This window comes from Lytechinus variegatus, chromosome 19, assembly GCF_018143015.1.
Source record: "Lytechinus variegatus isolate NC3 chromosome 19, Lvar_3.0, whole genome shotgun sequence".
Classification (NCBI taxonomy): Eukaryota; Metazoa; Echinodermata; class Echinoidea; order Temnopleuroida; family Toxopneustidae; genus Lytechinus; species Lytechinus variegatus.
The window spans coordinates 6485751-6557839 of NC_054758.1; the positions used below are offsets into that span (position 1 = coordinate 6485751).

The window sequence follows — 72089 nt, forward strand, 5'->3', positions numbered from 1 at the left end:
TTGTTTACGTAAAGCAGTCTAGGGACGAAAAGAGGCCCCTGGGGAACCACAATATATGGCAACAAATGTGGTTCATGTTTCGATGCTGCTAACATGCACGTCATTTACTGGGGGAGGCGAGTCGATTATTCAGGGACGTCCAGGGGTGTATCCTCCTCCTTTAGTCCTCTTTTACACCAAACCCAAACATATTTGACATGGACGATTTCACAAGGCTCACTTGGATAATCTCTGGTTATGATGTCAGGATATCGTATCATTTGTTTGGACGAGCATTATTAAGAAATTGAATTGTGAATAACTAAAAAGTTCGTTCGTTCATGAATTAATCAATTAATTAATTTAATAATTCATTCATTCATTCGCTCGTTCGTTCGTTCGTTCATTCATTCATTCATTCATTCACTCACTCATTAATTCATTCATTCATTCATCTCTTCACTCATTCATTCATTCATCCATTCATTCATTCATCCATAATCCCATTCACTTCTTTCAGTAAATCATCATTCTCATTGATTGATTGACTATTTACATAATTTATTAATTCCTACATTCATTAGCATTCATTAATCTCCCTTGCCCCACAGGGTACTCTTGAGAAAGGAGATTAAAAAAATGTCTAGCTTCAAGTAGAAATCAATTAAATAAATAAAAAAGTGAACTATCTCTATACACAACAGCATTAAATTCATTATTTTTTCTGTTCGTAACATTATTTCAACAGTTATCACTTGTTAATCATAAACCATCAAAACTCTATTAATATCCAAACGATATATCTTGTTTAAGTTATTAAGTCTAGGGACCATAAGAGGTCCCCGGGGAACCACAATATATGACAACAAATGTGGTGCATGTTTCGATGCTGCCAACATGCACGTCATTTAGAATATTATAAATCATCAAAACTCTTTACTCAAACTCTATTCGAATGTAGCTCTTGATTGACATTTCTTTCCTACAGTTGGGATGTAGTGATAGAACAATAGCGATGGAACTAGTGATTATTCAAAAGCGTAGCTTTCCCAGATATTTTCAAAGAAGACGAAAAGAGTATATCTGAAGGATGATACAGCAAATCGCGTGACAATAGCAAAGTACACTCACCCCTTCTACCACTATCCCCCTTCGATACTATAACAGTTGCCGTTTTTGTCAGGTAAAATAATGCTCGGAGTTCTCCCCTTGTTTTTTCCTCTTTAAAAAAAGAGAGCATTTTCTCTCTTTTTAGGGGAGGCTTTGGGTTTTTACCGAGTCATTGTTCAGTTCTCTGATTTCTGGAGAGAGGTAGCTAAATGGTTGTGGCAGGGAGAGGTGTTCGGATGTCTCCGCTCATTACGGGGTACTGTTATGCCGAGGGTGGATGCAAACGTGAAGGTCTATGAGTGGGACAATAATGATCGATTTCCTGCGCGAGCGCGTCGCACGTCTTTTGGCAGTCGGTGAAAATTGAAAGTGACAGTTGCTCTCGCTCGCACAGCTAAAAACTGTATGCCGCCCTCTTGCGTTGACCATAACGTTGGCGCCAATAGGTATTATGCAAAAGTGTTTGGGGGCACAGCAACTGGCTTCAGTTTAGATCAATTAGCTGATAATGATCGCATTTTACCAGGTTGCTACTAATTGGCCAATGTTTGGAAATGTTAGCAGCACAGACAATCGAAAGCGACAATCCACCTGCATGTGCATGATGCAACAACATTTTTCGTGACATTCATCACCTTTACTAAAGGTCGAACATTGATAGAAGAGCTTGTCGAACTCATTACATGCATCTCGATTTCGAAATTTAATATCAAACAATAATAAAATTAGAAGTTTTCACTTCCTTTTTTAAATTAACAAGCCCTTTTCAAGGTTTGTAGTTTGATCCCCGGGTTACGTATTAAGCAACGGTTAATAAAAGGTATAATAGTCATAACCGAATGGATATTTCTATTACCTGTAATTCTTTGTTAACATATTTTTTTTCCCTCCTCCATCGTTTTATATCCTCTTTCTTCTTTTTGCTACATCACCCTTTCTTTTCTCCCCCTTTTCACATTCTTACTGTTGCCATCGGGGGCGGATCCAGGATTTTCTAAGGGGAGGGGGACACATTTTTTCCGATGAAAAAAAAATGACAAGCCCCCCCCGCCCCCAAAAATTAAAAAAGTTTCAACCAAAAAATAAGGGGATTTTTGTACACGAAATAAAATTGACCAGGAAAAAAAATGGTCTTCACTTTCGAAAGGGGAAGGGGGCACACTTCTGTTTTAACAGCCTTTTTACATTACAAAGTTTAATTGTGCCTCCCCCTCCCTGGATCCATTGCTTGCCGTGCTTGCTGCTCTTTCTTGCTCATCACCTGCTTGCCTTTCTTTTTTAAAAATCAAATCTGTCTCATTATATGCATCTACTCATTCAATTTTTAGCTATACCGTTATTGCATTTTTAAAGATGATGTATGTTTTTTGTGTAATTGGTTGAATAATGGTCACTGCATGTTATATATCTATATATTTTGTCAGTTACGTGTTGTTAATTGTAAACTCACATTGTTAGTCTTCGGACTTTTTGGTGAGTATGTTGTAAATAACAAATCCGAATTGAAATTGAATGAATTTAAAAATAAAAACACACCCACAACCACATATCAATAACCGGCACTCAATACACAGATTATTTGCAAAAATATGAATCGGTCCATATTAGTCAAATTGAAACTTTCTCTACTCGGAAATTACATATATGGAAATGTAAACATTTTTTTTCAAGTCTATATATTTGCCTAGCGCGGGCATAACTGATAAAAACTTCGTAGAATCATAGCTCTAAAAGGTAATTTTCTAATATTTTTCATGCGTCATTATATTATTGAGATAACGGAATATCAATGTTGTTATGTATGAGAAAGGAGGACTAGGGAATAAAAAAAAACTCGCAGAGAACATATTTCATTATACAGATAATTCATAACATATTGGGTGCAAAGTCATAAATTTTACAAATCCAAACTAACAGTTCCGATAAAAAGCACCTTCTGAGACTTATGAAATAAAATATAACAGTAGTAAATATAGAGAATGCCCTGGTTATTTTTTTATACTCATTTATAAAATCCACATTTGCACGCCAAAGCCTATGACGGTCTATCTTTCCCCTTTTTAGAATTTTGTATTCAACCTCGACTCTCAAACCCAATTTTCACGACCCACCGCAAAGGTATCATGGTATGAATCATGTTTTTATTCATAAGTACCCATCAATCTCGGAAATTCGATTTAGACCTCTCTCCACTAAAAACGACGGCGCAATGTGGCGCAAATTCACTCTAAAACCACGGCAAACAATAGGAGCTGACAACCTGACAATAGATACTAATTTGGTACAAATTTCTCTCAATAAAATTGGCTTGTTCTCCGCGATGACAAGGGGAAAATTGTAATCCCTCAAATCATATTAAGAAGATGAATTCAAAATTTGATTTCATTTTTATGTTTGGGGATTTTCTGGCAGTAAACGAGGGATATTATTAGTTTGAATGACAACTGTCCCACGGTAATGTGACGATGATGTTGTCTCGAGTTAATATTGTTATGTTAATCATAACCAAATGATTGTATAGAGGGCGCTGTCGAACCACTTTGGAGGTAAGTTCAGTTGTCATGGATGTAGATAAGACCGCAGTCACACCCAACGAAACCGACTGTAAACCAACCGATGTTCTGCCATTGGTAATAACGTAATAGCTTTGATCGGTCTTGAGATGATCTCGCCAATGTGACTGTGGCGATATTCTGTTATCAGACATGGAAACGTGATTAAGTCTGAAGTCAATGTACATAATCTTGAAAAAAAAATGGTCGTCTGAGACCCAGAGTAAATTCAATAAAACGGAATGATGTAAATAGGTAAGAGAACATAAAAACCCAGCAGAGGGGAATCGATACAGACCCTACAGGGGTAGGGGTAGTCAACGGGCACCGACCCTGACTCAAGCATTGATCAGCAAGTTGGTCTCCTCGCAAAGACCAGCGTTTTAATTCAGGGGGCCTTTAATACAAAAAAAGCATTATACATGTATGCTGCACATTCAGACCCTTACTCTAGTGAAGAATTTGCAGAGCAGACCAGGATGGGGGTGGCGATTTTGGTGGACGAATTGGGAGTGGAACAAGACTGAAGTGTTTTATAGTAGTAGGCTGATAGCTGGTCAGTAGACATGCTAGATGGGACAAATTAATCATAGGGGCTCCTCGGTTTTGTGGTTGTGGTTATGACTTTCGTCTGCCAATCTGACGGACGTGGGTTCGATTCTAAGCTCTGGTGGGTTTTCATTCAGCAAGAAATTTACCCATAATGTGCTGCACTCAACCCAGGTGAGGTGAATAGGTACCTGGTAGGATTTATTCCTTGAAACGCAGTACGCGTAACAGCTGCTCTGCTGAAGCCAGGGTAATATGCTGCATAGCTGTAAAGCGCTTATAAACTAATGATAAAGAATGCGTTAAGCGCTGCATTAAGCACATTTAATTATTCATTATTAACATGGAAAGAGCGAGATATTTGAATTGCACACTTTTAAAAGCCTCTGTCTGCGAAACATGTTTATAAAAATAAACCATTTTTAATTGAATATAATTGATTGAAGTGATGGCATTACAAAGATTACAGGAAACGAGGTACTAAAAAGGAGATATAGATAATAAAAAAGGACACGAACGATTACCCCATCTATATATCTATACACACATATACCCTCACACACAAATACACACCATCTGATACACCCTCCCTCACCATCACACACGTATCCTTCACCAAAGCAAATGAACATCGACAACTTTAAATGTCTCTCAAAATACACATCAGCAACCAAACAATGGCCATTCAATAGTTATTAGGAATATTTCAAAGTGATATGGTAACTTTCTAAAATCTGACATGCTTTGACCATGTTGACGTGTCTAGATAAATCGAAACAATGCGAAATCTAAAAGGAAAGTATGTATCAACCAATACATTCTACATATACTGCATTGTTTGTTACGCTTTTACTTAAGAATATTTTGGATGATTGTCGAAAGATTCGCGGATGTAGCTTATAAAACATATCTAACATCAAATGAAACAAATTTTGATATTTCAACAATCAATTAGTTTTTACCTTGTGAGTTTTCACCTACTCTCTATCTGCAGGCTTCTTCAGACTAGCGCTTTTTCGACCATAGATGGGGTAGTATCAGAAGTACGACAGCCCATTGGCATTGACCAGCGTTTCTGTTCATAGACATGCTAGAATGTGCCTGGTGTGTGTGTGTGTATTTGAGTTTTGTCAGACGTGTATCAATCAGATATGATTATTTACGTCTGGGACCGACCTTTAACATCACCATCCGAAAGACGTGACCAGGGCTCGAACCTCTGCATCAATTTGTAACTTCCCCACAGCTTGGATTACAGGCGCACGCCACAACGCCCAGTTCTTCTGGATGTGAATGGCCTTCCTAATCCACCTTGTGCTTACATTGTCTTACTAGGTTTGGCTATTATTCCAGTGTATTGTCTGATTCCTTTGGGCTGCATGGTCACTGGTAGCTGAATAATCATTCTAAGCATGGACCCACGACATTTTCCAAGCAATGATTGTAGACATCTATGAGAATTTTGTTTTTGAGCAAGTCCCATGAGCTCCTAGCAGAGGCAGATACCGGCACAATACAAGACCCCAGGGTTGACTCGGCATTATTCTTCTCGATCTTGTGAAGTGGGCTATGCTCCGAGTCTCCTCTTCATGTCCCGCTTCTCCATTGTGTTCAGCCTTCTTTATGAAAATCTTCCTCTCATTTCTTTTTTCCAATATACAACTTGTTACAATCATGGTAAGGAATTTGGTATACCACTGTTCTTATTCCATTCAAAGGACAAGAGATCAGCTAAGGACCCTACATGTAGGTATACCAAATTGCTTTCAAGAATTACAACAAGGTGTATATTGGAAAAAACTGCAAGGAAGTTTGGAATAATGAAGGCTGAGCACAAACAAGAAGCGGAGACTGTGAGCAGGTGAGCAAAGCACAGTGACTTTGTAGCGCACAAAGGAATCACACAATATACCAGATTAAGACCCAATCCTAGTAAGAGATGACAATAGATACACAATATGGATTAGGGAGGCCATTCACATCCAGAAGTACCCGGCACAAGCTCGAGAGACGCGGGAGAATACAAATCACTCCCAACGTGCATTTCCATTCTTTTGGACTGCCGCACTTCCGATACTACCCCATCTACGGCGAGTCAGCGCTAGTCTTAAGGGCACACATGAGCATTACAGACCCCCATTCACTCACGTGTTATATCATAGCTCATTAAAAATCAATCCCTCGATAGATTTTGCTTTAATTCACTGACATTAGTCACAATTAACAGTACATTAAGACTTGATATGTTAATCAGGTACTTGCCCAGCTCAATCAAAAGTTAAATGGCCTGAAATAAGACTAACCATAATTTCGGCCAGTTCATTGCCAGAAAAACCAGAACTGCATTGTGGGTAATAATAGTTAAAATGAAATACAAAAAAGCAGTCTAGCCTCCCCAAACGCCTTGATTATAAAAGAGTATGAACATAGCATTATATCTATCGTGTTTTTCTTTTGATATACAAACATTTGATCTATTTGTTAATGAATTATTTTAATCAATAAAGTCATGTGATCTTTACTTACGCCTGTCCGGCATGCTTTGCGCGCAGATGAATTACTCTCGTGTGCCTTAAGAAGCCTGCAGGAACGAGAAAGCGAAAGCTCACAAGGCAAAAGCTATATTGATTGTTAAAAGACATTTTGTTTTATTTGAGTTTTACCAATCAGATGAATATCTTTACTGATAGTGTGTATAATTTCATTTTATTGGCAGGTTAGCACAGTTCATAATTGTAGTCGACATCGTACGTCGTTTAAATCCACACATATTCTAAACATTATATGTACTGGTTTTGAAATGATGATGATGATGATAATAATAAATTGTGAATAATTCGTACTCGGATGTCTTTCCCAAGCAACCGGCGAGCTCACTCAAAGTCACCCAATACACATCATGCGTATTAAACACGATGAACTGGCCGCAGATGGCGCTATTGACTATTCCATAAGCCTTGCAAACTCCGAACCAGACCATTTCTGTCGCCAAAGTTCAAAGTGCTTCTCGAGATCTTTCTCTCGGTCACCGAATCTTTGCTCGCGTCTTCTACTTCATCTCCTTCTCTCATCCCCCGAATCTCCTCTTCCGTTCGTGTGTTTATTTAAGGACTTTTCTCCAAACACTTTAAAGTTGTTTTCTCCAAAAACTCTCTCTCTATTACTAATTGTCCTTGCTAGCAGTTCCGCATCCACTCTTCCTGAAATACTTTTCTACTTCTTTCTCTTTTTGCTGATTCCTCATGTTTGACCCACTCAATGTGTACATTTTCTAGATTCATCTCTTGAAATGTTCTCTGTTTATTGATTTCACCGCTAACTACAGTACATTTTCGTCTTTTCATTTTACTCTTCGCAATAAATCATTGTATCATTACATTACCATTCGCTTCATCCATCCATCCATCCATCCATTCATTCATTCATTCATTCATCCATTCATTCGTTTATTCGCACCTAAATATTTATAAATTTATTCGTTCATTAATCCATATATTCATTCTTTCGTTGCTTTCACCCATCCGTCAGTCCGTCCATCCATCCGTTCACTTATTAGTTGATTAATTTCATTTATCCATTTAAAAACATCGTTCCTTACTCCTTTATACTTTTATTCTAATTTTCATCTTTAAGCATTTCCTCCTTCTACAACTCTTCCACTATTCATGCGAATCACCGAACTTCCCAAAATATCTACCTAGAGAAACTTTACCGATTCTCTATAAAATCATTATATATGAGACTTGTGGTTAAAGGTCAAGTCCACCCCAGAAAATGTTGATTTGAATATGTACATAGAAAAAAATCAAACTAGCATAACGCTGAAAATTTCATCAAAATCAGATGTAAAATAAAAAAGTTATGACATTTTGAATTTTCGCTTATTTTTCACAAAACAATTATATGCACAATTCACTGACATGCAAATGAGACAGTCGATGATGTCCCTAATTCACTATTTATTTTGTTCTTTATTGTTTGAATCATACAATATTTCATTGTCTGAATCATATAGTATTAAAACAGTGCCAATTCCACATGTTCAGGGAGGAATTAATCGTTGCATCACTTGACAATGAGGAGAAATTTAGAATATTTCATGATAATAAAATACAAAAGAAATATTGAGTGGATGACATCATCAGTCTCCTAATCTGCATACCGACCAGGATGTGCATATTACTGTTTTCTGAAATTAAGCGAAAACTTTAAATGTCCTAACTTTCTCATCTTACCTCCGATTTTGATGTAATTTTCAATGTGATGCTTATTGTACTTTTCTCTTTTTATTCAAATCAACTTTTTGTTGAGGTGAACTTGTCCTTTAATTTCATTATGCTACAATTCCTCCAGACTGCCCCCACTGATTTCACCATGAATGACAACCAATGTCACACGGAAACGCCAACAATGTAAGAGGGTGCAATGCTATACCTTCAGAGGTATTTTTCTGTCTGAAAGGCGCCTTCCTTTTTATCTAACAAGGGTTAAAAAGTTTTTAAAGGTCAAGTCCACCCCAGAAAAATTGTTGATTGGATTAAATGGAGATATTAATTGGACGTAAAGTGAGGAAGATATGGCATTTTAAAGTTTCGCTTATTTTCCACAAAACAGTTATATGCACAATTCAGTGACATTCAAATTGATGTAATATGTCTTTTACTATTTCTTTTGTGTTTTATGGTTTAATTTATACAATATTTCATTTTTTTACAGATTTGACAGTAAAAATCAACTTGACTGAACCATATACATGTAGTGTTAAAACAATGGTAATTCCACAAGTTCAGGGAGGAATTAATCTTTGTTGCACATGACAATGAGAAAATATCATATTTCATATAATAAAATACAAAGAAAATAGTGAGTGGATGACGTCATCGGTCTCATAATTTCCATACCGACCAGGTTGTGCCCTTTTTTTATTAAGCGAAACTTAAAATTGTCTTAACTTTCTTATTTCACATCCGATTTTGATGACATTTCAGTGTTATGCTGGTGGATTTTTGTCTTTTTATTCAGAGAAACATAAGGTGGACTTGTCCTTTAATAAGAAGGGCTGAGATACCTATCATTGACTATAATTTTATGATTGATTTGCATGTTAAAATAATAATTATAAAAAATCGATGGAAAATCTCCAAGATAGAGGGAAAGATTATAAAAGTAAGGCATGTAAGGGAATAGGTGAGAGAGGGAGAGAAGTGAAGAGACGGAGAGAGACAAACACCCATCCACATTTATACACACTTACACAAATACAGAGAGAGAGAGAGAGAGAGGGGGGGGGGGGGGCGAGTGGTAAATAACTAAAAATAATAAACCAGACAACACAAGACTTGTTATGCATAATTTATGTTTCTCAATCTTATACTTAAAGGCATCCGTGTTGACATTTTACCGTATTACGGGCCATACAGAGTGACCCAATGCAATCAAAAGCAACATTGACAATCAAGCTCGAAATAAAGTGTGTCGAGGATATTTTAGTTGTTACGATCACAAATCGAAACATCACAGTAGCCAAGAGCAGAAATGGCATGTCAATGATAACAACTTATATTTTGCAAAAAAAAAGAAAAAGAAAAAAATTCAAACGAACGCGTCGTTAAGATACAAATTCATTTTAACACATCATTTTTTTTGGCTAATTAACGAGACACTGTTGCTCGTCGTTGGGTATGTAGAAAACCTCTTTATACATCGATTTACATTAGATGGTCTCGTTCACGTATAATGCGGCAATGCGTCAGAATCCTGCCAGATTTATGATTTTTTTAAAATCATTTTTGTGATTTCAAGAGTCTAAAACATACCCGGAGTGTGGAATTGTCACTACTTAATTTGTCAGAAACCATTTCTTAAAATTTTGCATCATTTTGTATGTACACTCGACATGACACACGATTCATCTCTTTATTTACAGTACAAAATCGTTGTAATAATGACCTTTCATGAAAAAAATGTTATTTTGTATTATTTAAGATACATTTTTAGTTTAAGATTTTTCCGTAGAACGATGTATAATTTGGTCCACCTTCTTCTAATCACATCACGTCAAATACAATGATGAGCGAATATCCATTTTAAACAATCAAACTACGGCGGGGCAGTTTGTGAGTTCCCTTTTCATCTAAATTCACAGATACATAGAATACACGTCAATGCTGACCATGTCGCTCCTCTGTCACATCTGCACTCCCGACTACTCATCAGAGATAATGATGTTCAACAGAAATATTGAAGAATGTTTGGTGCGAATTCTGATTTGCTCATTAAGAAATAGAAACAACATTTTTTGTAAAGATATCCGATCGAATAGCCCATGATGATAAAACAAGTCAGTTCCGAGTGGTATCTTAATATACATCGTAGGTGGCGCCCTTGTCCTTAGGAGCGATCGCCAATTTGAATCTATCAGGCAACGTCACGTGTTGGGTACGAAGTCCAATCAGAGAGGCGGTGATACGTAATTTGTCTTTATGCGAAATTTTGAACTTCTTTCTAGGTGGCGCCCTTGTCTTTATCCCGACATTCCCTGCCCCCAGGAAAAGTACAAGGTGTGTTGATATTTTCTACCATCAAAGAAAGGTGGTCCAAGCTTGATACTCGTTCTTCAATTTTAACTGAAACGAAAATAAAAAGAAAAGAAGAACATCACATTAAGAGTACATGTTATCGATCGAAGCTAGAATAAAAACTCGTATTTGTATAACTTATAATAATCTGTTTTACTTCAAGCCTGCACAATACATGTCTATGAACATAATTATGTATAGGGTTAGGGCAAGGGTATGAGCTTTGTAAAACCTGCAGAAGGTTGCTTAGTAAATCCTGGTAAATTATATTTTGCGTTATGGTTGGAGATTTCATCCAACTTAACAAGATATATTTTCTCCCAAATATTTCTTTCTTTCGGAATTATCCGTTTTAAAACGTGTATTGATATTCCCCCGTAATATATTTCGAGTTCTATTCCAGATAACAATGCCCCTTTTTTATTTTTATAAAATGAATGAAATGGAAAGTTAAATCATTATTGGGTATTCCAATTGAGGTCTGGGTTACACATCTCGCAGCCCGTGGGGAGCAGCTAAGAGTTATTTTGTTTTTTCTAAAGAGGAAAGTGCACCGGTAAGAGGGCACTCCGTCTTGGCATTGCGGAGTCGGTACAGGAATCGCATGTTTCTTGAAGGGGGGGGGGGGGGGGGTGTTGGCAAGGATGTGCCCCTCCCCTCTAATAAGCAGGATGGGGGTTATATCAAACAGGAATACGATAATTCAGGAGTTACTTGTTTGTCAAACATGTCGAGTAAGGACAACAACACATTTTTTTAAATGATACAACATGGTATTCAATGAAAAAGAAAGAACCATAACAGCGCACGGTAATGACTATTAAAAAAAGCATTCTATTGAAAAAAATATACACAACAAAACTAAAGCATAGAAAGTCAGAAAAAGCAGCAGGTCCACCTGAAAAAAAATTACTGCCCTGAAAACAATACATGTAAAAAAAAAGAATATCCATTCATTAAAACCACAGCAGAAACTAACCTAACCTGTCGGCACGATAATTTATTGACGTTACAATTTTCGTACGGATGAATTTGTTAATAACAAATTTATCATTTCGTATATTTCCATTTCCAGCGATTAAGATATTTTGGATTCCGTACATCTTCATAATTAAAAAAAGTATATAATATATACTTTTTTAATTATGAAGATGTACGGAATCCAAAATATCTTAATCGCTGGAAATATACGAAATGAAATGAACTAGTCGTTTGAGTTCATTAACGCAATCTTTTCACTTTCCCCTTGATTCTCGTCATGTCTGGATACGCCATCGCGACGAGTCATCCACGTCTATCGACGATACCTAAATAGGGGACGTCATCACCCGTGTCGAGACCCCGCCCGAAGCAATAGAACACACACGAGCATCGACTGGTAGAGGGATTGGTAAGGGGGGGGGGGGGGGTAGTCATTTAGTCAGTAAGTGGGATGTTTGGACGACATGACATGTAATTACGAATACTGATTGAAGTAACGGTATGTATATAGGGCACACACGGGTAATTCATCCAATCATGCCTCGGAAAGGCCTTGAAAGGCGTAGAAAAAAGAAACCACGTTACGTTATCAGTTTTAAAACTATTTTCTTAGTCTTTTGTGATTGGCTCTTTTGAGAAGCTATGATACATTTATTGATTGAATGTATTCGCCGATTAATTTGTACAGTGTTTCTCATTCTGAAATGAATAGAATTCTGATACATGTAGAACTGGTCTTATTTCAGGACTGATATTTCTTTTCAGCTGATAAACAATTAACAGTTAAGATAAAAAGCTAACAATCTACCTTTTCTTTCACTTGCAATGAATTTTTAAAAATTTAAATGACTTGAGATTTTAACGCATGAGTATGTGAGCCTGAATTACCCTTGTGCGCCCTATATGGGCCTACATGCCCATTGCAAGAATGGCAAGGTTGTGGCAGGCTTGCAAAAGATGAAAATCATCAAATTTATTTAGAAAAAGTGAAGTGATGCACTGTAGAATTGTGTCAAATTGAAGGGGGGGGGGGTTGGGTAGTAAACATAGTAAATAGGGATTTTTGTTCTATTTTGAACTTCGCTGGGGTTTATCTATTTTTTTTATAATAACTGACTTATCTGATTTTTAAATGTATAAATGTAAAATTCTAAATAATACATATATTTAGGGGAAAATGTAAATATTCTTGTTAAATCAAAGTTAAAAATACACATAAAATAGTTTTAATCTTAAGCAAATGTATAAAAGTCATAGAGAATTAAAACATTCGCAAAATATAAATGTACCAAGGTGGTAAAAAAAAATTGCGTCTTTTTCTTTAGATTTGGGACACACAGGCCCTCAAATTTTCAGTAAATGTCATGCATCAGTTACTATAGTTCCCTTCAATATGTTACGAAAAGCTCTAAAATTGTTTCAAACTTTGGTTCCCTTTTGTCCTTTTGGTAGTTTACACTGTTGATAATAGCTTTTGACCCATGATAACATTTACCAACAAAGACCCAACGAGCTGCTCCCAAGCTTGACAGTTTGGAGATTCTTTTTCACACTAGAGGACGGGAAAAGGACTTAGCACCTCTTCTTGTTTTGGTCTATTTCGCTTCCTTTTTGAATTCTTATTTCAAAGTTTAGAGTCGAGAAGGTGGAGGAAAAGATGCCGAAAAGGAGAGAGCTTTTGTTTTCAACCTTTGTGTTAAGTGGGTCTACAGGTTAATGTTATTGGGATTTCGGTCCGTCTAAATTAATGTCCCACCCGTCTTGTTCCACAATTGGAAATTACATGCAGTTCTAAAGACCTTTATGAAGATTGAATTACTGAGATAAATTTGAGCGGGCAATTATGAAATTATAAAAAAGATACTTTGGTATTTATATAACAATAATGATGAAACTTTAAGCTTATGCTGCATCACCTCGGTTATATAAATAATACTCGTGTAATATACTTTTACATATCATTTGTTTAATCTAACACATTGTAGTCATAGCATGGACCCTGTGAACACGCATGAATATTAAATGATAAAAAACGAATAAACGTTTTTGTTTAAAATATAGGGGTTGCATATTTCGTACAGCTACTACTCTGATAGTAAGTGTGACATATATCTTTTTGACGCCCCCCCAAAAAAGAAAACAAAGAATACTAAAAAAATTGAATAATAATATAAACTATTCAATATAAAAATAATATAAATGATACAAACTCAAAATATTGGGCAACATACTGTCCACTGTGTTGGGTATTATATGTTGGTAATTTTCTCGTCAATTATTATCGAATTGAGCAAATTTATTACCTAATTATTAGTTTTATTACCCCATTTGGGCAGATGTTAACCAAGAGAAAATGCCCAACTATTTTAAGAGTGTGCGAGTATTGCGAAACCAATTCACCAAGGCCTGTTATAAAAATTCGTCTTTCCACCACTTATCAGGAAAATCAGAGGAAAGGGTAACCACTATACCCCTCATTCCTTAAAAGTATACAAGCCATATTAAAAGGCCTATATTGCTTATTTCATTTTTCTTAGTGATTGTTAATGATTTTTTAACCATGCATTTTCTCACGCATTAAAGTCTAGGTCTGTATTGATGTGACCTATCACATAAAATACAAACAAAAAATGAAAGTTGAAAAAAAGGCCCATTTTGTCATCTTGACACCCATGCCAATTGGAGTAGTGAAATGATAAAATCGTGAATCCCCCAACAAGGCCATACCTGCAGTAAACGCATTTTAAAGTATTATTTGAAAGTATTTTTTGATGGCCGTAATTTGACGTTTTTTGGTGACATGCTTGACAAGACATGAACTTGACTTACAACCAAATGATAGTTGGCAAAACGGGACAATAATTTTCTTTTGCCTTGATTGCGGCTGACTGTGGGCCTAAGTTTTGAGCTGGAAATCCAGGCGCGTTGATGTCGTACAAAGATTCCATATCGCACATCTTTGTTTTCTTTGCCTAAATTGGTTGGATTTGGGCAACCCAAGGGGGGCTTTCAGGATGAATTTTCTGGCTGTGTTTACCGCGATGAAGAAGCCGGAAAGGAGAGGGATAAAAGAAAAAAAAATGCGAGGGGCAGGGAAGTTCACGCATGCGTAAGTGTGTATGTGAGAGGGTGTGTGTGCGTGAGGGTGAAGGTTGTGCGTGTGTATGTGTGAAGAAGGAGGGGTTGTTACGGACGCGAGAGGAGAGGGATCGTGGGGACTTTATACCTTTTTTTGCGAGAGAAAAGGGCAATCTGGGCTCCGACAAGAACACGCGTAAAATTCAGGAGGGGCGCCAATGTGAAAATGACAACCGCCCTTTTATTTTTGAGAATGATAATCTGTACGAAAAAACTGACTATGGGAGAAACAAAGAAAAATAATATGGAAAAAAGAGTGCTTTGTGCTGTGAGTTGGGCTGTACATGCACATCAAGTGATTATTTTTAGAGAGAAAAAAATCTTGTCGCCCCTATCAAGATATCGTTTTGCCTCCTCTCAGGAAGTTAATGTAGGCTATACGCCCAGTAGCCTTTTATTCAAAAGGGATTGAAATCTAAACGAAGATACTTCTTCGTATACATGTAATAAAATTTGTGGGGTTATTGTTGGGTTATCCCTAGGTTTTTCACAAGATATCTGAGAGCGAAGCTAGCCAAAATTGCTTGCAAACACTAACTAAAAACAAACATAACAAACAAAATAAACAGACAAACAAACCAAAAACCTTATCATGCCTACACACCCTTGATCGTTTCAAAGATGACAATAAAACAACATCCGTTACATTACTTATTTCTATCACTCTCTTGAGGGGCATTTTGTTTTCGGCTTTACTTTAATCAGACATTCCCAATCTTCTCTCGCAAGGTTTAAGGCTACGGACATTGCTCGCACTCCGGCCCCAGAGTTCGGCGTGCCCTTGAGGCGAAAGAAACGTTCACATATTTCTCGGTGGCGGAAGGATAAATTGTCAGCGTTTCATCACCAATCGTGCAAAGTACAAACAAACAGATTTCATATTAATGTTTGGGAATACGAATGAAGGATATATGAAAAGTAAAACAAAAAGAAATGATCAGAAAGCCCTTTATAATTTACCTCTTATTAACATTGCCAAATTTAACTATTATCATGAATTAAGTGAAATTGTGAAATACGAAATGTTAACAAACATGGTTGAAATGGAAAGAGAGTATACCAGTAACTTGCTTTTGTCGCCCGAAAAACACGATTTACAGTCACACGGTTTACTCTACACTTTGGTCTAATCCTCACTTAGTCTAATGCTCATTTAGTCTAATGCGGGGCCTAATATCCACTTCGTCTATAGTTGTATTTGTTTTCACCTGTCAAAATATACCTTCGGATCACAAAACAATTCATCCAACAATATCGGCCTACGCCTACATAATAAAGCGAGTGTTACCCCAATACTAGGCCAATCAATTCAGAATATGAAAATTAGACACAAAAGGCGAATGACAATTGGACCAAAAAGTACAGACAAATTGGGATTAAACCATAAGAAATATGACTAATCGGAAAGTAGACGAAGTGGATGTAGACCAAATGACAATTTTGACCCCATATATTGGCTTAAACCAGGTCCATACTTAAACCTACCATGCCTGCCGGCCACAGGGGCACGTCTGCCTCCTCAATTCCAGAGGGAAATATCCGAAAAGGTTCGTGTACTTTTAACTAGTAACACGTCAAGGATCTTTCTTATTTTTTTTCTTAATCGAAATCGGGCCTGAAACATAAAACACCAACAACTGAAACTGTTCATAGCATACGAACACGATTAATAAAAAAAAAGGTAAACAAAGAGTTTCTTTTACTGGTGCATCAATTTTGAATAATTTCCTTTTTTTTTAAGAAATGCCCATTGCGATTCCTCATTTAGTCTCTTATTTCGGCATCACCATATCAACGAGCTACCCCTTTGCTCATTGTTTTCTTCTCATCTGTTTGGAATTGTTCGTGCTGGCTTCACATTGCAATATTTTTTCATAAATGTGGTTGTATTAGTACAGTGTACTTGTATGTATGTTGTAGGTCCGCCCTGACAGTACGCCAACTACTGATGTAACCAACCTACTAAAATGACACCTTTATGAATATTAACCATGATAACAAAATAAACATATGAATAAGTAAATGAAAAATTAAACTAATAAATGCTAAAATATTGAATTTAAAGTGAGGTGAAATTTGCACTTTCTTTACGTTGGCTTTCGTAAAAGTGAAAGTTATGACATCAATTTTGTAGCGTGAGGATGAATAATACTGTGCTATGAATTTTAAATGCCGTCCTTACTGTACCAATTTCACTGACGCATCTTTGTTTACGCGTATTCCCGAGGGAGGGCGCTATGATATTTTGACATGATAATATTTATGCATAAGGTCTATTTGAAGTTGTGAAACAACCATTTCTCATTCCTATTCTGGTTTCTTTCAACATTTCGCCATTTTGTTTTCATATGTTTTTTTTCTTTCCTGCAACGTAATTTATTTTCAAAGTTGCACTTCACTTATGGATTGAACATAGTTTCTCGTTAATGTTTTGCTATCAATTAGTTGTTCCTTGGTAAGCATGTTGTCTGCATTATTAGTTTTCTCAGAATCCCCAAGTTAATCATATAGGCCTAAATTTTCAATGAATAAGAATATTAAATAGTTCATTATAATGTAAAATATCAAGTTGATTTGCATTTTGAGGCTTTTGGTAGTCTATGATAAACAATATGAGCAATAGTTCCTTCGGCAAACCACAGGCTCTAACATACAAACCCACATCCTTCCCACACAAACGCACATACCCACACACACACAGCCTTCCTCTGTCCCTCGTAGTTTTACCTTCAGACAAAACATACTTCGAGATATGAAATTGAAAGATAAGAAAACATTAACGCGACATTTTTTTTTATAGTTAGAGAAAGAAAAGAAATTCTGACGATTCGTGCAGCTTAATTCGACTCTCTCACGCAACATCGGGGTAAGAATGATTACGAATGTCATTCGGCAAATATGGTAAGAAATAAAAGTTCGCGGGCCTTGGGATCGACCGGCACGCTGCACCGCTAGCACCCCACGGCGCCCCGGTGTCTCCTCCACTACCTTGTCGTATATCAACTCGGCTGCGCAGCCACATCGCGCTCCGTTTGATTCATGGGCTATGGTATCCGAAAGTGACATCAACCTCGTCCCCGGGGATAGTGTCGAGTCCCAAGGACAAGTCGTAATATTTGGAAAATTATTAGATTGCAGTGCCGGTAGACCCATAGCTTGTGAACTGGCACAACACTTGAACCTATCCAGGATAGCATTAATCACAATAAAGCGAAGGCGATGAGTGCTCCTTTTCAATAAAGCTGAATGTAGAAAGGGTGAATATTACACCCATCCCTGCTAAATCAAGTGTTTATCATGGTAGATAAATAGTAGAGGAGTAGTTGACTATATGCACTAGTGTTAATTGCAAATAAGAATAAGAAAAATAAGAATTCACATAGCAAAGGTAAAAAAATAATAAGACGTATTAAATGATTTTGATAACAAGGATTACAACGGCGAGAAATGAATACTACTACTGCTACTACTACTACTACTACTACTACTACTACTACTACTACTACTACTACTACTACTACTACTACTACTACTACTACTACTACTACTACTACTACACTACTACTTCTACTACTACTACTGCTACTACTACTACTACTACCACTACTACTACTACTACTACTACTACTACTACTACTACTACTACTACTACTACTACTACTACTACTACTACTACTACTACTACTACTACTACTACTACTACTACTACTACTACTACTACTATTACTACTACTAGTAGTAGTACTACTACTACTACTACTACTACTACTTCTACTACTACTACTAGTACTACTACATCTATTATTACTATTTTTAGCACTAACAGCAACATCATCAGAAGCAACAAACATGATATAAAAATATTATTGAAATAATATTATGGACAGGGACAATAATAAAAGTTTGAACAAAAAGTGACAAAGAAGCAACAGGGTCAGTCGAACAAAATAATTGATTCTCACCTCTCCTGCAACTAGACTCATGTCCAAGACTAGTATGATTTCCGCCATTCATAATGTTTCCTCCATGCCTTATCTAAAAGAAATAAAGAAATAAAAAAAGAATAAAAATAAGGAAATAATAACAACAAAAATAACGGTAAACTAGACCCATTAGACACAAGCTAATCATTTAAAACATGATATACTATAGCACTGTGCAGGGGGGGGGGGGGGGCGGTAGTTTCAATTCCTAAACATTTACACTAATAAGAAAAACAACAAAATCAAAAAAAGGAAATGAAACATGATGAGATACATTTTTGGGTAGGCCTACTTTGTAAAAATCTACAATTTCAGATTCTTATTAAAAGAAGGTATAAATGTTTGCTTTATCTTTAGGTATAATTCCAATATATTAGGCCGACATGTTGTGACCCTTCATTTTCCCCCTCCCCTTTCTCTTATTTCTCCCTTTCCGGCCGTATCTTGTCTCGCTCTCAGTTTGATAATCTCGACATATTTCTTTTCACGCATAAATTTACAATATGTTTTTTTATCTGCACATACCAAAATGTTAGATACAAATTTTAAATGTGAAAATGGCAATAAACGATATGAAATAAACAAACTCAAGACTCTGGCTTTGGTGCCAATACCAACGTAGAGGGCGTGCTTCAATTATTTTTGTTTTGCCAAACACCAAACACAAACGACCAAAAAGAAAAAGAAAATGAGAAGATGTGTTCAATTTTCTGTTTTGTTATAGAAAACAGTAAAAACCAATTGCAAAAAGCGTTTGACTTTCTTAATCTTAACAACAACAAAGAAATATCAAAGAAGTTTATTTTTTTTTTACATAATATGCAGAGGAAAATATGAATAGAAAAAAAATCACTGGAATATGGTAAAACGACATTTTTTTTCAAGTATTCGATATTTCAATTATTGCATTCCTGATAAAAATAATTAATAAACGAGTAGATTTCTGTTTTAAACTAAGAGCTCTGCTTTTGCTTTTTGATCTGGACATGAGAAAAACGAATTATATATGACCTTGAATTGAAACACACTGCCATTTGCACTGCATATAACACATAATCCTTAAAATAGGAACACAGTTATGTGTTTCGAATTTATGGAACACACGTATTACGTTTAGCAGTATTTTCTCCGTTCTTTCTCCACCTTTCTCTTCATCCGGGCTCTTCATTAGGTTGAAAGTTTCAAGAGCTAAAGACTTACTGAAAAGTGGAGGAGGTTCGAACGGAAATTGCAAGGTGTGACATATTTCCTCTCGGATTATTTGGAAACAATGGTGGAATTTCTCGGATGACGGCGAAACAACATCAGACTGGATATAAGAACTGCCCTTTCTTTCTCCACCCCTTCTGAAATGCCATGAGTATATAACCGACATGTCCATCCTCAAATGGATCAAATGAGACCAGCTATTTCACACCTTCGTTAGGCTTTGTTCAAGCCGCCTGGAAGTTGTTCACCGCGGTGGTATACTGCGGCCTTGAAATTGTGTCGACGAGAAAATATTCCGATTTGAGGAAAGTTGTCCCAATTTTGCTATTCACAGACGATTTTGAATGCATTAAAAAAAAATCGGCAAACTAAGCATGATAATTACATGTACCCCCCCAAAAAAAAATGAAAATAGAAAATTACGAATAGAAGAATATAAATATATATTTACCCAAATGAGAATTGTAAAAAGAGACATTGAGAGAAAATATCACTTTCATTATGATGCTATAATAGGCCCTACATTTTTGCCATATGGATAGGCAGTGACGTCATGGAAATGACGAATGGCAAATAATCAATATCTTACCTTTTATATCAAGTTTCCGAAAAACAAAAATAGTTTATAGCAGTCTTTATTAGGCCTTATGACTTTAAGTGGTTCGAATCAATCGAAATCCTGAAAATTTAAAAGCATTCATTAAAAAAAGTGTATAATGGAAGCAAAAGTGTCTACCGCTGTTTCCGAGGGGACCTAATTTCGATGGACATTTCAGGAAAGTCCAACCACATACCTGTAAGTTCCACGGAAGCCGCTATTTTCCAGAGATTAATAAAGAAATGCCAACACCATATTAATCCACCAAGATCAAGCGTGGTTTAGTTATGGGGGTTAGTGGTAGCACCCTACCGGTAAGACTAGGGTATTTGCTACCGGCACACCTGGTAATGGGGAAATTATGATTTTTGTTCTCCAATAGTTTCCAATTCGATCACAAGCTTGTTTTACTTTACCATCTTCCGAATTTGTTATTGACGGACCAGTGCCGCGGATCCATACATTTAATACGTCTAGAACTTCTTGTGTTACAATACTTTTCTTTAGATAATACCATTATTTACGACAGTAAAGAATCTTTTATATCATGTCAAAATCTTCAAACTAAAATTGGTTTTCTCCTTTCTAGACCATGTAGGCCCTAGACCTAAATGTAATCTATAGGCATACATGTTATTAACCGTTACTATTCATTAATTCCATTTTTTAAAAATCGGAACTATGTTTTTTGTGGCTTGTTAATTGTTCATCCATGGACCTAGATACATCAAAATTGGGGGTGCCTCTATACCCCTTTGCAATGTTATGGATAGGGCCTACACGATAAAGCCCTCATCTGCTCTTTACTGACTTTTGGGAAGAGTTTTCTAGCTGTGTGGAGTCTGTCATTGGCAACACCTAAATGAGCGAGGGTATGATAATTATTATCGTTTCTTCCGAAATAAAACAGCTTACTCCTTCTTTTTGAAGGGTAGCATGCAGCATATCACTGAGTCGTAGCAGTGTGGGGATGTGTGTGTGTGTGTGGGAGGGGGGGGGGGGGGGGGGGGTGATCAGCATTTCTTGCAGGATGAAATGTTGCCTATTGCTAATCTGACGATTTAATCTGCACTTTCTCCTGAACGATAACGCTGCCTTCTGCTCACCCCTTTCTCCAATAGGCATGTTAGGGGTAACACTTCTTCCGATAGTAAATGGTGCATGATGCTTAACCCTCTTTACACGAAGGGTAACACGACGTACCCCTTTAAGGAGTCAGGGGATCATCTGCACTTTCCTCTGGAAGACGAACATGAATATCATAATCCATGGTCTATACGAGTACTTGAAAGTGCTCTGGTCGGGTCGAGATAAACAAACAGCACGAAGGGGGACAACACCTTACTGGTTTAGCATTTCATTCCTCGACACCGGTCTTAGAAGATTCTGGCTTGGGCGGATAAAATTATGTCCTCCGAGTTTGACTTCGAGCCCCAACTCCTATCTTCTAAGGTGAGGGGGTCGGGGGGGGGGGGGACACCAGCTGAAGTTGAATGCTGGAGCAAAACTCTTTAAACATGTTGACTTGGTGGGCAAAAAAGTAACTTCCTTAAACACATATGACGACGCAATCGTTAACGTTGAACATTGAAACTAGGCAGTTACAACACACCAAGTTACGGGCATCTCAGTAAAATCATGGATCTATAGGTCCATGGTAACATTAATGTAAGTGGTTAATTCAAAATCAAACAAATTATAGTATAGAGAATCTACTCATTAAAAAAAATAACTACAAAACTCCATGAAAGTAGCCATCATCTCTATAACTTTAACCATATCAACCTTCTCAATTTGTGAATTGGAAAAATTAAAAATTAAAAATTTAGTCGACAATTTAGACGAATGCCAAGTAATTATCTGTATAGCATGCACATAGGGATCGCCTGCTAAACTATATTTTGCCGCCAAGTCGGCCTAGCTAGCTGACGGTCGCAGAGCTTCTTCTAGATGCAGCCATTGAGACATCTTAAGAAAACATCTTCATAATAGCATTCATATTTTGAGCAGGGCCTGTCTGCTGTAGGTTGATAACAGTATAGGGTGCTTCATGAAAATGAACAGAATGAAATGAACTCATAACCATAGTGTCTATGAATGTTCGGAAATCCAATATGTCCATGGTTCGATCATTTATCGTGGAGAATATTTTTATTGAGTAGTAAATTATGGTCAATTATAGATCAACAGACTGAAATGAAGATGGATAACATTCTAAAATTCAAGCACATAAATGCTAAGGTGGGTTAGGATTTTGCCAATAAAAAGTTAATTCAATATTCATTATCTATTCATTTTGACAAGAATCAAGCTCTATGAAATGTTCTTCCGACGTGGTATTTTTTTGACAGAAGCATTTAGTAGAATGTTTTCAGGTATTATATCAGGTAAATAATTTTCCGTTCTGACAATCAGTGTCAAACGGTCAAGATTGCACTTTCTTGAAGAAAATAGACCCAGGAAATGACTTTAAAAACAAATTGATTGCATATCTTACGTAGATCATAGTTTGTAATCTAAATTGTTTAGATGTATCATTCTTTTTTATCTGCCTTAATATAATTCCTAAAACTTTCTCTGTATAGAAGCTACATTGGACAAACATTTTTTTTCGACACACCATGTACTGCTTACTGTAGGACAAAAGTTCATGACACACAACTGTACTTCTTAGTCGCTCATCATAATTATGATATAGGCCTATCGCTACACTGGTTAGTTTGTATGGGCTTAGGGTTATATATGATGTCATGAATTATATGAATAATGCCATCTCAAATTTGATTTGACTCGATTTGATTTAAAGGAGAATCTGACTCAAATAAAAACTTGTTTTTGTAAGAAAAGGAAAAATCAGTTGAACAATATTGGACAAACAGCAAGAAAGTTATGATTTTTTTTAAAGTTGTAAATATTGGTGATCACTATACCCATTAAGACTTCAAATTGGCCGCATATGAGATGTCATAGTGGTGTAGGCAAGGACTACTCTTCGATGTACTCTAATATAATGGCTAAAATGTTCCCAAAAGCTTTATCTCAAATTATATTTTTATTTCATGAGGATATGACACAATATATGAAATATGAAATATATATATTTAGATTACTGCCCCAGGGGAATGGGTACTTAGGAGAAAACCACAAATCTCTAATAGGTCATAATTAACTTACGCAGTTGCTAATTTGAAATCTACATAGTATTAGTGATATCAATTTTAAAGCAGCTGGAACTATTTTTTATTGCTTTTCAGATTTCTTTCAAACTTTCACCCTTTATTTCAATTTATTTTTCTCCTTCCCAATACAACATTTTATGGCCAAGGCTGGATTCCTCTTTAAATTCAAGGTAATAGGTCAATTTCTTCTTCAATTCAATCTTTTGAAGTAAAATGCTACAATTAAGAATTCGAACTAGGTAGATGAGCTAGCTTGGTTTAAAAAAATCACAGCATTTCTACTTAAAAGATGGGAGTAACGTGCTCAACAGTTTTGCAAAAAATAAAACTATAACTTAACGCTCACCTAAACATAAACGCCAAGGGGTCATACATGGCGTATGGGGGTGTTTTAAAAGAAAAATTATGATACTTTTAATAAAAAAATATAATTTCGTGATAAATTCGTATACTTTCACCTCCTTTTTATTGACCGAGGAACCCCCCTTTTATGTTACACTGTGAAAAAATTGGGCAATATTTTACCCAATATTTTGCCCAACGTTGGGCCGATAGTCAACCCTACCAACTACTGGGCAATATTTTACCCAACGTTGTTGGGGCATTAATGTGCCCAACTGTTGGGTAATATTTTGAACTACATTTTGGGGGACATTAATTTGCCCAACTTTTTAATAAAGTTATTAACCCAACATCTGGGCAAGGCCTACACTCACTTCGTGTACCTGGTCCGTGTCGATCCGGAGACCTTATCCGAAAGTGCTTTGCATGCACAATAACGCTGCATACAAGTGCAAGTGCATATCTCAAGTGAGTGAAGCAAAAACAAAACAGCGTCAGATATATGTCATGTATGTAGGCCTATTCTGACAAATTCCTTACAAATTATGCTTAACGTAAAGTCCAAAATAAAAAAATTAAAAAAACGTTTAAGCAACTCATCTATGAAAGATTCAGCGAGGCTCCCCAGCCCCCAGTCATCTAGAAGCTCCTCCATATCTTATCGACCGTGTGTAGCATGCTGCAAGCGCAACTCGTGATCGTAAAGTTTCGCAACATTTACCACTCAGCAGGGCAATTACTAGCCCAACAATTGGACATCTGTATTTTGGCAGCGGCAGAGTAAAAATTTGCCTAAGTATTGGGCACATAATGCCCAACAAACAATAACCAACGTATATATTACCCAACAAAAAAATGACCAACGTAAATTTACTCTTTTTTTCACAGTGTATGCAGTTATAGGCCTATATATCGATTGTCCATCCCACACGAAACAATATGGGTCAAATAACAAGGTTTATTGTCAATTATTGGTCTCCTGCCAATTCGTCCAATTACCAACTCGTCTACTATCATTAGGTCTACCATCAGTTCGTCCACTATCAACATGGTCTAATTGCAATTTCGTCCACTCACCATTTCGTCTAATAACCAGTTGGTCCAATATCCATTTAGTCCATAAACCATTTGGTCTAATTGGATCAAGTGTTGATTTGGCAAATGAATGAAACTAAAATGGATATTAGACCAACTGACCAAGAGGCGAAATGGTCAAAGACGAACTGTTCATTAGAAGAAGTGATGATTGGACGAAATGGTTATTGAACCAAATGGTTGTTAGACGAAATGTTGATTGACGGAATGGTATAAGAGTAAATTAAGGTAGACCATATGTCGTGAATTGAAGCGTTAGGCGGTAGACGAATTGGCAATTCACCACATAGCAAGACACGAGCAAATGAGTGGGTTCGCATCCATTTTGGAACTTTGCCCTCAATTAGACCGTTCATCAAAGAGGTATATTAAAATAATTCTCAAAGAATTATGTTTTGAGTACCACAGTCTGACCATGATAACAGTCCAGAGTTCCAGAGTATAGAAACGTATATAAATTATTGTCCAATAACTTACAGCCAATTTTTATAGGAGGTGCCCTAAATAGGCAGAACATAGTGCGTGAAATGAATGTTTCAGCATAGATCATGTCCCATTACTTTTTATCAAGACGAGATGACAGTAGGCAATGGTAGGATACAATCATCTTATTTTAGTCTATGCTGATGATTCACGATGAAATTTCTAAGAGTAACATCATTGTAGTTTATTGATTTATGATCGTAATATATTTTGTTAAAAAAGTAACAATGGTTTACCATTCTTACCTCATCGCATAAATCAATATCTCGGCAATCCATGCCACCATAGGAACTCAAATACGCCTCCTGATCGTCAGCTTCGTGTAGCATCAATTGTAATCGTTCAATATATTGGATAGCATTCCTCAAAATAGTCACTTTGGGCATCCGTTGCTCCGGATTCGAGCAAGTCCGTTGCTTGAGGATTTCGAACGCGGCGTTCACCTTACACAGCCGCCGCCTCTCCCGTTGGGTCGCCGCCCGCCGCTTGTCGAACAGGCTCGATTTCTTCTTCTTTTTGCAGGCCGAACACGCCCACAGCAAGCATCGTCGCTCGCCGTGCTCCGAGCTGCACACGGGGGCCAGGACGTGCGAGTGTCGGTGGTGGTGGTGGTGATGGTGACCGTAGCCGTTATCGATGGAAGCGTTGTTCGAACTGATGATCAGCGTGTCGCTGCGTTCGGAGTCCTGGTCGTTTCGTCCTCGGCAGTGCGCCGACGCGTAGGCGCATGAATGACCGTTGCTTTCGCTCATAGACATCGAATAGCTATCAGATGTAACTTCGCTGTATGGGTACATTGTCCCCCACCAACTTTCTAATGCAGGCTCCCAAGTAAAAATGAGGTTTTCAAAGCTGATATATCTTCAAAATTATACGTATTAATTATTCTTTGCATCCGGCAAATGTAAGTCGATAAATCACATATCTAGGTCTCAATGTGACATCCAAAGGAAGCCCATCTGCAAATGAAAGGAAGAGAAATAACAAACTTGATTAGTTTTATACTGCAGGTGTGTTTCAATACCTAAAAAATACTTGTATTAAATCTTTTAGAAGGTGCACTGAAATGCAATTTTCAGTTTAATTTCAATATATATTCAACTACTCTACCAAGAGGCCTAGATTATAGATATCACTGAATGAAGTTGAATTTCATACTGATCTGACAATCTTTGATATGTCTCACCGTTGCTTTCCGTAATGTAATAAAAATGAGTATGGATTTTGTCACTTATCTTTTTTAAGTTTGAACAGGCTGCATCATAAGATTTTTTTCAATTCGAATGACAAACATTACATAGCACAACTTGCATGGACCTCCTTTTTAGGAAAAAAAATGAACCTTATAGCACATGTATCTTTAAAATAATTTTATATAGGGCTTATATAATGGGACAAACCTAAAAAAGACTGTTTCCTGGCACTTACAAAATCTAATAGTATACAATTTAAACGCCTATGGTATATGTAGGTGTGGTTAAAGATTTAAAAAAAATCACTGTAAGAGCGGTTATTTTGACAATTTGTATGGAAAAGGAATGATGTTAATCATTTATGTTACTCAGTATGTGGAAAGGCAAACATGGCAAAAGTGTTATAAGATCAAATATATAATCGTAACGCAGTGGCATCCGGAACAGACTCGTCGAAAACACACAGAAACATCACAAAGAGCAGAAATAAACAAAACGAAAAAGGAAGAAGACAGGGTCAAAAAGGAACTTGAGCTGTCATAATACTTTTTTTAAGGAGAATAAAACCTTTGGAACAAGATAGCTTGAGTGAAAACAGAAAAATCAAAGAAACAGATCAACAAAAGTTGGAGAAAAATCAGACAAATAATAAGAAAGTTATGAGCATTTGAATAATTGCGATCACAAATGCTATGGAGATCTTCAAATTGGCAATGCGACAAAGATGTGTGATGTCACTTGTGAACAACTCTCCCCATTACTTTAGTATATTTTTCACTTAAACTGCCTCTTTTATTACATCTATCAGTAGAACATGTGTTCTTTCTATAGGAGGGTATGTAATACAGATTTTTAAAGAATACATCATGGATACAGGGTTTGTATCATAATAAAAAAAAGCAAAAAGAGACATTTTTAGAGTATTTTATAGTCCGTCAAAGGTAAAGTTGTTCACATGTGACATCACACATCCTTGTCGCATTGCCAATGAGAGGATCTCCATTGCATTAGTGATTGCAATATTCAAATTACCTTTACTTTCTCATTATTTGTCCGATTTTTCTCAAACTTTCTTTGTTCTTGTTCTTTGATTTTTCTGTTTGGACACAAGCCTACTTGTTCCAAAGCTTTCATTCCCCTTTAAATTTCATATTCAACATTACTATATTTTTCAGGGGGGGGGGGGGGGTTAGCAATGTACTGTTTTGTGATGAATTTTTCGGAAGATTCGTTTTTGAAAATCAATACAGATAACCCCCAAAACAGAAAGAAAACATATGGGCATGGTAAAGAAACATTATTGGGAAATAATCACATTTGTGGAAGAGATAAATGATCAAGCGAGAAGTGACAATAGGAGGTTGAAAAGACAGGGGGAAGGGGTGAAAGAGAAAGAACAAGCGAGGGAGAAAGGGTGTGATAGAGAAAAGGGGTGGGTGACACTTCGAAAGGTGTGATACTGACAGAAGGATAAAGGTTACACTCAAGCTCACTGGATCACATTTCGAGAATTATTTAATGTATTGTGTTTATTGTTTTAAGGCAAACTTGTTTTGTCCCAAAAATATGTAGAATGTCTAAGACACATCCTTACAAGGGCGTGAATGCGAACAAGGAATTTTGCTGGATCAACAAAATTACGATTCTGTGAGTTAAATCGACTTTTCATGACTTTCATTGCCATTTATAAACTGTAATCTTTTTAGTTTTATGCACGTTAAAATGTTTTATGAGACCCTAGGTACCCCGGATGTAGGCAGTTTGAACGCTCTCTAAATCGATTCGGCGCCCAAGATATAGAACGATTTTGACCTTGTATGTCGGCTGGGGATCTCTTTACGGGAGCTCCGAAATATATTTCGAAATGTTCCCACAACATAACACACACACACACACATACACAAATAATAACAGTAACAGCCAAGCGATGTGTTAAGTCTGTATTTATAGGGATGCTCCGGGGCGAAGATATTTATATTTCAATAAATAGAGTAAAATTCACAAAGGAAAATACTGAATATTTGATCGAAATCGGATAACAAATAAAAAAGTTAGGAATTTTAAAGATTTGCGTTATTCCACTGAAACATTTCTAGGCAGGTCTTTATGAATATTCATTAGGTGGGCTAATGATATCATATCCTTACTTATTCTTTTGTTTTCAAAGTTTATGAAATTAGGTTTATTCAAAAAATTTCCAACAAGAATTAAAACCATTGGATTGACAACTAATTAAGTGCATTAGTTATGTATTGCTGCAACTTATTTCAGTATAATGAAGACACATCATTTACACATGTATGAAAAATGAAACAATTATGATTCATGAAATATAAAAGTAATAAGAAAAAGGAATAAGGGGATCTGACATTATCAGCCCACCGAATGGATATTCATGACGACGTGCATAGCCTATATTCTGTTTTCACAAAATATTGCTAAACTTTAAAATTCAATAACTTCGTTGTTTGTTATCCGATTTTGATGAAATTTCACTTTAATTATTTAGATATAAATCTTCTAAGCCTGGAGCATCCTTTTAAAGTATACATTACAAAATTTATGCTTTATAAAAAACACCCTTTATCAATATCAATAATCCTTTACATCTATGGGATTTGACGAATTAATTACATAAACGATGAATTGTTTGAAAAAACAACAACATCATGATGTGTTTTAACTTCATTGTTTGTGGTTGAATTACAGATGATTTGATCTTGCAGAACAATGAACATGTTACTTCAATACCAGTGCCATAGTGTCAGTTGTATACATCCCTCACTGATCTTTTTTTTAAAGTAGGGATATCGTTTTATTGAATAACTCAAATATCATAACTCTTAAAATGCAAAAACCTGGACTTATTTATGCTGTGATTCTCTTTGCTTTACGATTCAAAATAACGACATGTGTATACGTCAGTATTGGAATAAATCCATGTCCGCCAAATTTTCATTTCTTTAGCATAGTGACGTAAATAACCCTTTGACTGAGGGGCTTGATATGGCTATCTCGTAAAATTATTAAGACGTTCGCTCGCTCGCGATAAAAATTTCGACATTTTTCTTAAAGAAAAATCCAAGTTTGTGATAGATTTTGACAAATATTCGGAAAAATAATATCAAATTTTATCATTATCCATTTCCTTTTCTTTCCCTTTCTTCTGTTGTTATCTTGGTCGTGATTTTTTTTAATGGGGGGGGGGGGTGCAAATACCCCCAAGCCTCTCGAAACCCGTACACCCATGCTTTAGCATTCAATGAGAGATAGATTTACAACCCGATGAAATTAAATTAAATCAAAATTATCTGGGCGGGTAACAAGCAGGCCGACATGCACGACATATCCGAGGAGAGGCTTGTCGACATGATACATGCCAATACAATTGCTGTATGTATGATTCTACTCTTCCTAACGATTAATTGTTCACCATGTAATAATGTAGGCCTATTTTGTTTGTGATGAACATCATGTCCAACAAAATATTATCAAGTAGATTATTCAGTAGCACCTAGACATGCGCGTTCGCATTTTTCTTATTTATCTAAATCCAGTGATTTAAAGTCGTGGATATTTTCTTATGCCCATCATAATCTCTTGAGCCTCGATCTATGTCCCCGCGATATAAATATTGCAAATTTCAAACGACAAATTTGATTAATTGATAAAGAACTGTTATGGATAAAAATGGAAATCTCAAGACTAGAAAAAATTCGGAGAATCACCTCGAAATTTTCGGCTGTTAACTGCAAACCTTTCGAAGTCACCCGATTCGATGCGACGATTCTCGGGTTGAGATCAAAAGTTTCAACTTTATGTTATCCTCAACCAACACAGACCTATGAACTTTCATGATCATACATTATACAAGGAGGATTTCGATGGGCTGATACCATTTTGCTTTTAATCCATGTGTTACAAACTCTTGTTGTCAGAATGTGGCGCCCAAAGATAAGACGCTGCATCGTAAAACTAAAGATACATTAATATCTAATACATCCGTGGTCGGCCAACATCCAAAAGGATGTGAATTTTATCGTCGTCGCTATATCCTTGAAATGAACCTTAAATGACAATTGCAACATTTAATGTTTCCGGGTTGGGATCTACCCGTAAAGCGGCGAGAGAAATCTGGTTTCAATTTTGAGTATTTTTTTATCGTTCGGATGTGCCGTTTGAGCTCCGTGTGATTTATGTTGTGGTTGGTTCCAAGTACTTCGGTGTTAAGTTGTTTTAAATAATGTTTGTGGAATGTATGCTAGTGAGTATAACGCGGCACACCTATACATCAGAAGTAAAAATCATGTACCATACCTGATATAGTATAACGGAATGGTTGTAACAAATACGTTATAAAATCAATTTACATGAATGAATTAATCACATGGATATCATAGAAGGAAGTCAATTTTTCATAGGAGTGAGCAATTAAGTCAATAGACATGATAGAACGATAATTGCAGCGATTTCGAGTAAATATAAATAGGTCAAAATGAAGGAACAGTGATAATGTGTCAGATTCAGACATATATTTATTATGTAAACGTATTTGAATATAAAAGTAAGTCTATTGTTTTGATTTATTCAATAATTCAAAACAAAAAAGTAGCTAATCAGAATCTATTAGCCCATGTTAGAAATTTCATTCATTTTGTTGAACAAATATTATAATTGCAGTGATAACAGATATTTTTAGACCCCTCGTCCCTTCAGGTTCAATAGTTGTTTAAGTTTTTGTGTAATTGGTTTTTTAATGATCTCCAACGCTGATGATCTCATCAATAAAAGTGTATTCGATGGACAGAAATAAAAAAAAATCATTAATATTTAGTTTCAGAGAATTACCAGATAAATTTTTCCGGCATGTGGTTCATATGCATTTCGAGCGTAAGTTCAAATGAAAACCTCAGTCCAGAGAAGTTAATTGTGTTGTTAAAATGCTAAACAAAATACGATCACGATGAAGTATATTACCATATGACTGTAGTCATGGTTACAGGTAGTTCCTCTGAATTAGTTGACGTTGTTGTATCAAACAACATGAAAATAAACCGATGAAAGAGAAAGCATTATTAAGGAATAAAACAACTGAAATTATGCACTGTTATATATCTGACCTACTTTGAATACTGTAAAAATAAAATAAGAAAATGGAAGCACGAGTACAGCACGACTGTTGTCTTGAGCGTTGGGTAATTGTTCAAGTTCAAATGAAGATGAAAAAAAAAACAAGTCGTGATTAAAAGATGGAACTTTATAGCAATTGCCAGATAATGCCTACATTTCTTCTCCCTCTTCTCCATCTGCTGTATGTTTCTTTTATACTCTTAACTTTCTTTTTTTTTTATATGCAATTACATATGATGTCATTACGTAACTTGTTATTTACTTGTATCTGGCGACCCCAACTCAAGCTCTGCTTTTCGGGTTTTCGCCTCCTTCAAATTTGTGTCGAAATATATACTGTATTCGTTACTATGTCAAATATTATTTTGTATCTGTTTGAAGGAAATAAATGTGATTTTCAATAAGATTGACATTCCTTTCAAGGAAAAATTGATTAAAGCCTTTTTGTATTTCATTCCTCAAGGCACGTTTATCACCCGTTATAACCATGTTACTAGTAAACATGGTAAATGGATTCATATTAACCCTCGTCAGTTTATAGATCATAAAAAGTTAAATGGAAAGGAAATAAGCGAACATTCTAAACTTTTCATCTTGCGATAAAAACATTGAAAAACAATCAAAATCAGTAATAGGACATTGAAAAGGTGACCATAGCTTTCGCAACAGTACATTATTTCAAATATGCCATTCGATATTCAAAATATGGACTGACTATGTATGCAGGGTGCGTGGTATTCCATTCCGTCTATTTTCTATCTCACTGCTGAATGCTGATCATGTAAAGTTAGATGCAATATTAGAGGTGATTGTATTTGGTTTACAGGTTACAAGTTAAAACACCGGGTCAGTCAGTAAGATAGGATGACATTTACCCACCTTGGATCGTACAACTTCCCTTGTTAGACGCCGACAGGTCTGGCGGTCTCCGAGATGCGAGTTACCATCACCACCGGTCGTGATCTGCGTGGATGATGCGCCTATTCCTTCTGCACAAGACTGCCGAATATTTTGGTGCGTCGAGTCGAGTCAGCCAGCTTCCCGATAAACGCGACATCGGCGTCCGAAACCAGCGAGATGCTAAGCTAGTCCGCCTTAACCCCTCGCGCCCCGGATAAGCACCTCCACCTTCAACTCTGGTGAAATCAGGGAGGTGGCGAGGCTGGATGGGGTCGAATGGGTTGATGGATTGACACGTGTGGGGGAAACGCTTTAAGGATGCTTGATGTCGAGATTAAGGGTCCCCTCTCTGCTATAGTCCGATGTTTGGAATATATGGATGATCGTGATGGACTACTCCTCTACGCCAATGTGAATGGCATTCGTTGATCTTAGGAGGGTGGGGCGACTGAGGGAGTGTGTGCTAACAGAAGTGGGGCTCGGACATTTTGTGTTATTTTCTGCGAAGTGTTATAGGAAAAGGAGACTAGTAATCTTAGGTCTAGTCCATTTCATTTATGTTTATCCCTAAATACGTAAGTGAAAACATATAATTTTGAAGGGTATGTCTAGATTATATCAAACTTCATCCTGCTTTCGCCTTGATTTTCTCTCGTATTTCCGTTTAGTACTCTCCTGGTATCTCAATCAATACATATTTTTCTTTTCTCCGTTTAAAATGTATTCACGGTGTTTCTGTTTATTTGCTTTAAGAATGTCTTTCCTCTTTTTCTCTGTATGGATACCCACTAATTTTTTTTTCTCGTTCCTGGACCTTTTATTGATTTCATATACAATATTATAAATAAGGAATTTCAGGCTGCACGAATATTTGAAGAAATTATAGTGATGAGCGTGTACAAAGGAAATGAACTATTAGAATGAGATTTTCTTGCCCATGTTTTAATCATTGATATTTTCTTTTTTACAAACGTTTAATTACGCTTATGTAAGATGTTAAAACCTATAATTTATCGGGGAAATTAACTGTAGGCTATAATACCAAATGCATTTTGAACATAACAAAATAACACACTATTTTAGTTTTAAAAACCATATTAACTTGCTGTAAATCTACCTCTGATATTCTTAGCATTGTGCTCTCAGTCTTGTCTTCAATAACATGTCATCGTATTGTAATAATCATGATAGTAGTTTGAATTAAAGTTTGCAAGAGAAAACTAACAATGCGCTATTAGCTTGAACTTTTCTATCATTCCTTACAACACAAGAAAGAACTCGTTAATCTTTTGCACGACTACAGGGAGCCACAGCCTCCGATAGCTTCACCATAACACCAAAGGGGGTAACGTTGCACCCCTTACACCCCCTCTATGATGTCTACCAGTACCCCCTCCCGATGACATCCCGAAGAACGAGACAGGTGTGCACTTTGCTGTGACGTCACTAATGTCATTAGCAAATGGGAGGAGATTTATTGCGCTTTGTGGCTGGCTGGAGGCCGCCACGACCAGAACTTTTGTGAGTTTATGTTTTTATTATTTCCTCAATTTCGATCGTGTTTTTTTTTATTTGCGTGTCCCATGTGGGATCTCATTTCTCGAATTGGTCCTATATCACAAATGTTTATGATATTAATGTAAGAGTTTATTGTAAGCAGAAAAATATACTGAATCATAGCATGCGACGAGCGTCAGATAAAATGGGATACCAGCATCTAGATCATATCTCAATTAAAACGAAGCAAGAGAATGCTTCGCCATTTGATAATAGCTCAACGTTGTGTTGATGAATGTTATTCACTTTTCGGTTATCTAGGGGGATGAAATGCATGTAAAACCTAATTGAAATTACCGAGTGAAATGTAAAGAAATGAACCCCCCTATAGAAACCTGACAATATTAAAAATGAAATAGAGTTCTTCGTCCAGTGTTAAAGCTTGTATGTATGTGTTTTCTCCCCCCCCCCCATTATATTCAAATGATTTTGTTGTTTTGGGGTGCAGTTGCGCTTGAAGCAATACTGACACAAATGATGAAAGTTGCATTGTACTTCATTACATGAAACTAATTCCTTTTATTGATACCATCACTACCAGAAAGCACTAATCGCTCACAGACGAAAACATACACACACACGTCACACCAAAATCATTAAAGGTAACATTTGAAAGTGCAAGACTAATTTTGACAGGCATTAATCATCCCTACATGACGGGCAAACTTATTATGTTAATAATCAGTATTAGATTCTATACATTAATTCTAATTCATATAAAGATGACCATGTAGAAGTGTGAGAAATTGTGTGAATATAAATGTCCCAAGTCAAACTGTTTTGCTTGCAAAAAATGAAAAACAAAAAATAAATTATTCATCTAGTGCTATTCGAAATGGACTCGTTTGCAGAATGTCGATTTTTACCAGGCACGGAACCAACATCTATCTTTTATCACCAAACACAGGCACACACGTGACAAAAAACATAGCATTTTAAATGAATAATAAATAACCCATCCACAAAATAAATTAGATAGAAATATGGCAGTATCATTTTAAAACTTGCAGATATTAAATGAACTGAGCAACGACAATATCTTTTGCGCAATGAGTATTAATTGCGGACGTTCCCTCACTTGATATTAAAGGGGAAATTCATCCTAACAAAATTGTGTTTAATTAAGAAATACAAACATAAAAAAAGAAAGAAAAATAAATTGGTAAAGGTTTAAGGAAAATCCATTAAAGAGTAAGAAAGTCATTTGAATTTCAAGATTTTTATTTGTGACATCATATAAGAGCCGCTGCCCCATAAGGTTTGTGAATTCAAATTGTTTGATGGTTCGTAAAGACTAAGAAATGTCTTCTTTCAGGAGCGGGTGTGAAATAACTTGTCGTTGATATACTAAACATGCTAATGATACAATAAAACCCATTTTCCTTTTTTTTTTAGAAAATGACATTGCATTGATATTCTCAATTCGAGAGACATGAGAAGCTGCTCGCATATGACGTCACAAATCCAAAAATTAGAATTCTAATAACTTTCTACCAACCTTCACCAATATTCCATCATTTTTATGCTTCACTCTAAAATGGAATGTTAAATCAACATTTAAAAGGTTGGAGGAGTGACAACCTTTTCCAAATGTTACATCCAACTTTGTATAGAGCTAAATCCAACATTTTAAGTGTTGGGTAGAACCATTTAAAGTGGTAATTGCAACATTTAGAAAATGTTGTCACTCCTCCAACCTTTCAAAATGTTGATTTAACATTCCATTTTTTAGAGTGTTGTTTTACATTAAACATTTTGTCAGGGTAGACATTTCCCTTTAACATATTTAATATAATGTACTCTTTAACAATGTGTGTGCCAAACGACGTCCACATCTTCCGATTTCTCCCGCCCGAAAATCCACCGTGATCATGGTGATCATGGGCGATCAATCACAGAATCCAATTCATTCACAGAAATCCCGAGGTTGATGACTATCGGAATGTTTACATGCAATCTTGCTCTAATCTAATGCTTTGTTTATAGAGACAATTAACGCTGGGTATACCCGAAGACATACCTGTATGTCTTCAATCACATGCACAAATTAGTCTGCTGTGCAAACTTCACTCCAGTTAAGGGTCTGAATTGCAGCCTACTCGTGCCTTGTGAACTGAAGGCCCTGAATTGAAACAGCATGTTTTGTATGTGTTAGTCTTTGCGTGGAGACACACTTCATGATCAAAGTTTCAATCAGGGTCTGTGCCTGCAGACTATGCACAAATTATGAAGATGTCACGTGATACGATTTAAAAGGAAAGGGGATATGTGACATCATCAACTGTGCTCATTCGAATCCCTAACGACACGTTGTACATGGATGTATATTGGTTTCTGCTATAACTTAGTCGCTTAAAAAAAACTATTATATAGGTGATAACCACGTTTCCTTTAATACAGTTTCCCACAAATCTTTAGTGTTAGCTTTGCTTTAATATATCTATTTTCATACTTTGCTTTCATATTACCTTGTTTCCAAATGAGAAAACACCTTTTAGAAACAATGAAAACCCAAGAAAACAAACAACTCTCTCTCGAACGATGAACTACTTAAATAAAAAAAGAGGAATCTTAACCATGTTAACATGCCACAAACCAGGAACCATTAGTGCAGCTTCTTGTAGTTCTATACGAAAGAACAAAATCGATCATCGTATGTCGAAATAGATAATGCATACATTTTGTTTTCTTCGCATATGCATCACTCTAAAAAATGAAGTGCTAATTTAGCTCTTAAAGAGTGTGTATAGTGACTACACTTCGGATTTGTGTGCTGATTTGTCTAGTTCAAATTTGAACTAGACAAATCAGCACTCCGAAGTCATGGAAGTGCAGTCACTATACACGCTCCTTAAGAGCTAAATTAGCACTTCATTTTTTAGAGTGCAGAAAATCTCATTGAAAATGAATAATTATTTCGATTTCGAACAATAATTACCAACACATTGTTATTCATTTTCATTTATGGAGCTAGGGAGTATAGTATTGATTAATTTATCTATTTATTTTGTTATTTTGCAGGGTTGGCCTGTTTAGTTTTGAAAAACTGCTCTACATGTACACTAAGGTGCCCTACAGTTAAACATCGATCAGCATGAAAATACAGAGTAAGTGAACATCATTGACATCGTTTATAATTATGTTTAACGTGTCTCATCATATAGACATGTCTTGAGGGAAATTTGGATGATACCTGTCTTCAGCAGCAGCGATGAGGGCGCAATAACTGAGGAAGGAATATAAACATCAAGCTCACATTTTCGAGAGGGACAATCAACATCACTGCATGTCGTGATTTCCTTCATATAAACTTATGCCTACGGGCCTCTCTGGTCCGTGGTACACAAAGTAAGACCGCCGAGTGTCATACAGATTTCGTATCAATTCGTGTCTGAATGGCATTATTCGTCTGAAAATGGATCATAGTTCCCAAGATTACCAGTACTATGGAATCCCTTTCCGAAAGTTTAGGGAATGAATTTATTTGAACTGTCTTTAATTCCAAATCGCTATTTTCTTAAATTTGAATTGATTGTTATGCCTTGTCTGATTTGTATTCTCATGAGTTTTTTGATATTGTTTTCATATTGTTTTGTTTGTACTTGTGAAATATGTAAAATAAAGTCCAATCAAATCAAATTTATGTATCCCTCATTAGATTGGGCTACTTTTCATTGTAAAACGCATTTAAAATCAATAGCTATTCAATTATGTCTTCACGATATGACCCGTCGCCAAATTTATGATGATTATCATCATTTGCCATGTTATAATAAAATATTGAGGTAACTGAGTAATGAATGTAATTACGTTATGATGAAGTACTAAGAAATAAGGTACTTGATCAATGGCGGGTCCAGGGGGGATTGGGGGCATAGACGGCGGAGCAGAGGATTATCCTTTGTGTTTGGGGGGGGGGGACGCAACAATAGCCGTCCCCTCCTCTGCTCCGCCGCCAATGGGGGGGGGGGTGCATTTCCGGCCCGTGCACACCTCTTCAGAGTCACAGAAACATTTTAATGGAAATATATCGTTCATGCTCAAGTTTATACTTTCAAAACAAAAAGTAATAAGCGCTATACAAATGTAAATATTGTTATTACATACGAATATTATCATGGTCATATTAATCTTTCCATTTTGCAACCAGGCCATCGGATATAAAGACAACCTGTATGTCGAATATTAAAGCCATAATATTGCTAATCTCACCCCAAAACAAATGAAGAAAAAAAAATGTTCGAATACTTTAAAGACAATATTTACCCTAATTCTGTGGGGGTTGTTAACAAATCCGAGGGTTTTTTTCAAAGATTTAAGTAAGAGACTTAAATGTCGACGCGTACACGATATGCAACGCGGCAATCTTATTGATAATACGTCGTGTTTTGTGCGTTGAGGTGAGTATGCGTATGCCTTTATGCCTTTGCGATAGACTATATGTTAAAGTGAGACTATTGTAAGATACATATACTCATAATTGACTCTTGAAGTGACAGAGATTATGTATTCTTGAGTACACCGAACGAAACCAGCTCAAGCCGATTCAAGGTGACCATTAATGGTGCACATATATTATTTAAACACTATGTAGGTTTAATCACCAGGCGTGGTAAAAAGCGAATGACTGAAATCGAAGAACCCGAAATGGTAGACAGGTTGTCAGAACTGACAACCATCCTTTATTTCTAATGACTGATAATGTAGTAAAAATAATTATAATTACTCAAAGGTAAATGCGTTTTGGTAACGATATCAAAATGAGTTCGTACAGAATCCAATGAAATGACCACCAAAGTGTCTGTTTGTATAGATAAAACGCATGTGCCAAAGGATTCTGGAAGAAATTGCGTAATTGCTGAGAAATCAGCAAATAAGCACAAGATTCGGTAGAGCGTCGGGCCGCGACGCCCTAAAGCCCCAGTCACATATAGAGCCCGGACCACCCGGACCATCCCGGATCTGATCCGGGGTGGTCCGTGTTGGTCCTTGAACGTCCGGGAGGCCAACACGGCAGTTTTTGACTGTCAAAAACATCCGGCGTCATCCGTGGACTGCCGGGTTGGCAAAGCCATCCGGGATGGTCCGTGTGGCTGCCGTGTAGGTCCGTGTAGCTGCCGTGTAGGTCCGTGTAGCTGCCGTATAGGTCCGTGTGGCTGCCTGGAGTATCCTTGGCAGTCCGTGTTCTTTTTTTCCATCAAATCATTACAACGCTATTTACTTTATGAACTTTTCAGTAGTTGTTAAACAGTTGACACAAACATGCTTAATTTATTTAAATGGAGGATTAAAGGATTCAGGATATTTTTCTTACGCTTTGGAGATTGGCCCCAACCTAATATTTGAAAACTTAGTGCATGTATGAATATTTTTTTCTCTCTTTTTCTAATATTTACTCCCAACTTTGTTATTAATATTTCACATTTCATTTTATATTTCACATTTCATTTTATATGTATATGTTATGCACCTGTTACATCGAAATGTACTTTAAGTTTTATACTACTGCCCTGCATCGACAGTTATGCGTCATGACCTGTGCCTATCTTAATTGTTATCATGTTTTCTATAGACTTTGTAAATTTCTTTCCTTTATTGTGATTTCAATGAAGTGATATCAAATCAAATCGAAATTACATTTGTCGTTCAAGATTTAACAACTACTGTTAAAACAGTAAACTGTGTTGTATAAAAAACAGCGTTTTTACTGGTTAAAGAAGTTTTGATATCTTTTTAAACACAGCATAATGTTGCGACAAGGATGATAAAAACATGAGATAAATAAATAGATAATTAAATAAATATCAGCTCATTAAATAAATATCAGCTCAGCTAGTGTTGGTCCTTGAGCTGACGTGTTGGTCCGTGTAGCTGACGTGTTGGTCCTTGTAGCTGACGTGTTGGTCCGTGTTGCTGACGTGTTGGTCCGTGTAGCTGACGTGTTGGTCCGTGTAGCTGACGTGTTAGTCCGTGTTGGTCCTTGTAGCTGACGTGTTGGTCCGTGTTGCTGACGTGTTGGTCCGTGAAGCTGACGTGTAGGTCCGTGTTGCTGACGTGTCGGTCCGTGTTGACGACATGCTCTGCCGGCATGGTCCGTGTAGATCCGTGTGAAGCTGCCGTGTTGATGCCGTGTTTACAGTCATCCGGGGCAAAACTATCCCGGACCTCCCCGGATCATGCCGGTATTGCCGTGTTGATCCGTGAGGATCCGTGTTTATATGTGACTATCGCTTAAGCAATAATTAGACATTGTCCCACGTGCGCTTATCTGTGTTGGGGATAGTTCGGTGTGAACATTTTTCAGCGTAGATTTCAAGATTTCACAAATTCAGTTACTTTAACTGTACCAGATCTAGATCCTCGATGATATACTGACAATTAAGCCTTGTTTTACAGACTTTCTCATGAAATCAGTGTTTACTGCAACTACTGGAATTTCTCTTTAAGGACGTTCCCCACTTAGGTTTCTGCGCATATTTTACTCTATGCGCGTTGACGTCACAATAATGGAACAGGTGAGTAATCAGATACATGTATCAGCTGATTTTTCCAGTCAAACGTTCTCTAACAGCAAAACTTGATGTGTAATTTTACAAAGCTGATGGCTGAAAATAATCTATGAATCAAAATTTTGAACGCCTTTGCCTCTTCAGAATACTTTAACTCTGCAGTGCTGCGAAGTATGACGAATAGGACCTTGAGTTTGATTAACTGGGATAGTGGTGTAGAACGTTCCTGTATGTAGATACATGCCTTTGTCGTGTTTTTTGTCTTTCTGCTCCAAAAAAAGTGCTGATAGTTTGAAAACAGGGGAATGAACCCCGATTTTTAATGTTCGAACCTCTTTGGTATATAGATGTTTCCAGAACATGCACAGTTTGGTGAAAATGGCATGGGTTTTGATAAAATGCAGCATATGTGTACTTCTTCAATTAGTTATATAAAGTTTAAATTCTGTAAATGTTATTTTTTCGTCTTTCAAATCTGATTTTCAAAATTGAACATGTTGAAGGTGCTGCTACCCTTAAAAGAGCAAACGAATAGAAGTATGAGTGGATATTCTCTATCAAGTATTTAGTTCTGAACTATAATGTCAAATTTTTGCGAAATTTAGATGGATTCTGACTAAGTAATAAAGGTATCAACTAAACGCTGTAATCTCGTGGATTCTAAGAAGGCACAATTATTTTCATTGCGTATTTCTCAAGACCTTTCAAATGGATGAAAATAAAAGCTTGATAGCAAAAGTCAAGCACATGAACCCACGTCAATTCTTGCATATTAGGAATATTTAGGTGATAAAGTAGAACTGGCAAAATTTGCTGAAAATGACATGGATTTCATTTCATTTCGTTTCAACAGTGGAACGTCAATAAAAAGCGCTTAAACCAGATTTTTTTTTACACAGGATTTTCTTAACCCCGTACTATCGCTAACCCCGTACTATCCTTAACCCCGTACTATTTTTTTTCCTTTTCACACATGCCAAATTGTTATTGCTAACCCCGGATAAGGAATGCTTGCTTTTTACACACGAAACTCGCTAACCCCGGACTAGTGGTTTTTGTCGATCATTCGTAGTACAAATACTTCACTCGTACACTTTTTACACACGCTAAAATTTCCTTAACCCCGTACTATAGGTGGGGCTAAATTGCTATTTAGCCCCACCTATAGTACGGGGTTAAGCTTAGCCCACTTTCGTTTTACACTAGCGATCTTAACCCCGTACTATCGCTCTTAGCACCGCAATTGCTGGGATAACCCTGCTTTTTTGCAGGGCCAAATAATCCCGTACTATAGGTGGGGTTAGCCCACTTTGCAAAAATGCTGTGTAAAACGAAAGTGGGCTAAGCTTAACCCCGTACTATAGGTGGGGCTAAATGGCAATTTAGCCCCACCTATAGTACGGGGTTAAGGAAATTTTAGCCTGTGTAAAAAGGGTATCAGCACTCTACAGTAACGTAACATAATTGCCCTTTTTTAGCCGATCAGCTGTTACACGCTTTACGTTTCAGCTATCAGAACTTTGTCCTTTCATGGAACAAAAGGCGGTTTCGTTGGCCTGACTTTGAAATACTAGTAAAATGGTACAATCGGATATACGCTTAAATGATGGCCGACCATTTATTTTTTAACACATTAACGGGAATTTCCAGTACCCGCGAGATCCATTGACAGAAAAAACATAAATGAAGTAAACATCCAGCGGACCTGAATGATGCCACTGCATCAGAGGTCCGCTGTGGCCTTCGCGAAAAAGCTGAATGTGACCGTTAGCGAAGGAGATTTCGAAGCGGTCGTACGCTGGGATTCCGGATAGTGCCATTGCCGCTGGATCATTGTCACGACGGGCCTTTGAGCTGCAAGTAGGTTCCCAATGGCTCCAATCGCACAGACGGATAGCTCCCCCGGTATTATCCCACATGCCGATACCTTACGGAAAGAATGACATCGTTAAAGTATGGTCAAAGCATCAATGGTAACATTGACTCTCGTATTATGACATTGTAACAACATAAAAGATGTCGATATAATGAGAAAAAATAAAAATATACGACCAGTATTAAGATGGCAACAATGGTGATTTCATAACGGTAATGGTTGTGATGACGAATGCAATGACAGAACTGAAAGACAACAAACTACTACTACTACTACTACTACTACTACTACTACTACTACTACTACTACTACTACTACTACCACTACTACTACTACTAATACAGCTACTACTCCTACTACTACATGTAATACTACTATGTTGTAGTATCATATTAATAATAGTAGTAGTCGCCGCAGTAGTAAATGTAGTAGTAGTAATAACAATAAGTAGTAGTTGGAATAATAGTATTAGTTTGAGGATACAAAGTGCTGCTATTATTACCCCGGCTTTAGTTCGAGCTGCATGTACCATCATCAGCGCTCAGTGCATGCAAGGATTTACTCCTGCCAGGTACCCATTCACCTTCCCTGGGTCGAGTGCAGCACAGTGTGGATAAATTCCTTGCTGAAGGAAAACATGTCATGGCTGGGATTTGAACCAACGACCCTCTGTTAAAAAGGAAAGAGTCAGAACCACTAGACCACGATGCGCCCACGTAGTAGAAGTAGCAACAGCAGCAGCAGTAGTATGTGGTAGTATGGCAGCAGTAGTAGTAGTAGTAGTAGCTGTAGTAGCAGCAGCATCGTACGTAGAAGTAGCGACAGTAGTAGTAGTAGTAGTAGTAGAAAATTAGTAACCAAGTAGCAGAAAATGTCATTCAACAAGATGTGAACAAAATAGATTAAAATCGTAAAAAACTCAAACCTACCTATCTCGTATACATGATGATGATCGGCATAACCAGAAAGTCCGATGAACGCGTTGCTATCAGCGCTGACTTCGAATGCAAATGACATCACACCTTGTGGAATATGTATATCGGGAATTGTGTGATTTATGTTGTCAAGGTGGAATTGTGTATCCTCAGTGTAGATCACTTGGCAAGCTAGAAAATAAATTTGATAAATGGGTGGTTTCAATTCTTCCAAAGATCGTACATGTATTGCAATCAGTGAATTGATGAAGAAGATGATTTGGGTGAGTGTGGTGGTGATGGCGACGTTAGTGATAGTGACTGCGATGATGATTTTGATGACGGTGGTGATGGTTGTATGATGAAGATCATGATGGAGATGGTGGTGGTGATGAAGGTGAGGATGGCGGTGGTGATTATGGTAGTGATGCTGGCGATGATGATAGTAAAGATTGCGGCGATAATGAAGAACACGACGATGGCGGTGATGGTGGTTATGATGATGACGATAATGGTGGTGATGGTGATAATGAAAAAGGTGGTGGAGGCGGTGATGGTGAAGATGATGATGATGATAATGATGGTGGTGGTGATAATGATAAAGGTGATGGAGGCGGTGATGGTGAAGATGATGATGACGGCGGTATAGATGGTGCTGCTGATGAAGGCGGTGATGATAATGGAGATGAGAAGGTCGATAAATCAACACTATGTAGCTTTAATCACCAGGCGTGGTATGACAGCGACACCAACGAAATCGACTGAACCCGACCGACATGAACAATGGTATGACAGGTTGTCAGAACTGACAACCATCCTTTATTTCTAATGACTGATAATGTAGTAAAAATAATTATAATTACTCAAAGGTAAATGCTAGTTTTGGTAACGATATCAAAATGAGTTCGTACAGAATCCAATGAAATGACCACCAAAGTGTCTGTTTGTATAAATAAAACGCATGTGCCAAAGGATTCTGGAAGAAATTGCGTAATTGCTGAGAAATCAGCAAATAAGCACAAGATTCGGGTAGAGCGTCGGGCCGCGACGCCCTAAAGCCCCAGTCACATATAGAGCCCGGACCACCCCGGACCTTCTCTTCAGAAGGTCGATAATGGCGATGAAAGTGATAAATGAAGTGGGGTTTTTTTTATAGCTATTATAGTTTTCTGAAGATGGTAACGATATTTTAAGAAATATGTATTATGCTTACAGCATGTTGAATTGTAAAATTCTGTCGGACAGTCACACTGAAAGCCTTCGGGAGTTTCCAGGCAACTCCCTCCATTATTACAAGGGTTCGGGTGACAAACTGTGAATGAATGAAAAAAAAGACACACACACACATTAGTTTTTATTTGAATGTTTTCTGAAAGATTAAAATAACCAGTTAAGCATTTTCCTTTGCTTAATTCGATGCAACGTTCTATGTAACGCATATTTTTTAGTTGTTTATAAAAAGAAATGGATCCAAAGTGTCACTGAGAAAAAGGTTAATGTGTACTTTCTTTTGCCCGTTTTAGAGGGGCACATTCGACGTCACAGCGCTGAGGTGCAATACGTAGACGAAGTTATATTTGAATGTCAATAGATTTATCAAACGAACAGAATGAATATTGCTTTGGGGTTAGGATGCCGGTATCGCTCTCGCATCTATTCATATTGGCGCATTCTATTACTTTACAACTGCACAGTGCTTCTCCCATACTCGCATGCGCTGAACATTATGGTTTCAGCGCATGCGCTCATTTGCCTAAAAAAGAGCCCTGCCTTATTTGTATGTTATATACCACAGCAGCATATATTACTTGAAAGGAATAGTCCATATCCATTACCACGACCATTTGACTCCTATATCTTATGAATTTCCAATTTCCATGTGCGAATTCATTGAATCTGCATAAATATTGAAGGACTTTACAAATGCTTTCTAGTAGGTCCTTGCTCTTGCTAAAGACATTTAGAGTATGACACATTACCTTGTTGGGTGCTGGAGTGGGAAGTATCGTTTTCTGCTTGCGTTGATGAATATTCTGCTTTTCCTGCAATAGGAGACGTGAGAAAGACAGATAGGGAACAGGAAACAGATAAAGAGAGAACGTATTTCAGAAAGAGAGAGAATTAAAGAGACATATAAAAACATGTCATGGGAGGGAAGGCAAGGAAGAGAGGAAAGAGAGAGGGAGAGAGAGAGTTGGGGGGGGGGGACGGAAACATTTAACATTGATCGAATAACGAGGACGTAGAAAGAAATATTCAGTGTAACAGCAATAGGTTTATGTGTATTCCTGACATTGGCAAGTTCATTGTCATTTGAATAAGAATAACAAAATAAGAAATCTTACCAAAACCTTGATTCATGTACCATACTTTAATATTGATGTCATGGAAATACAAGATGTATATTTGCAGAGCTATAAAACAAGGTAGTAGGTATTAGTAGAGAATTATGAAAATGTATATTCTATGAACTTACGAATTTGCTACGAAAAGTTAGTTACAATGATAGGATAGTGGTGATCTGCTTGAATAATAATGTTATTATCCTGCTATTTCACAATAGTAGATGGTGGGAACTTTCTAGCTGATTGCCAAGAAAGCATAAATGATTTTAAGCAAGCAGTCAGAGCGAGATAATCTCCGAGGGACCTGGAAATGAGGATTAATGCATTACCAAAAGACACTAGCGCACCAAGTGGGAATCGAACCCTGGTCACAGGAATTCGAAACCCCCGGCTCTACCGACTGAGCTATCACGCCTCCTTATGATCGATAAATTCATACTTTGAAAATTGGATTCAAGTATGACAAACCGTCGGTTTAAAAGATAAATCCCAATTTATTTTTGGAATACAATTTCGTTTTAACAGCAATGTGAAGGTTCATATTGTAACCAACTTACAGGTTGGTTAACACATTTCTGGGAGCAGGGGAGTGGATATTCGCATTTACCCGTCATGCCTGTTGTATATTCTGTTGATGTAGTTACTGAGGAGGTAGGCACATCTGCTGAAATAGATCACAAAGGATTTATAATTTAATAAAACAAATAATCATATGATATGTAAAATTGACGGGACTGGTAACCATAGTAACTGAGGTATATTTATTTGACAAACATCGTGCAAATAGGAAAGGAGGAAGATGGAAAATGGTGAAATTATCCGTTTGAAATAGTGAGACGAGGATTCCACAAGCACTACTATACATGTGTTTTTTCATACTACATGGTTCCCTATTACCATTTTTATGTAGTCCCATAATCTCTAAGACATCCGTTGATCTAAATTTAAATAAATGAAAATTCTACTCGTATTCTGATAAACAAGAATAACCAATTTCCTTCAATTAAAACGAAAGGGGGAAATAAAACATATTTAGTCCTGTTCTGGTGGTGTAGTTTGTGCAGAAGTAGTAATCATTGTAACGCTTTCTGAAATAAATCACAGAATTACTAAATACATAATTCTTGTCATGTGCATCTTTAAAAACACGTTTTATTTAAAAGGTACTATTTCAATAACGCTTAATATTTTTGGTGGTATATTCTTTGAAACTTGAATGATGGACTTTAATTCGTTTCGCATGCAATTTTATTTGTAGCTTCATATTCAAACCAAATTAAAGGTTGGTTAAACAATATCTGAGAGTGCATATTGGGATCCTTTGAACTAAAGAAAAAAAATGCCCGAATCGTATTTACCTGCTGTATGCTTTGTGGATGTAGTTTTTGAAGAGGTAGGCGCCCTCCCTGAAATAAACCACAAAGATTTATAATTTTACAGAAGAAATAATCATATGACATGTAAGACGGACGTGTTTATGTTCATTGGAAATAAATCATGTAAATAGGACATGAGATGTGAATAATCGAGATGAGCTTTGGACCTTAAAAATATTAATATGACACTACATGTGCATTCTCCATACTATCCGATTTTCACTTTTAGTATCATGATCTCTTAGACGTCCGGTGATCTATATTCATTTAAATGACAAATCTAGTCATATTCTGATAGACAAGAATAACCAAATCCCTTCAATTAAAACCAAAGGGGAGGGGGGATAAAACATATTTACCTGTTGTCTCTTTGGTTGTAGTTTGTGCAGCAGTAGTAATCATTGCAACGCTTTCTGAAATAAATCACATCATGATACGTCTCATATGTACCTTTTTTAGAAACATATTTTATTAGAAAGTACTCTTTTGATATTTTTGGTGGTAAGTCTTTCAAACTTTAATGATCATGGTCTTTAATTCATTTAGGTTGGTTAACCAATATCTGAGAGTGCATATTGGAATCATTTGAACTAAAGAAAACGTATGTACCTGTTGTATGCTTCGTGGATGTAGTTTCTGAAGAGGTAGGCACATTTGCTGAAATAAACCACAAAGAATGACAATTTTATGGAATAAATAATCGTATGACATGTAAGATTGACGGGTTTATGCCTACGTATACATTCGTAATTCCGAAGGTTCGTTTATCCGAAAATTGAAGAAATGAGGTTCGTTGTTCATTTCGTTTTCGGACTAACGAACCTTCGGAATTACGACTCTCATTTCCTTTTCAGATTAACGAACATTCGGAATTACGCAACAAATGTTCGGATTAACGAACACTTTTTCTTTTTCGGATTAACGAACATCGAGGTATAGGCAATTTACGTGTTTCGGAATTATGAACCTTCGGAATAAAGAACCTTCGAAATTTCCCAACCTTCGGAATTAAGAAGTGTAACCTTATGCCTATTCATGTAAGTAGGAAAATAGAATATGGAAATGAGATGTGAAATATCGAGATGAAGATTGGACCTTAAAATATTGATATGACAACACATGCGCATTCTCCATACTAACCGATTTCCTGATACCACTCATGATCTCTAGACGTCCGGTGATCTATATTAATTTAAATGACAAATCTAGGCATATTCTGATAGACAAGAATAACGAAATCCCTTTAATTAAAATCAAGGGGGGGGGGGATAAGACACATTTACCTGTTGTCTGTTCGGTTGTAGTTTGTGCAGAAGTAGTCATCATTGTAACGCTTTCTGAAATAAAATTGTTTAATCTCATGATTCTTGTCATGTGCATCTTTTTAAAAGCATATTTTATTAAAAAAATACTACTTCAGTAACGCTTGATATTTTTGGTGGTATATGTCTTGAAACTTTGATGATAGTCTTTAATTCATTTCGTATGCAATCTTTGTTTTAATAGTGGTTTGTAGGTTCATTCTTGAACCAAATTAAGGTTGGTTTACATTAACCAATATGTGAGAATGCATATAAGGATCCTTTGAATTAAAGATAAAAATTGTCCGAATCGTATTTACCTGTTGCATACTTTGTGGATGTAGTTTCTGAAGAGGTTGGCACCTTCCCTGAAATAAACCACAAAGATTTTTAATTTTACAGAAGAAATAATCATATGACATGTACGATGGGCGTGTTTATGTTCATTGGAAATAAATCATGTAAATAGGATATGAGGAAATGGAGATAAAATGTGAATTATCGAAATGAGGATTGGACCTTAAAAATATTGATATGACAACACATGCGCATTCTCCATACTAACTGATTTCATAATACCACTTTAAGTCTCATGATCTCTAGACGTCCGGTGATCGATATTCATTTAAATGACAAATCTAGTCATATTCTGATAGACAAGAATAACAAAATCCCTCAAAACTAAAACGGAAATGAAAAACAATTTACCTGTTGTCTGTTCGGATGACGTTTGTGCAGAAGTAGTAACCATGGTAACATTCTCTGAAATAAAATTGCTTTGTCTCATGATTCTTGTCATATTTATAAACTCACATTTTACACGTTTTATCAAAAGTACTATTTTAGTTATGGTTGATATTTTGATGGTACAATTTTTAAAACTTCAATGCTAGTATTTGAATAAAGTTGAGTGTAATCTTGTTTTAAAAGCAGATAGTAGGTTCATATTTGAACAAATTAAAGGTTCACTTGGTTAACGAGTATCTGAGAGTGCTCATAGGCATGGTAGGGATCATTTCAACTACAGCAAAAAGTAATCCAAATCGTATTTACCAGTTGTATATGTTGTGGATGTAGTTCTTGGAGAGGTAAGCATGGTAGGCGCGATATTCTCTGAAATAAATCACAAGGATTCTGATTAACAGTCATATCACATTCAATATTGACGGGCTTATTCGGGATAAATCGTGTAAATAGGGATTGATAAAATGGAGAAATGCATATGATCTCTTTGATAAAATAGCGAGATGAGTAGTGGAAACCCTCTTAAAAATTGCTTCCATGACTTCACATCTGCATACTACCAACTACATATTTAATTCATTGAATTAATAACTTAATTAATGAACAATTTCCTGATACAGAGTTTGTAGTGCCAAGAAGTGTGCGACGTCTAGTGATCTAGATTTAAGCGAATTAAAAATATAGTCATATTCGGATAAATTAGGATTGGAATCCTTTTAATAAGCCAGGGGAAAATGGGAAAACATATTTACCCGTTGTCTGTTCGGTGGCAGTCTGTGCAGAAGTATTTATAGTAACACTTTCTGTAATGAGAAAGAAAATTGATTTTCATAATTCTTATCATGCTTATCTTTCTAATCCCATGTCCCCGTAAAAAGTACTTTTGTATTTACAAGTATGCATGATGATTTCGATTGAATATTTGGCTTTTGCTGTAACCAACATTTGTGGCACTTCCTGTGTTGATGTAGATATGTTGTTTGGTTATACTTCGTAATTCCGAAGGTTCGTAATTCTGCCTATACCTCGATGATCGTTAATCCGAAAACGTAAAAGGGTTCGTTGAACATTTGTGGCGGTATTCCGAAGGTTTGATAATCCAAAACCGAAATAAGGTTTGTTGTTCCGATGGTTCGTTAGTCCGAAAACGAAATAAGGTTCGCCAATCATTTCGTTTTCGGACTAACGAACCTTCGGAATTACGAACCTTTGGAAATACGAACCTTCGGAATAACGAATTTTCGGAATATCCGAACCTTCGGAATAACGAAACTTCGGAATTACGAATGTATGCGATATTGGGTACTAGATGTACTATACGTTGATTTGCTTCTCCTATTATTCTTTATATAAACCTTTAGAAATCAAACAATTGTGATTATTTAGAAACGAAATGGTGTGGGCATACTATGAACCAAGACCATTCAATATGTATCTTCTACTGTTTGCAATTAACCATATCGAAACGCTGTGCTAATAAAATACATTCTGTCTACCCATTAATATTCAGAGCGCGCCTAAGTACGATTGATTGAACATTGATATAAATTCAGTGTAATGACTTGATACGTGCCTCCTTAAAAAGGTTCCTTTTGAATTATAAATGAAACGAGGGGGACAATATGGAAGTCATTACTTAAAAAAAAGAATGTCAGTTTAGCGTTTCAATATCTATTTTCCATTTATCAATTTGTGTTTGCTTGTGTATGTAGTACAAATTCTCAATGTTTGTCAATGTTATTTCGTGTAACCATGACGTCAATTGTTTCATAATAGGTTTTTTCCTATTAGTTTCCAAGGTTGTACATTATATTCATGTATGTTCTATATGATATATGCACTATTAAAAAAATCAATAACATTTCACAACAACATAAAATAAAGAAAAAGAAGATCCCACAGGAAAAAAAAATCCTTTTGTAAATTGTTTAATGTAAAAATGTCTGCATTTCAACAAAACAGAATGATAACAGGAAAATTTAAAGGTTTTCTGTGATTTTATACAATGCACGTAAAAATGCTCCATGATTTAAGATTACAGGTTCTCTCGAGATTCTGTAGCATAAACTTTTCTTTGAGGGGACTACTCAAACACCTTCTTAATTAACATGATTAGTAAAAGAAAGTTGTTGCAGCAAACGACTATTTAATGACAAAGTCTTTTAAATAAAGGTAAATGGTCACAATATTACACTGTGCCATTTAAGCGCTTAAACCGCTTGTCTAGTGACTGCTCAGTAAGTGCTAAATTGGCACTACGTTTTGTACAGTGTACCATAGATCTACACCTGGTACATTAATATTTACTTATCTTTGTGAAATCATGAAATCTTTGCTAAAAAAACCCCAATAATTCTGATGATCACTAACACAGCAAGGCATAGGCGGAATAGTATTATGATTGCTTGTAAAGAAAAAAAAAACGAAATTCCGCGCTTATTTTGCTCATTTGTATCAAGCAATTAATTACACATTTTTTCCCAGAGCCATTTTGCACTTATTCTTTATTCATTCATTCATTCATTCTTTCATTCAAATACTTTGGTGGTTACTTTATTGGATTCTGTTTGAACTAATTTTGAGATCGATACCACAACTGGCATTGGTCTTTTAAGCAATATCATCTACGGTGATTAAATTGTGATGAACAGACCTGGTAAACGGCAGACGCGGTACCCATGCGTAGTATCGTTGTGATGCAGTACATTATATCCGGGACATCTCAGGTTAGGGAGTCTCATGGGGATTATTTTGGGGATAAGCTGGATCTTCCTGCCATTGACCAATCGGGTCCCACATTTGTGGAACATTGGACGAGTGTAGGAACGATTGTAGCCATCTGAACATGAACTGCTTACTTTGGTTTAGGAAGGAGAGAAGGAGGGAGAAATAAAAGGAAAAAAATGTGTGTTTATTTTCATTATTTTGATAATAATAATAATATGCAACATTTATACAGTGCGTATCAAAAAAAAGTTTACACTTAGAAAAAATCCTGTAAAATTATATATTTGTAATATCCTGACGATTTTTCCACATTTGAGCATTGGTACAGATCCATTTAAGCAAATGACGATAAAACTGTCGGAAAATATTTCCGCTTGAGTGAGCACCACTTACTTTTGAAAAGTTGGTGAAAAATGATTTGCGCAGAACTTTGAAATAGTTATGCGAATAAAAGTAGACCTTAATCATGAAGAACACGTGGAAATTAGCAAGTATCTCGCAGCGGTACCCCAAATTGATATGAAGATATCTTTTACCTTTTTAAACTTGTTTCCTTGCCCAAAACACTTCGAAGAGTGCATTGCGCCCCATCCCACTCCCCCACACACCGAGTCCATCGTGACGATATTTGCTTTACATTGAGCTGTGATTTACATGAAATGGCTTAGGCTTGATTTTCATTTTGTTAATCATTGCCAAGCTTGGGAAAATTGTGTAGAAACAAGTATTAAATGAAAATGAAATGTAAACCAACTTTAAATGATAAAAACTTAGTGAAAAATGCTGGAGATGTCTGATATAAACTTTTGTTCAGATTCAGTTATGTCTCCAGATCCAGCTGGCACAAAAAGGGTAAAGGTTGTGCTTACTAAGTGTTGAAATTTCAAATTTGGCGGCAAAATTGTTACAAAATGCTTGAATGTATCCGTTTTATTTCAATTGGCTAAAAGTGCTAGGGAAATGTATGAGAAATGCTTCGCAGGGTAAGTTTGATTTCGCCCTTTCCCCTTGACACAGCGTGAAAACAAGCATTTCTGCGCAAACAGATTTCTGCGAGCTTTACAAAAATGGACAGTGCTCACTCGAGTGTAACATTCTGTCAAAACTTTTACTTTCATTAGATAGATGAGACCCAAACCCAAGATTATATGTGAAAAAATAACCCACATGTATATTTTTTAATTCTTAGGGCTTTTTCAAAGTGTAATTTTTTTTATACGCACTGTACAGCACTTTATACAAATATTTCTAAGCACTGCATACTATGATCCCGGCTTTATTAGCACGGCTACCCTGATCGGGCGCATCGAGCATTCAAGGAATGCCTTCCTACCGGGTACCCATTTACTACACATGGGTCGAGAGTGGCAAATGTAGATAAACGCCTTGGCAAAAAACGCTAGTGCTGTGGTGGGATTTGAACCCCGGACTTTGTGATTCACAGTCCAGAGACTTATCCACTGAGCCACAACACCTCTACATTTTGTCTTATTAACCACATCATTATTCTACAATCCGATGAGTTGTTGCGCTGTACTTTCTATTTCTGTTACAATAACCTTTGTTTATAAAAGTCGGAAGGGCAGTTCATTGGCAATGAAAAAAAGAGAATGTGAACGAATTATTGAAATCAAAACGTCAAGACATAAAATAGCCATTTGCACTTTTTAGATATTTATTAAATCCCCGGGCGGTGTTCTACAGAGGGTTACAATGTAAGTGTAACTTAAAATCGCACTTAATTCTTGCTGTGTAGAGTTCTAAACACTCCACCACAATGGTTACTTGAAGGTTGTTAAAGGTATTGTTTAACTTTGTGAGCAGCCGATTTAAAAAATTCTCAAACCAAGATGAAACATGTGTACAAGTGCATGTATTAGAACTAATAAACCCTGTAAACAACGATTATTGAGAATGAAAAGCTAAAACTACAAGGCAAATCCCGATATTGTAAATAGGCGTCTTATAGACACATAAATAGTACACATAAGTGTATGGGATGAAATTAAGATGGTGTTTCCGGTCACTTTATATTTCAATTTTTGAAGCACTAAATAATTATTTTCGACTGCAATTTTTTCTGGGCTTCATTTTTGTAACATATCACAAACACAGGTGGCAAGTGTGACCTTCTAGTTCATATTTTTTAAAAGTCAAACCAATGTTAACCAATCACTTTAACTGTATAATTCGTACCTACGCGCATAACTGATATTCTAGGAGAGCTAGGCGGTCTATGCCAAAAATCGATGAACCGGAACAGCAGCAATCCTCTTAAGTTCAGAAATGCCCCAAAAATTGCCAATATGTAGTTTGTTCAGTGTCCAGGGGTGTGTTTCATAAAGCTGTTCGTAAGATAAGAACGACTTTAAGAACGACTGGTGATCCTTTCTTATGGTATATGGTATATTCATTGGCAATGGTTTAGCGCACAAGAAAGGATCACCGGTCGTTCTTAAAGTCGCTCTTAACTTACGAACAGCTTTATGAAACGGCCCCCAGGACGAAACTGCTGATTTGACCCTTTGACTCAGCTACATTATTATCGACAAAGACTTCTTGGTTGTTCGTTGTCACTACGGGCAGTTGACAATACATTTTTGGTTCATGAACCCGTCGTGCGATAGGAAAGCGAAAGCTACCGACTGTTCTTCATGAAAAAACTGCGTCATTTATGTTGCATGCTTTAAAGGTCAAGTCTACCCCAGAAAAAATGTTGATTTGAATATCAAACTAGCTTTACGCTGACAATTTCACGAAATGCGGATGAAAATAAGAAAAATAAAGTGACATTTTAAATGTTTGCTTACAAACAGTCGATAATGTCCCCCAATCATTTTTATTTTTGCTTGTTTTAGTTTTTTTTTGAATTATACAATATTTCATTTTTTACAGGTTTTGACAACAAGGACCAACTTGCCTTAACCATGTAATATAACACAGATATTGCCTACCTAGAGTTTGAATATGACATTTCCTCTCCCCGACGGAGTTATATTTTTCCCAAGGGAAAATATTATCCCGAGGGAAAAATATAGCTTCGGAGGGAGTTGAAATGTTATTTATTAAAACGATAGACCAGGCAATATCTGTTATATTATATAGTATATGTGGATTCGCCATCAGAAATTGTATTCATCATCTGGCTCAAATCCGAAATTCTTGCTACTGCTCTGATCCATCTACGTCATAATAGTTTTTTTTAATACATTAAGCGCGTTATTCATGCAATCGACGCGTTAACACTAGCGCGTACATCAACTACCTTGTTGCGCAACTTGTATGCAGCGAGTGACGTCACCTTAGTGGATATAACGCCGCAATTGAAAATACAACGCGGTATATTCCCTGAGGTGACGTCAAAACCTAGAATATAACAAATGCGGTCCTCGCAGCCATGGTCACGTGATGGCGTATTGACCTATCACTGATTCGAATCTACATGACCTATGTAATATAACAAAAATGCTAATCCCACACTCTAAAAATTGAAGACCTAATTTAGCTCTTAAAGAGCATGTATAGTGACTACACTTCGGAGTGCTGATTTGTCTACATGTAGTTCAAATTTGAACTAGACAAATCAGCACTCCGAAGTGAGTCACTATACATGCAGCTAAATTAGCTCTTCGGTTTTTAGAGTGCACATGATCAAGGAGGAGAATGAGGAGAAAATTAGAATCTTTCATATGATAAAATGCAGCCATCAGCCTCCTCATTTGCATACCGACAAGGATGTGCTTATAACTGTTTTGTGTAATAAAGAGAACCTTTACAATACCACAACTTTCTTGTTTTACATCAAATTTCGATGGAATTTTCAGTGTTATGCTTGTTTATCAAAACAACTTTTTGTTGGGGTTGACCTGTCCTTTAACATCCGATGCCATTGGCCAGAAGGCCACTTATCTATTACATAAGAAATGAAATCTCACCCGAACAAAGCAGAAGGCTCAACGTTGCAGTCGCCCTTAAAAGCACATAGATCGGAGACAATACCTGTAACGATCAGTGAACAAAAGTCGATCATTTATTGATTGGACACTAGCCTTGTTATTTTCCAACCTTCTCTGATAATGACATTTATGATGAAATATGAACCAATAATTATCCAGAGCGCAACCATGAAACCAGCACACTTAATTGATTACACAGTTTTTGCACCGAGAGCCGTAGAAGAAAATGTCTTATGTTGCTTTTTTACTTGTCTCTTACTTCAGTCATGTCAGTTGTGTGTTGGAATGGTATTTCCATGGATTTTGTACTGTTTTGATGAAAATTAGAAGAAAATAGGACCTGGAAAAAAACAAGAAATCTAGCTTCAAAATAAATGACTGCCTATTAAAGGGAATATGTACTCATGTAACTCCAAGTTGAATGAGATCAACATACACGCACTCCCTGGGAAGCGGGAATGCTTGGGTGTATTATTCTCCATATATAGGCAGCACCCCTTCTGGTAGGTGTTAAAATGGAGAAAGTAACGAAAATGACCTCCATTTTGCGGTAAACCCTTTTTTCTTGCTTGTGAAATTTCTTGGGACAAAAAACCCCCTTCATTCTGAAGTGATTTTTTTTCTTTCTGTTTTGCTTGACGAATTTGCGGGTACATCGGCACCCGGCATCGGCACAACCATTCCCAGTGAGAGTCCTGCAAACTTGACACAAGAAAAACATCGAGAATAACTCCGAGACTTGCCAACATTCGATTTAAAGTAAGAAAAATCACTAAACAGTTTTCTACAATTTCTTCCAATTAGGTAATAGTTCAAACAAATTTAATATTAAACGATTTACAATTTTCTAATGATATTAAAAGCATCCCAACGTAATATTTTGTTTAAATCATGCGACCTGTTTTTTTATGGAATACTATTCATTGGTCATTGTTAATAAATTTGTTGAAAGTAACACCGTATTTTAAATAAGCTGTCTATTAACATTATGCCTACGTCCAAGTTTACTTGCTCTGAATGCATAAAAAACTGAGGTATAAATAGTAAACTTGTACAAAAACTTGAACGTGGCCATGTATTTGTGATATTTTTACCCTGCCTGTTAAACTTTCCCAATAAGTGAAAACATTTCGCGGCCAAAGCAGCTCTCGACCCAAGGAGCTCAACCGCATCGTTCGTACATAGTAATGTTTTTTTGTTGCTGTCTTCCGACATGATATGAACAGTAAGAACAAAACTATGTTAAATTGATTTGAATACATGCAAATTTGTCAGACAAAAATATTTAAGGCATTTCAGCTGCTAAAACTTACCATTCTGTTGTTCATGGATGTTTACATAATACAAGAGATCGAACCGATACACACCTATCGGTTGATAGTGTGACCTCTTCCCTTTGATTCCTGCGAAGTTGAAAATGAGTTCGATAAAAACGCTTTTATATATGATGACCTTTTTTACATGTAAGTTTGACCTCATATAATCTTTGACCTTCGACTCGCGTTGGTAGTGACACATGATATTCTTCATATACAATTGGTTACTTATCTATCTATTTATCAATTAATTAACTATCTAATTAATTGATTTATTGATTTATTTATTTACATATATACATATAGTTATTTATCTATTTAGGTTATGATGAAAACGTAGTCTCTTGTTATCGATTTACCATTTACCTTAATTTATTACTGTAGCTGTCAGTAGTTGTCAGTAATGTCAAATCCCTGATGGAAAGAACAGAGTATCACAAAGTGTGGTCAGATAGTCTTAATACCCTTTTCATAAACCAATCCTCCAATTAGCCGCCTAAGAGTAATGCGGATAATTCAATAAAAATTGCGTTCATAAACTCCGAAAATAAGCCGCATTATTTTTACGAGCGCCCTTCCTGAAAAAGGCGGATAATCGCCATGACAACTGGACTCGCCCCCTCCGATGCGGTTGTGTTGGAAAAGGGTGACCTTGTGACCGCACCATGGCAATTATCCGCATAATTTGGAAATGCGTTCATAAACTCAAAATCTTGTCCCGATGCTGCTATTATGCGGATAATAGCAGCATCAGAGTAATGCGGATAACTCTTGTCCTCCTCCAATTTTACGACCAAATTATGCTGCTATTAGCCGCCTAATTCATTTTAATGGGGTTTATGAAAGGGGTATAACACTATACTGAAATGCTCAAGTAATTTAAGGTGATGTCACATTGTTATCCTCAATGTGAACACACTGTTGCATACATTGTGGGACAATTATGTCACTTCCAATGGGATGATATAAGGGTTTATCGAAGTTGATCAAATAATCTGACATTAAAAGGTCACTCATTGACATGACCCCTAACCTTGTCGCAGTGACAGGACATTCGACCCACACGAATGTGAATCTTTGACAAATGCTATGTTTGATTTGACATGAAAAATAAAAACATTTCCATGTCAGAATTTTGTTAAAAAATCATATCTCTATCTTCGGTCATTTTTTTATTATTTATTTTTTTTATATATATTGATACTACAACATATATGTATACAATGTTTGTTTACTTTTAAGATGGTCAATGACCCTTGACCTTGAATGTATGACCTGAAAGTAATCCATGTCGAGGGAATGAATGCTTTAAAGTTTAAACTTATGAGATAATGCCCATGCCGCTTCGCCATCGTTTATGCTCTGCTATTCAACTAAGTCTTCTGATCTGAGTTGCCCAAAATCCTTGTTTTTTTTAATAATTAAATTATTAAAAAAAAAATCGATGGCATAATAACACATTTTGTGTTAGCAATCATAAACTTTTATTGTTTCGTCCCATTTTAAATGGCTATTATTGTTTTCAATAACGGCACTGCAATTTATAATTTCTATAATCGTTGACCATGGGAAAAAGAGGAGGTAGAATAATAATAATAATTAGGAGAAGTAGAGGGAGACGATGAAGAAGAAGAGGGACAAGGGGAAGGATGAGAACAAGAAGATGAAGAAGAAGGAGAAGGAGAAGAAGAAAATATTGAATACCAAATACCTTCTGGCCAATGTTGATTGGAGAGAACTGATAATGTTCTATCTTCAGATTTCTTCCATCAAGGTTCTTCTGGCTGCAGTCAATCCTATATGGACCCCTTTTCGATGGAGCAAGAGAGCTTGCAACAAGTCCGACGATTATTTCAATAAATTGCTTTTGATTAAATAGACAAGAAAGAGAGCAGACAAATCAACTCGCTACACCTTCACTACTACTGACGATCTGATTTGTGAAACGAGATATTTTCTCACTTCCAGACTTGTACGGAGATATTAACTATTGATATGGCGTCGTTTGCCCAATGCAGCCGAACAATGGGTGATCTACAGCTGCGCATGCTCTGTATACTGTCTTGACACTGTCCAGGCGGTGATTTGTGACGTCACATATCGTTCACTATGGTTACTGGATCAACGGAGAAAAAAAAGCTTTCAAGCTAAAAAGTCAGAAGTGTCGATAATTTGTTTATTTAGGATTTATTCAGTCTTTAGGCCTATATACAGTAAAAACGCTGTTTTTAAGATTTTATACAACGCTGTTTATTATAATTATGAACCTTACAGTATTTGTTTAGGCAATCAGAAGTTTGCTGCAAAACAGATTTTTTTCAACGAATTTTGTTTGACTCCCGACTTGTACACGTTTGCATACGTGGAATTGTGATATCAATGTCTGTTCTTCGTGAATTCCTAAGAAACAAGGCTTAGAATGTCCCTTTTCAGATCTGAATTTCAAAATGTATGGTAGGGGTTCCAAAAGCTACGCGGGTCCTAAAGCTACGCACCACTCATCGCGCATGCAGTTTTTATGGCAAATGCGCACTCTGTGTGTGGAACTGTGAGTGACTGTAGTGGCGAAAGATTCTTATTCAATTTTTTCTACAGAGGCTGCCGTAAATCTTTAAATGCAGAGAAAACCAACAACTGTTTGGAATTTTGGAGTTATATTCGATTTAATTTCATTTTATTCTATAATAATTTGAATATATTTTAGAAATTGAGGCACAAGAAATACTATTTTTTCTGCATGATAAACCGAGTGCGTAGCTTTAGGACCCCTTCTACATCGGGCGGCAAAATCAAGAGGTGTTCGGAAAACACGGGGGGATTTTCGTCTTGCTTAATGATCTTTAAAATGTTTGCCACAAATTAGTGAAATATAATTTGTTGAAATATAAAAATTGGGACAGTTTTTATTGTTTGAAAACAAAGTGCGTAGCTTTAGGTCCCCCCATCATATATCTGCTCACGCTCGCATCATTTTGGTTAGTGAAATACGTATCATGTTCATGATTACAATGGCTATAAAAAGTGCTTCATCTGTTTATGGTAAAATTTCAGTTTATATTGTCTCTTTTTTAGGTCTGAATATCACAAATTTGTAACTCGCGCTTCGCGCTCGCGGTATTTGATCAGTGAGATACATATCCCTTTAATGGCACAGTTCTTAGATGTTTCCTTTAGGTCAGTATACCTGGCTATTTAGCGCGCTTCTCGCGCCCACTACGTGACTCAAATTTATTGTGCCCCTAATGTCTCGACCCAAGGTACGCCACTTCCTGTGACTTGAATTCATGCGAGTTTAATAAGGGCTTAATTTATGACAGATATCACCCTATGTTGCATGTTCTCGAAAATCTTGATAAAAAGTTTCAATAGTCCTAACTGGTTCTGCCTTTATCAAATCCTATAAAAAACATATTTGGAATCACCCACATGCTTTGCAAAAGTATTAGCTAGATCACCTTCTTTCATATATGATTTATGAATAATGCTTAGCCGTTATACTCATTCGCTTACTGTATCATTGACACGTAAAGCACACTTTTTGATCTTGACATTGTCCGTTAAATGAAGCAAAATAATTTACCTTTCGCTTTTTTAATATATATGAATACACAAATATCATTTCTTCTGCAACACATGGAGATGGCGCTCTTCTCGCGTGATTTCTGCTCGAAATCAAATCCAAATCAAGCTCACTCAAAAAGACTTCTCATCATTTTTTTTTTAAATAAAACAGTTCTTTCTGGCCAATGAAATGCATTGTAAGGTGTCAGAACCTGTTTATAATTATTGCGGAAAGCAAAGAGTGGACTCCCATATCACAATTTACCTTTAATTATGCATACTTACTTTCTATTTGACATTAGCAAGCTTTCGATTGTCTTTGACTGCACTCTGCAACTCAGATTAGCAAGATTGTCACAACTGTCTTCATGGCAGAGCTCACAATAGCCTCATACATTTTTTTTTTTGAAATAAAGGTTTATAGCAGGAGTCTACTGAAGGAAAATCTTTCTGCAGATTTCTCTGGTCCGATGATGGGGAATAAATGATGGCAATTCCTCTTGGCCCTCTTTACCTCTCGGCAGGGATTTTTAGATCCTCGAAAATACTGAGCGAGTGAAGCGAGAGGGGAAAAATAAGCTTTTCATGAGAATCTTGCTTTGATATAGGGTTTGACATGATATTCAGAAAATGACATCATATTCTACACTTTTCCTTTTTGTTCTTGGTTGTAGAAGTATGTTGGGCCATGGCACAAGCCCTTTCATCTGTACGCCAGGTGGGTGCTTCATAAAGCTGTTCGTAAAGTTACGAACAACTTTACGCACGACTGGAACGTGTTCTTATAGGTCATAACTCAATTACATAGGGATATCACATAGCACAAGAAGGGGTCACCAGTCGTGCATAAAGTCAGTCGTATCTTACGACCAGCTTTATGAAAAACCCCTGTACTATGATGGTGGTATCAGCATGATCAAGGGGCAGAGCCCATTGAACCTTACCATGCTTACAGATGGTCGGTTTTCTTAATCAAATCGCGGGTATATACACTATATCTGACTTTTACACAACACATTACTTCAATGCAGTTGCGTTGAATAAACCTTATATTTTGAGGGGAAACAGCTAAGCAAATGTTGGAAAGTCGCCTCCGAGCGAAGCGAGCTATCAATTTTGAATGATTAATTTTGCAATCAATAATAGTTTTGGGCTTGTTTCAAAGTCGGACATTGAAATCAACCCTTCCCCCATACAATATTTGAAAACACCCAAAGTGTATTATTTTATCTAGGTATTGCGATCGATTTTGGATGTGATAAAATCTTGAGGTCTAATATTCTCGAACATATAAATCTATAAAAAAACCACAACGTTTATTTATGTCTAATGTAAGGTCTATTAATTTGATATCAAATGTGATAATATCAGTATAAATCTAAAAAAATGATTGTAAGTTTTGAACTGGAGTCAGAGTGTGTTCGAACGCGAAGATAATAATTCCTTTTAATATACAACGATACAATTACAACCACGTTAAGAGTATATAGACTATACTAGCATGACTAGGGGCCGTAACAGCAAATATCATAGTAGGGAGGGGATGGAAGGGGGAGGGGGTCAAGACGCCGCAGCGTAAAGATGACGTAATTTCTCCACAAACATACATACATTATAAGTTATATTATAAGAGCACTATATAGGCTTATCCTATCCTGCCCTACAAGACCCGTGTCCCGTAATACCCCACCTGAAAATTGTCATTATGGTAATATCACAATAGCTAATTATTAGCTATACAATTGCTTTCATACCAATATCATTATCATTGAAATGTTTAAGAATTCATTCGAGGACAACTTTATCTGATCTTCGTTATCTTTTATCAGAGGAATAACAACCTAGTTCTATCCATAGCAACGGATTCGAAACCTCCGATCTAAACCTATCAATTATCATTTACAAGTTTCATTAACTGATGAATATCATGCACGAAGAAGCAAATGAATTATGTGGAATTAATTTTCTCTCTTAACAAAAAAAACAACAACCTCAATTCCAGTTTATTACAATACACGTGCAAATGATAGGGCAAGCAGGGGAGCCGCCAAATGGGTTGCAATATATGGGGGAAAATCCCCCCTATTCCGTCTATGATGCCTAAAGCTATTGTAGCGAAAATAACATAGATAAGGAAAAGGGGCGATTTGCCGATGTTTCTCTATCATACCATAATAAATCGATTTGAAAAAAAAGGAAGAAAGAAACGAAAGATGACGGTCCATATTAACTGAATGGTGTCAAAAGAGCGGGTTCACTTGACCTGAATTTGCCATTTTTTAGATGTAATGTTGTTTAAGATGAAGTGCTGATGTGTGTGTGTGTGTGGAGGTGGTGGGGGAGGTTGGGTTCCGTGCCGCCAAATTTTATAACCGCTTGTCATATTTTTGCATCTCAATACGGAATTAGATTTCCCTTCGGAAATAAACCATTCAGTACTCTTTCATCTGCTATGATGGCGCCGATAAAAAAGGTAAGACTATGGGCATGGGCGGAAATCCAAAGGGGGGGGGGACAGGGGGGACGTGTCCCCCCTACTCAAAATAGTAGGGGGGACACAATATCAAGTGTCCCCCTTACTATTTGGGTCTTTAGTGATGCTAAGAAATATATCACTCAAAATGGGAATAAAACGTGCGTTTTGTTGACGAGATGCCTTTTTTTTGCTTGTCAAATTTTCCAGACCCTTGTCCCCCCTACACTTTGGGAGAGATTTCCGCCTCTGACTATGGGACCAGTCCAGATCCGGTCGCTTATAGTGCGCCCTCATGTGTTTGCGGCAGAAGTACTGGGGAAAAACTTGACGTTGTGGCGTGCTCCTGTAATCCAAGCTACATGAGGAAAGTTACGAACTGATACAGATGTTTGAGGTTCTAACCATATTTCATTTATACATGTCTGTAAAAAAAAAGAAGAAAACAGATTTTTAAAAAGACATACAGAGAAAGATGTTTGGTTACCCTGTAAGCATAATCATCTAGAATATAACAGCCCTTCTTGAAGAGATATATTTTAGACGCCAATTTATTTTAACCAACGCTGTAAACATTTTCAAGTGTCTTTTTTCCTTTTTATTAATACTTCATACTAAAACCTATTTCAAACTTGATTAGAAACGTATCATATTAGTATTGCCTAGCAGTTTTTATTGGTATTCAACAATAATGAGATAATATATTATCACACAGCTCCCCAGTGTTTAATGAGATAAGATCAAAGCAATGTGTGAAATTTATGTTCAGTTATGACATGACATAAGTGCATTTATCAATACTTCACACTAAAAGCTATTTCAAAATTAACTATTAACTTATCATACTTATTGTAGACAAGTGGATTTATCACTATGCAACAATAATTAAATTATAGATTATCAAAGAGCTCCCCAGTGCTTAATGCGATAACATTAAAGCAACGTGTCATATTTATGTTCAATTATCACAGGAGTGCATTAGGTATCCATGACGACTAAGCAAACGGGTGACAGCATAGCGGAGTAAAACGCTGATCTGTTTCACATTCTACGCAATGGAAGCGTCATTTGAATTATAAATTGTAATGGCGCTCGAATTATCTTCCGTTCACACTTTTGAGGAGGCTTCACGGATTCTGTGGTTTTACGTTTCGCATCGATAAGAAGAGATGTCGGGTTTTCGTTTTTTTTTGGGGGAAACCCATTAATCACTCGTCTATAGCCCAAATTGGCCAACAGAGCAGTTATACTTTGGTCACATTTGCTCTGGGGCGGCCGTACGGCGAGTCAAAACAGCCGTTTTATTAAGTTTAATTCAAACCACCTATATGTAGTTGGTACAAAAAATGATGAAACGGCTGTTTTCGACTCGCCGTACGTCCGCCGTCGAGCAAATGTGCCCATGGTATAAATAGGGGTTTTGTCTGCGGAAGTGGTTGAAAGGACACCGTAAGCTCCGCCCCCAAGAATTACGTTTAGAGGTCAAGCATTCACACGGCTGTTTAGCGCCTTCAAAGCATAGACTTATTACAAAAGGTCCATTGTCAAAGGTAGTTTTCGCATAAAGAAGCTCATAACGCATCGACTCCTTTCAAAATGCAATCAAAATAACAATGGAGAGCTGACAGGCTTTTGTCAAAAGTTGGTGGTCTGGGCAGGAAATCATCCGAAGATTTGCGCCAGACGAACAATTGCAAATATTATGTAGTTGTCCAGAGTCAAGAGATTCCGGTGCTCTCCACAAACTTTCGACAAAGGTCTCTTAGCTCTCCGTTGTAATTTTACTTGCATTTTGAAAGGATTTAAAGCGTTGTGGAGAGTTTTTCCGGAGTAAAGGCAAAACGTCCGGATTCTCGAATATTGTCGAAAGAAAATACCACGATCCCATAACTTGAATAGCGCATGTCAATTTACACTATTTTTTATTCAGACACTCAAACTGCGTCTTTCGAATGATCATTCTAGGGACGCGTCACTCGAATGATCTTTCGAGTGTCGTCGTGTCACTCGAATGATCTTTCGAGTGTCGTCGTGTTACTCGAATGATCGTTGACGCAAAATGCGAGCGTGTGAACCCCCTCTGAGGTCAATAGACCAGTCCATAGTTTACTCATGGGCAATTTTGGTCAAATGACTTTCCATTTGTGTGGTTATAATAGGCAGCTTTCAAAGCAAGATATTATGTAAACAAGCCTTACATAACAATATGCATCAATCGCATAGACCAGGTGACTATACTAAAGCAATAATGAACACTATACATGAAGTTTTTTTTTGCGTTTCTACTTTGAATGCACCAGCATGTTTTTATAATAATGTACTTGACCAACTATGAAATACCAGTCGCAAAGGTTGACACATTATTTTTTTTGTGGATATAGTGAAAAACACAATTCAAAAGAAAATATAAATAATCGAGAAAGTGCTTATCTCATTGAATATTAAACCACCTCGTCACTTTAGTGCAAATTACCTTCTTCTGATCATGCGCAGAATGTCACTACGAACTGGTCTCGGTGAGGAGTCGAAAAAAGGCAACTGAACGTGGTTGAAGGGGGATGCTCGCAAAAGGCGCGATGATGTTATTCATCGCTCATCGTATTGTCATTTGGCGACCGTCTTCACCGTGTTCATAAGACAGACCCATTGCGGGATGGTACGTCCTTCAGCCATCTTTCTTTTTATCACTTTTTGTTGAGGAATCTCTTCCTTTTGAAAATTCGCCTCAAGCAAGGATATTACTAAAAACAGTCGTTTGACCAGAAAAGTGCGATTTCTTTTAAATTACTTAAAGAATACAATCGCTACAGTACTGTTATAATTTTATTCAGAAACCTATATTTTTTTATAAACCAGATGATTTCACAACATTTCCATTGATGGATGGTCGGATTTGATTTCTAAAAAAATGGTAAGTTTAAAAAATCATGCATGAAGATCTGCGTTTTTATTTATTTGACTTGTTCACTAAACAAAAGCTTGCGAATACTGCATTTCTAATTACTGTGCCTCTTCTTCTGTATATGTACTCCTTGAACTCTTTGGAGCTTTTTTTTATAAATTCAAATAGAACCCTGTTTCTACGCAAATAAGCCTAATTGCCATAAATTATGAAAATTAGCTTGTAAAATGAATATACTTTTGTTACGATACTGCAACAAATAACAAGTAAAATTTAGGTTTAGATTTTCCTCTTTTTATTTCAGGAAATAATTAAGCATAGTACACAAACAAATCATAAATGATAATGGTCTTACGTCTCTTGAAATCAGTTCTGGCAATTACGGTATTCCAAATGATAGTATCCAGATAAGAGTCCAAGTTGGCTGGCGAAAAGTAAAAGTTCACAATGATGGCGATGATGAAACTGATGTTGATGCACGATGAATAACAAGAGTCACTGTAATGAGTTGAAATGTCCGTGAAGACGATGTTGATGATGATTAACAGTCAATTTCAGCAATCCATGGGTTGAACATGTTGAAGAGTGTTCATTGAACAGGTTGATGATCTCGATGAGAACTGAGAATTCCTCTCTCAAAATAACTGCAAACAGTTCATTGATGGTGTGCAAATAATTCCACAGAAGATAAATATTCCAGGTGGAAATAAAGTCTGCTCTGACATAAAGTCTGGCGTGAAACTCTTAGTTCTGATCTGACATGATCTGATCTGATGAAGTGATCTGGTATGATATGATGATGTCCTTGAAGTATCTACCAGCTTTATACTAATTACAACTATTCTAGATCCTTCTAGTATTGTCTTTGAAAAGAACGTTCTCCTTCTTTCTGGAGTAATCACATTCTGGAGGACTTTGAATGACCTCAGTCATGTCAGTGAAATTAACATGTGTCAACAAAATAGCTAAGACTATTGTTCATTTCCACTACCAATACAATTCTATTGTAAAGTAATCTCTATTCAGAAATAACAATAATCCTTGGCCATTAAATAGGCAGAGACCTGCTTAACAAAAACTTTTACAAACATGTTGTGGAATGTTCTTGCTCATTCTAGGCTATGGATATCCCTAAAGAGGAAATAACTAAATAAATGCATGCAATTGCTCTTACAATTCTTCTTAAGCTTTAGTAAACAATGTTGTAGAAATAGAAAGCTACTTCATGGGAACACAACATAAATTTTATTTTCACGTGATTCTGAAAACACTGAACTAGACAAAAAACACCCCAAAACATTGTATAAAATCAATAAATGGTAGAAAAGTGTGTTCGGATTCTGGAAAGACACTGCAAAGAAATGTTTTGATCAGCCGAAAATTATATATTTTTTCCAATAAGAAACAACTGAAATGAAAAGAAATTTAAAGAGAACTCTACAAGAGAAAATTAAATTTCTATGTTATTCATTGGCTAATTTTCATTCATTATGCATAAATTATGCACATTTTCAGCACAAAATGATTCCCCCCATATGGTAGACATACTAATAAACATGATAGAAATGCAATAAGTGGTATACATGTGTCACTGTAAACGTTTTAATTTATGCAAAGCTACGCCTACCATTGTTCTCTTAATTTATTCATTTCACAACATATTAAGGCGAAACTAATATATATATATATATATATATACACACACACACACACACACATATATATATATATACACACACACACACACACCCTCACACACACACACACACACACACATATATATATATATATATATATATATATATATATATTATATATATATATATATAGATAAAATGTTGTAAACTGTGCTGCCAGTATTGATGGCGATAGCCTCAATACTCATTCCTTTTCAAATAGTCAAGTCATTACAAGGTTGATCTACATCGGACTCAAAATGATTCTATAAATGGCATTTATGTTCGGTTTCATGCGCAATCCTTGGAGATTAATCAGTTAATGGCCACTTATTGTAATAAAATTGATCTCTAATATATGAGTATTCTTTTCTTTTAACATTTTGTTATTAATTCGACAGGCAATGATAGAGAAATTGATTCTTGTATCTTCGCTCGCAACATTTATATGCCACTCTGCTACGACAAGTGAGTATCACCCCCTCTATTTGTTTATCCCTTTCTAATCTGATTCACACTAAGTGTCCATCTTTTCTCCCTCCCCCGTCTCGTTCTCTTTCTAAAGACTCTCAATAACATCACTATCGGTCTAATGGGGGTTATAATAATGCAGATGAATTGTTATGAGAAAAAAAATATTCTCAAGCAATTTGAAAATATGATTTTTATTTTTTATTTTCTTGGCTGATATATTTTGTCTTTAAGGTAGGGGGGAGGGGGGGGGGGCAAGGACGTGGACTAGCTGCTGGGTTAGACCAGTACAGACTCCGACGTACACTGCCTATAGGCAATTTCCATTGTATTGGATCAACTACCGTCGAAAACATAACGAGTCCCTATATAGAAGCCCCTTCAAAATTGTTAGTCTAGAACCAGCGCGCTGCAGCGCCTGGACTAATGTAGTCATGCCTTTATAACACACGGAATTTCAAAAGTGCTACTCTAAGGGGGGTGTTACAAGAAAATATTTGCAATCAATCGCAAATATTCTGATGCAATTTAACAGTTGATTGATCACTTTTAACTTTATCAAATCAGATTACACTCCTTGTTTCATGGAGCAGATTAGCAATCAATCGCAACTTTTGCAATTGATTGCACGACACGTGCTTGATTTCGGGAATGAAAATAGACTTGGTATTGATCGCAAGTTTCTTGCAATGCTCCATAAGCCATGCCTAAATCTTTGTGTAATACTGCCAGGTGGAAATTCATGTCCTGATGGCTACGATCTCAACTATACCCTACCGATGTTTGAGAGGTGTGAGGCGAAGATGGTTAATGGTAGCCTGGTGCAGCTCATCCCTAAGCTCATTCCTCGGCGACTCGGCGCTCAGAGTTGCAACTACGGACGACGTCACGACGGTGTCCCGGCGGGTTATCGTATTTGCCGTGTTCCCGGTATCATAATTGTTGCAAGAAACAATAATAATAATAATGATAATAAAATCATCGATGTCTGTATAACCACTATTTTTTACACAGAGCTCAATTCATGGAATGCTCATTGACAATATTTTATAGGCCTATACATGTTTTTTTTTTCAATATCGTTTCAATGGGGTTCCTTCAAAATAAATTGAAATGAATTGCTCATTTTCGTGGTAATAAGCAGTCCAATATTTGAGGACGATTCTAAACTTTATAATCTTACTAAAGGTTGATAGTTTTTACATTTCTTCAATTTTGAGAGACAAGCACAAGCTTTGTGAAGGAATATAATGCAATTTTAATCTGTGTCCATGAGCATGATGAACAGGTAAATATAAATCATTTCGATTTGGATAATATTTCATGGTCATTTCTTTCTGGTCAGCTTCAAATATGATTTGCATTAGACGTGTTAGATATTCCATATTGACATAGTAAAACATCTGCTTGATACCATAATTCTTATAGGTTGCTTTATGTAGCTAATTGCACCCAGAGGGAGTTGCATAAATATGCAAATTAACAACCCATGGGTGCTGCAGGTCGGACAGAGAGGGATAACATAGTAAAACACCTGGCAAGTTAACCCCTGCATTCTTTCGTCTCATTTTGTTTTTTAATTTTAGATTGTTTAAGCAATCCATGTCACAGTGGATGGTGTGAAGAACAGATGACTAACTACACGTGTAATTGTCCATCAGGATTCGTTGGACTACATCGCGAAACGGGTTGGTTTAGAGGCCTTTGAATGTTTTTGATTAATCTAAAGAATTACATGCGCAATTACTAAATCAACGGGTATCAACATTGACGCCGTCTACTTTTTATTTATACATGTAGATCTTTATTTGATTGGAGTTTAAATTCTTGACGTGTACAAAATAAAATACATATAGCAAATGTAGTATCATCTCTTTGTAAATGCAAAATAATAATAATAACTACATTAAAATTCCATATACCTAACACTTTATCATTTCTTTTGGAAGCACGAACATACATGTAGTATATGTATGTTATATTTTTTTTCTTTACCTTGCTACTTATTTATTTTAAAATATATGTATTATTGTATGTATTACATAAAAACATCGATGGCACATGTAACCTTTTGTGAAATCAAATTGCGTCTTAATTTTCTATTGATATAATTATTTTCATTGTAATGATCGCTATATTTTAATCATCATTACTGTTATTATTATTATTATAATTATAATTAATATATATATTATCATTAACAATATGATCATCATTATCAGGAATTGTCATAGTAATAATATTATCAAATCTAATTATACAGGAACATTGCTTTTCTGTTTTTGCTAACAGGATAGAAAATTCATATTTATCAATATTTTTACTATAACAAACAATGTTTACATTATTCACGGCTAACAAAACAACAAGAACAAGTGAATTGCGATTTGTCGTGGCTTTAATGAAAATAGAGATGAATGTGCATCTTTACCAATTCTGCTTTTTGTGTACAGTGTATGAATATCATCACATATACATATACCGATAATGTCTGTAACCAACCGATACCCTTGTTTAATAAGCTCCTCGGAGAGGGGTTAAACCCCTGCTAGAAGGCCCCCCTCGTAAGTTCTTCAATGTTTAAAATTCATGGCTGTTTTCCCACTGGTTCCCTGCTAGCCGGACCGGAATCCCAGCACAGCTATTAATTATGAGCTATCGGTGGATTACAGATGACATAAATATAGCATATAGAGATATATGAATGCCCATGACTATAGACCAGCCTGCCCGCCTTTAAGATCAGGTCAGGCTAAGATTAAACTTTAAGCATGACACAATTATTTCAGTTTAACAGCGTTCTCAAACATTTGTATGTACAAATAGGTCCCCCTCACCTAGGTAACGAGTGGGGACCTGCAACTTACATAATAACATAACATAATTGATTAAAATCCACATGCCTGCCCTGGCATGGAAAGGAAAAAAGGAGGTACTTTAATAATGCGCCTCTTACTGAAATCATGCCCCCAGAACTTCAACTGCTTGTTTTTCAACAACACACAAGGCGTCAACACTCCTCCCAAAAACGAGTAAGGGCGAAAACCCGCCTGCCCACTGGCCAAAATAGGACAGGAGGATAAAATTCCCTTACGGCCCACTTATGCACGACGATCGTTGTTAGGATTGGTGTGCGACCAGGTCAAACACCCTCGAATTTGGATTCGTGTTACGCTCTTCTATCAGCCTAGGCTCTGCCTAGATTCTGAAATTAACCATGAAAAGTATACCATCACCCTCCAACTACTTCATACACCATTCATTATAGAGTATCATATAGATTCAACAAATACAACTTCCCTGGAAAATATAAATGCAAAAGTACTTGTACCCCCCCCCCCCTAATCACACTTTGCCAAGATCAACTACTGCTGGTATTCAAGCCA

General features: G+C 36.5%; 3 protein-coding genes across 3 annotated transcripts in view; 1 reads left to right on the forward strand and 2 right to left on the reverse strand.

The window, feature by feature from the left end:
- Positions 1-9535: 9535 nt before the first annotated feature.
- On the reverse strand, positions 9536-33349 carry LOC121405674 (myoblast determination protein 1 homolog). Its single transcript, XM_041596568.1, has 4 exons — positions 32979-33349; positions 26022-26735; positions 18850-18922; positions 9536-10816 (listed from the first exon to the last, which is right to left on the reverse strand). The coding sequence occupies exons 2-4, from the start codon at positions 26571-26573 to the stop codon at positions 10695-10697; spliced, it is 747 nt and encodes a 248-aa protein (XP_041452502.1). The 5' UTR covers positions 26574-26735; positions 32979-33349; the 3' UTR covers positions 9536-10694.
- A 9141-nt stretch (positions 33350-42490) lies between these two features.
- On the reverse strand, positions 42491-47978 carry LOC121406240. Its single transcript, XM_041597259.1, has 6 exons — positions 47936-47978; positions 46808-46864; positions 45835-45897; positions 45069-45167; positions 43871-44047; positions 42491-42992 (listed from the first exon to the last, which is right to left on the reverse strand). Exons 1-6 carry the CDS (start codon positions 47976-47978, stop codon positions 42691-42693), a joined length of 741 nt encoding a protein of 246 aa, XP_041453193.1. The 3' UTR covers positions 42491-42690.
- Positions 47979-66484: 18506 nt separating this feature from the next.
- Positions 66485-72089, forward strand: part of LOC121406241 — a 15929-nt gene continuing 10324 nt past the window's right edge. Inside the window, exons 1-4 of the mRNA XM_041597260.1 lie at positions 66485-66565; positions 68634-68700; positions 69436-69633; positions 70290-70391. Coding sequence (XP_041453194.1) covers positions 66563-66565; positions 68634-68700; positions 69436-69633; positions 70290-70391 — 370 coding nt within the window. The 5' untranslated portion in view covers positions 66485-66562. The remainder of the gene's footprint in view (positions 66566-68633; positions 68701-69435; positions 69634-70289; positions 70392-72089) is intronic.

Coding starts and splice junctions, on each gene's coding strand:
- LOC121405674 (XM_041596568.1), bottom strand. CDS start 26,573: ATGTACCCATACAGCGAAGTTACATCTGATAGCTATTCGATGTCTATG. Junction 18,923..26,021: donor ATATTGATTTATGCGATGAG/GTAAGAATGGTA, acceptor TATTTCTTTTAG/ATAAGGCATGGAGGAAACAT. Junction 10,817..18,849: donor TGAGTCTAGTTGCAGGAGAG/GTGAGAATCAAT, acceptor TTTTCGTTTCAG/TTAAAATTGAAGAACGAGTA.
- LOC121406240 (XM_041597259.1), bottom strand. CDS start 47,978: ATGATTACTACTGCTGCACAAACTACAACCAAAGAGACAACAG. Junction 45,898..46,807: donor ATATACAACAGGCATGACGG/GTAAATGCGAAT, acceptor CTCCTATTGCAG/GAAAAGCAGAATATTCATCA. Junction 42,993..43,870: donor TCATCATGTATACGAGATAG/GTAGGTTTGAGT, acceptor TCTTTCCGTAAG/GTATCGGCATGTGGGATAAT.